The 72,089-nt window shown below is 32.6% G+C and overlaps 1 protein-coding gene and 3 long non-coding RNA genes across 5 annotated transcripts; all 4 read left to right on the top strand.

Moving 5' to 3' along the window:
* The first annotated feature begins 30,777 nt into the window (after window positions 1-30,777).
* On the top strand, window positions 30,778-31,974 carry LOC123209032. The gene is made up of 3 exons (XR_006500920.1): window positions 30,778-30,807; window positions 30,929-31,024; window positions 31,291-31,974. It is a non-coding gene; the product is annotated as an uncharacterized LOC123209032 (long non-coding RNA).
* A 6,308-nt stretch (window positions 31,975-38,282) lies between these two features.
* LOC123209024 lies at window positions 38,283-50,490 on the top strand. Of its 2 annotated transcripts, none has more exons than XM_044626731.1 (10): window positions 38,283-39,435; window positions 39,526-39,850; window positions 41,628-42,988; window positions 43,181-43,606; window positions 44,079-44,315; window positions 45,070-45,492; window positions 46,842-47,390; window positions 47,515-47,976; window positions 48,668-49,366; window positions 50,224-50,490. In XM_044626731.1, exons 1-10 carry the CDS (start codon window positions 38,785-38,787, stop codon window positions 50,245-50,247), a joined length of 5,157 nt encoding a protein of 1,718 aa, XP_044482666.1. In that variant the 5' UTR covers window positions 38,283-38,784; the 3' UTR covers window positions 50,248-50,490. The 2 variants fall into 2 exon arrangements, with proteins under 2 accessions (XP_044482666.1, XP_044482665.1); XM_044626730.1 differs by having other exon boundaries at window positions 44,079-44,366.
* Window positions 50,491-50,499: 9 nt separating this feature from the next.
* LOC123209029 lies at window positions 50,500-52,759 on the top strand. Its single transcript, XR_006500918.1, has 5 exons — window positions 50,500-50,658; window positions 50,767-50,965; window positions 51,541-51,644; window positions 51,742-52,115; window positions 52,436-52,759. It is a non-coding gene; the product is annotated as an uncharacterized LOC123209029 (long non-coding RNA).
* Window positions 52,760-64,589: 11,830 nt separating this feature from the next.
* Window positions 64,590-65,864, top strand: LOC123209033. Its single transcript, XR_006500921.1, has 2 exons — window positions 64,590-65,021; window positions 65,137-65,864. It is a non-coding gene; the product is annotated as an uncharacterized LOC123209033 (long non-coding RNA).
* Window positions 65,865-72,089: the final 6,225 nt, after the last annotated feature.

The following is a 72,089-nucleotide window of genomic DNA, read 5'->3' as shown; positions in this document are numbered from 1 at the left end:
TAATGCCTTGTCAAAGTGTATTTGGGGCTGAAAATGTATACAGTCACACCTCACCTTTTAGCTGGAAACCACACACACAAACGAGAATCACACATTCAGAATTTAAAATTTTCTAATTGATTTTCTCATAAATTAGAAGTTTGAATTTTATCAGATAAAATGATGTCGTTTCACAAATAGTAAACAAAAGCAAAGAATTGTAAATTAAAAAATTAATGTTGTGAAAATAATTTAACAAACAATGTCTGGAATTGTAATTTGTCGTTGATTGGGTATGAAACTAAGAAAAAACAAGGAAGAAAATGAGTTAATTAGATATTAATTTAAAGAGTAAAGTCACTGTTACACGGTAGCTTCTTGGAAGATTCAAATGAGTTTACAGTGGATAATTAATTATTAATAAAGTTTAGCTTTTGCAGGTGTACTCAATAAAGCTAATGCTACTTTGCCTAGTTTAATCTTCATTTTCCACCGCATTGAATTATAAAATAATAAATTAATAAGGTCTCTTTTTTCTTACCTTGATAATTTGTTCACATGGTGAGTTTCCACAATCAATCAATTGAATTTGGTGGAACTTTCTTTCATTCACACTAAAGTTACAAGCAATTAATTATTCTTCACTGTAATCTCTCTTCATCATCTTCAATTTCCTTCTCTCTCAATCATTCAGAAACATTTTCACTCACAAACCTCTCTGAAACCAGTTCCCCTGATTTCTTCAGTTTGCACCTTAGTTGCCCTGTTACTTTCTCTGCTTTACTTTCTTTATTTCAGAATCTTTTTACGCTATTTCTGATTCTTTATTTTTTTTCTGTTTCAACATTTCTGATTTCTTCAACACAAAAAAAAAAAAAACACTTTTTGCTTTTAGTTATTTCTCGATTACTAGAAAGAATTATCATATCTCGTATTTATTGTTAATTATTTTCATTTGCTTTACTTCTCTTCTGTTTTTCAAACTTGAAAAAAGTTAAAAAAATGGTTGATGTTGCCGGGAGTGTTGGGGGTGTGGTGAGTCCTGTCCTACAAGTTGCCGAGTGGTTGGCTGCTCCGATTTGGCGTCAATTTAAGTACTTGTTCAATTACAAGAGCAACTTTGACAATCTCCAAGAAAAAGTTGATAAGCTGAAGAATACAAGAGACGAAGTTCAGCATAAGGTTACTGCTGCTGAGAGAAATGTGGAAGAGATCAAACAGCATGTTAAGGACTGGCAGAAAGAAGTGGATAAGACCATTATTGAAGCAGAGCAGTTGATTCAAACGAAAGCAAACAACCCTCGATGTTTCTAAGGATTGTGCCCCAACTTCATCACCCGCTACAAACAAAGCAAGAAAGCATTCAAATTAAAGCGGGATGATATCGATCCACTTCTCCAGCAAGAAAAGGAATTGGATTATGTTTCCTATCCTACTAATCCACCGGAGATCTGGCTTAGATCTAGTGAAGATTATTTGGCTTTCGAATCAAGAAACTCCACTGTGAAGAATGTATGGGATGCTTTAAATGATGAGAATGTCTTCATGATTGGCGTTTATGGGATGGGTGGTCTTGGGAAGACCACTCTTGTGCAAGAAGCTGGTAGGAAAGCCAAGGAGGAAAAGCTCTTTGACGACATTGTTTTTGTAGAGGTAAAGAAACATACAGTACACAACAATAAGGTCTACTTTATATTGATTCTGACTGGGCATATATATATTTTTTTATTTCTTGCAGGTATCAGAATCTCCTGATATAAAGAAGATTCAAACAGTAATTGCAGACAACTTGGGCCTGAAATTCCAAAACGAAAGTGAAAGGGCAAAGAAGCTATATTCAAGAATGGAGGGCAAGAATACTCTTTTAATTCTAGATAATATTTGGGAACCTCTAGAATTTGAAAAGATGGTAGGAATTCCTTGCAGAACTGATCGTGGAAGAAATAAACTTCTGTTCACAACAAGAAACTTAGATGTGTTACAAAAAATGGGTTCTACAAATAATTTCGGGATGGGCATTTTAAATGAGGACGAAGCTTGGAAACTATTTGCCAAGATGGCAGCCTTGGGAGGTAGATGTGTTATAGAACTTTTATTTGTATTTTTTATTGCTTAACTAATAAATTTTATTGTTTTTTAATTATATGTTGTGGTTTGATGTATCTAATAAAATATTAAAGTAATTATTTGTCATTAAAAAATAAACTTATTTATGATATCGGTTCTATATATTATAAAAGTAAAGGTTTAGCTTAAATTAGTTAAGTCAAAGGGACTATCCTATTGTCGAATTAGAAATTTGTTATTATATTTGTCATATAAAAGAATAGTTTTAATATTTATATAGGAGGAATATTATTTGGCATGAGTGAAATTCAACATTTAGAACTTTTTTTATTTTTAAATCCAAAGCATGCATGTAACTGGGAAATGCAATTTGTATAATCCTAGATCTCTTTGCAAGTAATGTCATTCAAACACATAGATTGCATTCTCTACCGAACGATGTATGCAAGGAATGCGGAGGTTTACCTATTGTCATTTGCACAATAGGAAAAGCTTTGAAAAACAAAACTCATCCGTCTGATTGGAAGTTTGCATTGCAAGAACTGAGAGCACTTTCACCAACAAATTTCACCGGATTGCTAGAAAAGGAATACATGAAGATCACCTTGAGTTATAAGTATTTAAGAGATGATGAATTGAAGAAAACTTTTCTAATTGCTAGTCTATTGAAAAATAATACTTCCATTTCAGACTTGTTCAAACATGTTGTGTGTCTAGATATACTTAAAGGGGCTAATTTGACAATGGAAGATGCACGTGATAGACTAGATAAATTGGTTCGTGACCTCAAAAATGCATGTTTGTTACTTGGAGGGTTTAGAAGCAAACAATTTGCTATGCATGATATTGTTCGCGCTATTGCTATAAGGATTGCATATGTGGATCACCATGTATTTTCAATGAGAAATGATGTAGAAGGAGAATGGAAGGATAGAGATAAACTCAAAAAATGCACAAAAATCTCTTTACCTGGTGATAGTACTATTATTAGTCAGCTTTGGCCTAATGATTTGGATTGTCCAAATCTTGTATATTTCTATATGACCAATATGTGGAACTCTTCTTTCAAAATCCCAGAGGATTTCTTCATAGTGATGCCAAAGCTTAGAGTTTTGAATTTGGTTGGACTACAACAATCGTCATTGCTATCATCAATTGATTTTTTGACAAACCTTCAAACATTGTGTTTAGAGTATAGCCAAATTGAAGATGTTGCTATTATTGGAAAGCTTAAGAAGCTAAAGGTCCTTAACTTGAAATTTGCTCAGATTAAGGAGTTTCCTACAGAAATGGGTCAATTGACTCAACTAAGACTGTTAGATTTGAGCTATTGCAGTCGATTGAAAGTTATTGCTCCAAATGTGATATCAAAATTATTTCATTTGGAAGAACTTTATTTGAAGGGGTGCCCTATCCAGTGGAAGATTGAAGTACTTAAAGAATTAAAACTCTTGTTTAACCTCACTAGTTTAGAATTGGAAATTAAAGATGGCAAGGTTTTGCCTAAAGAAATCTTTTCTAGAGAGCCTGTAAGGTACAAAATTTCAGTGGGAAATTGGCAGTTCCAATATCCATTAATTGGAGAACATGAGTTTTTGAGGATATTGAAATTGATATTCAATCCTACCATCTACTTGGAAGAGTTATGTGGAATCAAGAATGTGGAGCTCTTGGGCTTAGCCGAATATTTAGATGATCTTGAGCATTCAAAATTCAGTTTGCAGTCCAATGAAATCACACCGCTTTTTAACAAAAAGGTTTGATTTACTATAACTTTTTGTACTTGTCTATTATATATATTCTTATTTTCTTTTTGCTTTATTCTCATTTTTTAACACAAAGTTGTAGTGTTCCCTCTTGCATCATTTTTACTAGTGACTTAAAATTTTAGATTCTGTTCAATTTTATTATCAAGTACTCTTCTTTTTAATTTATCTCATATGAGTTTATAAATATTGAAGCAATAATTAACTTTGACTGTAGGTTATCTTTCCTAATTTAATGGTCTTGGTATTGAAGAATATTATTTCTAGAAAGATTTGGGACAACCAACTTCCATCTTCCTCCTTCCAAAATTTGAAACAATTGATATTGTGGAGATGTACAAAGATAAAATATGTGTTTCCTCATACCATAACCAAAAACCTCCAGCAACTCCAATACCTCGAGATAAAGGATTGTATTGATTTAGAGGAAATTGTTGCTACAGAGGAAGGAACAGAAGCAGCTGCGAATTTTGTCTTTCCGCAAGTAAACTTAATTAAACTGAAAAATCTACCAGAACTTGCAACTTTTTATCCTGGAATACATACTTTGGAATGGACAAAGTTGAAAAAGTTGGTGGTGAAACATTGTGACAAATTTAAGACGTTCAATTCAGAGCCAAATTCTTTGTGCCTAGACCATAAGGTATGAGTATCTAATTTGGTTCCTCTTTGAAAGTTAAAAAACCTTCTTTATACGTATAAATTTGAAACAACTGAGTTATCTCTTTCCTTTTTTTTATTTTTCGTAATGCTTAGTGAGCTGAATATTTGCTTTTTCATTAATAGTGAACATATATAGAAGCAAATTCAACTGATTGTTGATATTTCCAAGAGAGAAAGCAGGAATGTTAAAAGAATTCCAACCCCCTCAATCTCAACTTTTTTAAAATTTTACTGAAGGTGAAGTTTCATAATTAAGATTTTTCAGAAAAAAATAAAATAAAAGATATAGTTAATTAGTAGTTTTCGCAAACAGCCTTTGAACTTTTTAATTTTTATATTGATTTGAAATTTATAATTGAAGGCTTCAACTAATAAGCCATTAACTAAACTTTTGTTTTAAGAATATAATTAAAAAGCTGATTGGATTTTGTTTTGATGGTTGTGTAGATCAACCATGATTTGGAGATATTTGAATTAAAGACTAAGAGCATGGTGATCAGTTGGAGTCGAGAATATAAAGCTCTAGAAATCTCTGGTGATAAGTTAGCATATAATCCACTTCCACTCCTCCAAAGATTTCAAAGTCTGGAAGAGCTCCAACTATGTAACTGTGAATACAAAGAAATTAAGAGTGTATCTGATCTTCCAAATCTTAATGTTCTACATGTATGGGAGTGTAGCAAATTGGTGAGTCTAGTACCACCATCAACTTCTTCGCAGAATCTCAAAGTTCTCGACATAAGTGATTGCAATGAGTTAGTTAACTTAACAACACCTTCAACAGCTAGAAGCTTGGTGCAGTTGAAAGAATTGAACATATCGAATTGTGGAATGCTGATTAAAATATTAGAAAATGAGGAAGATGCAACAACAATTGAAATTGCTTTTGAAAAATTGAACAAGTTGTCACTTGATCGGTTAAAAAGTCTTAAGTGCTTCTGCTCAGGGAATTATTTTTTTAATTTCCCATCATTGGAAAAGTTAATTATAACAGATTGTCCCAACATGAACACTTTCTCTGGAGGAATCTCAAGCATTTCAGAATCTACTTTCCAGTCCAATGAAATTACACCTTTTTTTAACAAAAAGGTTTGATGCAGCAACACCATTTTTTACCTGAACTTTTCTATTATGTATTCTTATATTATCTTATGCTTATTCTTATTTGTTAGTTGTAGTATTCAATTATTAGTTATATATGCTTATTTTCCTTTTTCCATTTCTTTTTTCTTTTTTCAACTAAATTAAATTTCCAGTTCAATTTCACTAGTAAGTATTGATTTCATTGATTCATGTTTAATTCTGTAGTTAATATTTTTAGAGACAAAAAAATACATTGTTAATATTATGGCAAGTCATGATAAATCCATAAGAGTCAATTATTTCTTTTTAAGATTTTCTCAAGAGTTCTTAAATTTTGAAACAACAATTAACTTTGATTGCAGGTTCTCTTCCCTGATTTAAAGGTCTTGGAATTGATACATAATAGTCTTGAAAGGATTTGGGACAATGAACTTTCAACTTCTTCTTATCAAAATTTGACACAATTCACCTTACGTGATTGTGATAAAATAAAATATGTGTTCCCTTTGTCAATAGCCAAAAGCCTCCAACAACTCCAAAGTTTTGAGTTAATGCATTGTGAGGTTTTAGAGAGAATTGCTGCTGCAGAACAAGGAACAAAAGTAGCTATCAATTTTTTCTTTCCGCAAGTAACCAAAGTGAAACTTCAATATCTACCAGAGTTTACAGATTTCTATCCTGGAATACATGCTTTAGAATGGCCGAAATTGAAAGAGTTGGTGGTAAAAGATTGTGGTAAATTTAAGATGTTAACTTCGGAGCCAAGTTCCTTGTGCTTGGACCAAAAGGTACAAGAATCCAATTTTATTTTTTTTATAAAAATTTTCTATATTATATTATAAATTCAAAACAATTGCCTCATTGGCTTCTAAAAATTCCATCCCTATTTCTTACAGAAAAATTGTAAAGGAAAAAAATAAAAATCCTCAATAATAATTAACTTAAAAAACATCTTCATAAATAATTAACAAATTTAATAATACTAAATTATTTGTGAATAATAGGAAATTATAATTAACTTAATAATTTATTAAAGTGATAAATTTTCTTATTGAAAAAATTAAAAATAGTTTTTTTTAAAACCATGTGGGCTGATAGTATTTCTTCGTTTGGCTTGAAATAGTTTTCTCTCTCAAATTTTTGTCCTTGGGGTTATTAATTTTTGTCCAACACACATTTCAAAACAATAATGCTATTGCTATGTGTACTTATATACCAATTTAAATACCAATTATCATGCTATTGCTATGTTTATTTTATCCTTAATTCAAAATCATCAAATTACATATGACACATTATGGTTGGTATCTAATTTGGTACTTATTGTAAATGCTCATTATATTAGGGTAATTGCGAATTTGATAAGTATTGAATTCTTTCTATGTATAAATTTATACTTGGTATCTATAGATGCTATCTGGAGTTTTTTTAATGTCTGTGTTATATAGGATAATGTTATATGTTATAAATCATACATTTTAACTGCACTAGGCAATTCATAGCCTTTTTTTTTTTTTTAAATGAACTCTTTTAGGTACTATTAGGTTCTAAAAATCATAAATATAATTTTATTTTTTATTAGAAATATATGTAATGGGCACATGGTCTTTCATATTATTGGAAAGCTTGATGAGCTAAATCATTTGTCGTGAATATTGAAATTATATATTACATTAAACAATTAAGATTTTTCAAAAAAAAAAATCAAGAAATATGTCTAATTAGTGGTTTTGAAAAAATAGTTTTTGAACGTAACTTTAACGTTGATTTTGATTTTTATCTTTAAAAGATTGATAAAGGTAAAACAGAGTAAGCCATTAACTAAACTTTTATTTTAATAATATAATTACAAACTTAATTAGATTTTGTTTTTATGGCTTTGTAGATCAACCATGATTTGAAGATATTTCAATTAAACAATGGTTGGGAAAAGATTGGTTGGCAGAGTCAATCTAAAGTTCTTGAAATCTCCTATTTTAAGTCAATGCCTATGCCACTTTGGCTCCTTCAAAGATTTCAAAATCTTACCATTCTTAATGTTGAATATTGTCATGCATTTGTTAACTTAACAACACCTTCAATAGTTAGAAGTTTGGTGCAGTTAAGAGAATTGAAGGTATCACATTGTCAATTGCTAATGGAAATATTAGAAATTGAGGAAGATGCAACAACTGAAATTGTTTTTGAGAATTTGAACAAGCTGTCATTTTGTACGATAGAAAGTCTCATATGTTTCTGCTCAGGGAATTACACTTTCAATTTCCCATCATTGAAAGAGTTAAATATAACACATTGTCCTAATATGAAGACCTTCTGTCGAGGAATCTTGAGCACTCCAAAGCTACAAAAAATCAGTTATTGGGGAATGGAAGTAGAGAATGAGGGGAGTGATCTTAATAAAACCATACAAGGATTATATAAAAGGAAAAACCAGGTATGTATTCAATTATTTTAGTATAAATATTTACTTACCTCTACAAGTTTTTTTAGTTTAGAAGAAAGACAAATAATTGTTTTTAATTACTTTATAATAAAATAATTATTAAATTTTACTGTAGGACATCTCTCTTGATTTGAATTTCAAGTGCAAGGCATTCCACCATGACAATTCTACAAAGATTGGCTACAACCAAAATCCGGCTTCCTTCTATCAAAATTTGACACACTTGTTCTTGTGGAAATGTGGAAACATAAAATATGCATTTCCATCTTCCATTGCCAAAATCCTCCACCAACTCCAACAACTAAAGATTCAAAATTGCAAGGTTTTAGAGGAGATTGTTGCTAAAGAAGAAGGAGCAAATGCAGTTGTCAATTTTGTCTTTACAAATATAACCTTATTGAAGCTTGAAGATCTACCAGAACTTGCAACCTTCTACCCTGGAATATATACTTTAGAAATGCCAAAGTTGAAAGAGTTGGAGGTGAGGTATTGCACCAAATACTTGAGCTTCAAAGAAAACAATGGGGAGACTGAGCATGCTATTTTAGATCCAAAATCTATCTTCCTGAACAATGTGGTAAGAAACTCTCTTTTAGTTGTTTCTCGAATAAAAATTAACTTTATTCATATATTTTACATTTATTCAAAAATCTGATCATGGAATTTCTTACCATCTCTAGTTTTCCACAAAACAAAAATTAATGGTTGTTTGATTTGAACAAATTTATAGTATAGTAGGGATATATGCACAAACAATATATGGAAACAATAAGATGTCACCATATGATTGGATAGTTTTAAATTAGAGATAAAATAATACCCAATCATATGGTGCTATGTCATTGTTTGTGCATAAATTATGTATATTATTTGTACATAGTTTTATTGTTTACATTATGATCATTCAACAACTTTTATGGAGGAAATAATATTATTTTCTACTTTCCCAAAGTAACCTCCCTATTTGTTTAGATTTATTCTGTCATCACCTATACAAGCATATTTTATGGTTCAGACTGTGAATTGATAGGTAACGAATATACCAGGTAATAAATTGAAAGGCTAATTAATTATAATCTGTTCAAGCTTTTCCATGGAATTTTTAATTAATTGCATTACCATTTTTCATGAATTTAATCATGTTCAGAAATACTTGTAAGTATTGATTTTTTTTTTGTAATTTGTCCTTCACAATAATTAAAGTTTTGTTTTAAGAATTATCAAAAACTAACTGGATTTCTTTTTGATGGATCTGTAGATTAACTTCAATTTGGAGGTATTTAAATTATTTGATGGTGAGACAAATATTGGTTGGCGGAGTGAATCTAAAACTCTTACAATCAATAGCGATAACTCTGCAAATATTCCACGTCGACTCCTTCAAAGATTTGAAAAAGTGAGAGAACTCCGACTATTTTCAAATCAATACAGAGACACTAGGAGCCCATATGATCTTCTGAATCTTGAAGTTCTGGATATATATTTCCATAACAGATTGATAAGTCTAGTGCCATTCTTAGCTTCTTTCCAAAATCTTAGAGTTCTAAAGGTAAATTCATGCCACGGGTTAATTAAATTAATTACACCTTCAATGGCTAAAAGTTTGGTGCAGTTGAGAGAACTAAGCATATCGTTATGTAAAATACTAACTGAAATAGTAGAAAATGAGGGAGATGCAACAAGTATTGAAATTGTTTTCAACAATTTAAACAAGTTGTCACTTGGATGATTAAGAAGTCTCACATGCTTTTGCTCTGGGAATCACTCCTTTAGTTTTCCATCTCTAGAAGAGTTAAAGATTAATAATTGCTTCAATTTAGAGACTTTTTGTCAAGGAAGCTTATGCACACCAAAGTTAGATAGAGTCATCTATGAGAGAAAGGTAGAGATCGTGGAGAATGACTTGAATACAATGATATAACAAAAACACAAAAAAGAGGTATTTATTGAATTAATTAGTTTAAATTTGAATAATTTTTAAGAATATTATATTTTCAGTGTTAATTATAATTAATTGTGTTTTTAACAATGCTGACCTTGCATCGCGTAAAAAAATTTGTGTATATGTTGAGCATTATTGTTGAACTAGTGGCCACCCTATATTTTCACACCTCTCTTCACTACTAGGATAACTTCCTCTGTATTTTTCTAATAAATTTCTAACAACCATCCAATTCATTTTTTTTTCATCCTTGGTTCCTGTTAAAATTATTATAGGTTTTGAAGGGAAACACTGACTTTAATTCATTGACATGAATTTTCTTTAGGTTGGCTCCTTTAGGAAGTGTGTCATGTTAGATAAGTTAGACATTTCAAAAGAATATATAAGTTTCCTTCAGAAATTAAATTGATTAAGCAATTATAAGGTTAAATATCGTGTTAATTATAAGGTTAAGAAATTATAAGATCAAATATGACATTAATTTTGCCTGCAGAAATCAAATTGATTAAGAAAGGTCAACTCCTGAAGCCTTGCTCTTCATCCCACCAACGCAGGCCCCTACTTCAGTGTCCCCCATGTTCGAATTCTCAAATACGGCAATTTCCTCTCATTTACTAATTTTGCACTTGTTTAATTTTCATTGTTTCCACATTAACAGAATTTTAATGTCACTGTAGAAGATTCTTCGGACTTTTGTTGTCGTCAGAATTCTATCAGTACCCTTTACCCAGTGTTGATTTATGATCATGTTTGTTATTAGATTTTGTTGTTGTTGATGTAAAAGGTAATCAAGGAGCGAGTGGAATGAAGAATTTGGACATAAACCAAGTATTGTCAGGAGGTGGAGGAGAAGAGGACTGGAAGCTGATAATGAGCATGGAAGATGAAGAAGAAAGTAGCAATGGATGTCCTCCGAGGAAGAAGCTCCGTTTCTCCAAAGAATAATCACGTCTTCTCAAAGAAAGTTTCAGGCAAAACCATACCCCGTTATAATTTCACCCTCTCTCTCTTTTTTCTTTCTTTCTTTAACTCAAACTCAATTTTGTCTCTGTTTTCTTCACGGGTAATAGGGGAAAAGTTTTCCTTCAATGGTCACCGGTTGAATGAGTTTGTTCCCCATAAAAGGTTAGCTTATATAAGCCAAGAAGATCTGCATATTGCTGTGATGACTGAGGGAAACACTTGAATTTACTGCCCAATGTCTAGGAGTTGGAAACCGAGGAAGTATGCTTCCTTAAATTTAATTCAATGAAGTTTTAATCATAGCTACCCAATCAATTCTCACGAGTAGTTGATACGTACAGAGATATTTTTTGTTTTTCTGCTTGTGCAGAAATGATGATGGACGTCAGTAAAAGAGAGGAGATAGGCACTGTTCTGGATCCAGATGTAGATACTTACAAGAAGGTATCTTCAGCATACTTATCTTGTTTATATCAGATGTATTGTTGTTTATGCAGTTAATACATGTATGAAATATTCATGACATGGACATGCCTTACTACGTCATTGGGTAAAGTCCTGACGTCGAGAGGTAAGTTTTAATGGCAATGGTTGTGTTTTCACATACATTGGATCCTTTCATACATAAATACCTTTCTATTTAATTTCATCTTATTTATCGATTCGTTATGTTGCAACAACTGTTTTTTGATCAATCAGTGCACCTATATTGAATGCTTATCATCAAGTATTCTGAAAAATGACAATATACTGAATTCTTAGGATTAGCTTTGTAAATTTTTTGTAGCAATGTAAAAGAAGATGATTACATACTCAGGGTATAAATTCCTAAACAATATGTTTAAATTCACTTTTTAAATCATTTAAAAGTGGTGGCTGCTGAAAGCTTCTCACTTTCTGGTGGCTGAGCTTCTGATATTTAATTGATTACTGTGATTTCAGGTTCTTCTGTCAGTTCATTCTAGTTTTTGTAGTGTTCCTTGCCTTTATATCCATGTTACATTTTTGGCACCAGTCTGCCAGACTCCGGCTATGATAGCTGGTGTTTTTGCTTTATACTAGTCCTAATTTTTGGTGGTTTCGTTATCAGACATAGTTAGACTATTTGGACCTTTTTCAATTTGATTTCAAAATCATCTTCGAAAAGGATAAACTTGTGCTATGTCATTGGTTGCAGTCTCCATGCTAGGGTGGTTGAAGTGGGGTATTCGGGGTTTCCTCGTTTTCATATGGAAAGATAGGGCTTTCCGTAAATGAATTTCTTGCTCCTTGGTGGGTAAAGGTGAGCTCTCATAGGAACAATATTTGGTCCCTCTAATCAAGAAAATTATTCAACAATCTTGTCAACTCATGAAACTATTTCTTATAGCCAGATGGTAGTTTTACTAATGGTAGTGTTTGTGCTGCCCAGAAAACACTACAAATGGGTACTTGAAAGCCATGGATTATTAAACTTTGATGAATTTTATTTCAAATAAATCACTGATTGTCTTGCATTTTGTGAACAACTATAATTTAGAAGGAAATTAATATACTTCGTATTCATTAGAAGGGAAGTAATTTAGAAGGAAATTCAACAATCTTGAAGTGATCATGACATATTAAAACTAATAGTATTCGTATTTATTAGAAGGGAAGTAATTTTGTTGTTTTTTAATGTAAGAGTTTGAACCCATATCTGCATAATAATGCTCCAAAATTTTCCTTCTTGTTATCAGGTAGGTTCGAGCATACTCTGTTGAGATTCTTGTCAAGGACCTTAAGGTTTTTGCATCTTTCAGTGAAGATCTTTTCAAGGAGATTACTCAGCTCCTCAGTCTGGATAACTTTAGGTGACACCACCACCACCATTCTTTTTAACTGGTATGTTATGCTATGAAATTTTTAACATCATCTTTTCTGTTGGCAATTTGTTGTCAGGAAAAATGAGCAGCTTTCCATGTATGGAGACACAAAATCGGCTTGTAATATTATGCATGTAGAACTCAAAAAGCTAATTGAAGCAAACACCCAGTTTCGTGACAAGCTTACATTCCCAGCCTTCAAAAGTTCACGTCTGAGGACATTAATAAATCAGAGGTTACTCTTGAATCTTTTCATAGCAGTTAATTTCTTATTTGTGCCATTGTCTTGCAGTGAGGTTTTTGGTAAAAACAAAGCCCAGAAAATGCTTTTTTAAATTATTTATGTTTATTGGTATGTTATTTATTAGTTGATTTGCACTTTGGGTTTGCGTTTTTTGCTCTCATATTTTATAGGTTATTGATATTATTTACACTTGCAGATGATATACCTCCTCTTGGTGAGAGTTATTTTCAAGAATTCTCGTCCGAATCCTGATATTAAGACACTTTTCACTGATCATTCTTGCAACCCTGTAGCTAATGGAGCTCGTCCTCCTCCTACAAACAGCCTCCTTGTGGGACCTACACTTAAAGCTGGTGAATTTCTTCCTATTGGTGCTCATGGTGTAAGTATTTTGCGTCTGTCTGCTATATACAACATTGGTTCATGCTCAAATAACAATTTATTTATTTATTTTGGGATGTATACAGCTACATTTTTTAAACATCCAAGGATGCCAACAGGTATGACTGGGATGAATTATCAATCATCTGATTCAAAGCATTTGATGAAGCATATCCACTCTGGCCAATCTGACGAGGTGTGGATGAGTTAGATAATCTTTTGTTTTTTAAAGCTTAATAGCCTCTATAAATTTTTAAATGGCCTGTATATCAGCTGCTTGTTACAATGCTCTAGGTCGATTCCCACTTCTAATGGTCATTTGGTGTTTCTAGGTGTCTTTTCTGGTGTAGCACATACTCCCAATGTATAATCTCAAGATGACCTCAGTAAGGCCATTGTGCAAACCCTAAATCACGAATCTAATGCCATGAGCATGGATTTCCATCCATAACAACAAACTATTCTTTTAGGTTTAAAAAAAAAAAAAGGTGAAAATAGCCACTGTTGAGTTTCTGGTCACTGAAAAATTTATATAACTTTTTCCACAGATTTTTTGTTATTGATTGAAATTAATGTTTCCGGTCTGCAGTGGGGACAAACGTTGGTGACACTAGCCTTTGGAAGGTGGGATCCCAAGAAAGGCTAGCGCACAAGTCTTTCAAGGTTTGAAATATATCAGGTGCTTCAATGCCATTGCAGGTATTCACCATCTTAACTTCCTATGAGTACAATGCATAAAATCTTCCTCCTTTATCAATGTGATCTTGACAATGAATTTAATAATAGTGGGTAGTAATTGTTACTCACATAAATCCCCCCCAAGGGGTCGTTTGGTTTAAGTTTTTTAAATTTACTTTGGTAATCTATTTTTTATTCCCTTGTTTGGTTTGTCAGTAATAAAAGATTACAGTAATCTTCTATTACCAATACTGACGTGACAGGTAATATAGATGGTAATATAGATGGTAATATAGTTGGATTTTGTATACTTGTTAGCTTGACTAGCAAACACTTTAAGGGGACATTTGGTTTGAATAATATTTTATTACTAAAATAGTGAGATTACCTTGAAAATAGATTATTGAAAATATTATTGGGTATAAATGATTATTACGTTTGATAAAATTTGATAAAAATTGATCGTATAAATAATTAATGTATTTGGGTAACGGTAATAAAAGAATATTAGTAAATTATTTTACTTAAATGCACTTGAATATAATTATTTTTAAATATTTTTTATATTATTTGTTATATTAATTAAAAATAAATTTATTTTTATCTAAAAAAATTAATAAATAATAATATAATTATAATAAAATCAAGATTACCTTGATAATCTTTTAATACCTAAGGTAAATGTGATAATTAGATTACCACTATATTACCTATCACATCATCATTAATCTTTTATTACTGACAAACTAAACAAGATAATATAAATAATAAAAGATAGATTACCAAGATAATTTTTAAAACACTCCAATCAAACAGCCCCTGATATTAACCATGATTGACAATTTAGGAAGATAAGAATGGACTGATTCTTGTCTCTGCATTAATTAACATGTACTACCAGATGGCTTTGTTTAATGATGCTACGATATCAGTGAATAGGTGTGTTTAGGGGCCAGATGGACTTATGCTTGGTATGTATATGCTTTCTTTGCCAGTGAGTATGAATCATATCCTTAGTTCAGCGTACTTACATTTTCTCTTAAATAAATTGTGGTTTGTCCATGTTAGGACCCGAGTTTATGTAAGGAAGAAGGCTAAAACCGAAGCAAAGGGAAGAGAGGGAAGGGCAATAGGACGTAGAGATTCTGGAGCCCGACACCAAATTTAAGCAGATTCGGTTCATGATTCACAACAGCTCAAGAAAAGGGCAATAACAGAATTAACGATTCAACAGAATGCGGGGACCATGGGTACATTGAAGAATGACATGGCAGCAGCTAAAGATAAAAGTGAACTGGAGGGAAAAGAGCATTATATGGAGCGGGAAGGGAAAGGAAAGGAAAAGGGTTAAGTAGAAATTGAGGAAATACAGGGAATTTAGAGAGGGATCCAACCTCTCTAATGCTAGAATTGTATGAGTGTGTATTGATAATTTGTATCAGTATTATTGTTATGGAATAGTAGAGACCAATAATGAATTCAAGATTTCCCCCAATCATAATTCTTCTATATATCATTTCTATTCTTGTACATTGAGTTTGTATTGCCATTTACATTCTTGTTATTGTGCTTGGAAGATTGGTGATTAGTGGCGATTGTAGTTGGAGTATTGCAGTAGTTTGTCTGGAGGTGGTGCGTTGTTAGAGAAGTTAGTTGGGTTGACTGGAATCTCACCAATTGGTATCAGAGCATGACTCAGATGGAGTCGATGGTGGAAGGTCTGGAGGGTGAGGTGAAGTCAATGAAAGGTGGAGTGGAAGAATTAGGTAATGACGTGAAAAACATGAACACTCGGATGGAGAAATTAGAATCGAATATGAAGACAACTAACGATTTTTTGCGAGAATTGAGAGATGGTTGAATTGCCCTTTGGCAAACAAGAACGTGCAAGAATTTCAAAGTAGGTTTGAGCTGCTGTCATCGGCAGTCGACGAATTGATGGAAGACACCATGAAGACAATCTTTTTGAATGGACTGCTTGATAAAATTAGGGTGGAAGTCAAGATGTTCCAGCCCAAGATGCCGCTGGAATTGATTAACAGAGCCAGGCAAGAGGAGAAGAAGAATCTGATAATCGATGACAAGTACGTAACCCAACCCGGCCGGATCCATCACCCAAGAGCCCAATCAAGCCCAAACCGCTGGCCATATCCATCACTCAACAGCCCCATTCTTGTGAGTTCGGGGTCACTCTAGGCATATTCCGAAACTAATGGCCCAAGCACAAGTGGCCCAGCAAACACGCCCATTCCTTCAGGCTAGCCCAGACCATAATCCGCAACAAGGTCCAAATGCTATGCTTCAACCAAACATAACCCAAACCTCCCAGATCCCTAACCCGACCTCGAAACCCAGGGCCAGCATGGTAGCATCGTCTTCAGTTCCAGGAGAGAGGGCACTTTCCGACGAAGTATGGATCCAAGGTTGAGAGAGGCTTGTGTTTGAGCTGTGACAAGAAGTTTGGGGTCGCAGGTGTCGGTTTCGCCAATTATGGGTAATGATTTGTAGTGTGGAAGAAATGGAGGAAACAGAGATCGAAGAACTTCTGTCAGAGAGCCGAGAGATGGAAATCAGTCTACATTCGAGCTCTATTATGCGAGTTGATTCACCGAAGACAATGAAGCTCATGGGGGAATTGACGGGGAAAAAATGTTGGTTTTAATTGATAGTGCGGCGACCCACAATTTTTTGTCTGAGAAGATAGTGAAAGAATTAAGGATTCCGATTCAAGCTGCCAACTATTCCATGGTACTGGGTGATGAGCGAAGGGTGCGAGGAATTGGCTGATGTGAAGAGGTTATTCTGCAGCTACAGGGGATAACGATTAAATAAAAATTTTTTCCATTTAAATTCGGTGCTGTGGGTGCAATATTAGGTGTCGACTTGTTGAATAAGCTGGGGGTAGTGAAGATCAACTGGAACACACACACAATGAAGTTCTGGTGGGAAGGGAAACGTGTAGCACAAAAGGGGAATGCCGCTCTCACTGAGCTGGAATCATTTTTCAAAACCTTGTTTAAGTTGGTTTGTGACGGTGGCGACGGATTTTGGGTGGCCCTGGAGTCCCGAGACTTACAACTGGATCAAGAGGACCATCCTTTACATCCCAAGGTTTCAGAATTATTGACTGAATTCGAAGTGTTGTTTTGGGAACCAACAGAGCTTCCACCACAGAAGAGACATGACCACGCTATTTGGCTTCGGGAAGGTGCTTGGCCACCCAATTTAAGACTGTACCGATACCCCCAATACCAGAAAGGTGAGATTTAGAAAATTGTGCGTGATATGCTCACTGCTGGGGTAGTTCCACCGAGTATTAGTCCATTTTCCAGCCCTATGATATTGGTTAAAAAGAAGGATGGCGGGTGGTGTTTTTGCGTCCATTATCATGTTCCGGATAAGTTTCTGATTGCAACAATTGACGATGAGTTGAGTGGCACTGCTGTCTTTATAAAGTTAGACCTTAAATTCGGCTACCACCAAATCCGGACAAGGGAAGAGGATGTACAAAAAACAGCATTCCAGACATATGAGGGTCACTATAAGTTCTTGGTGATGTTGTTTGGGTTATCGAATGCTCCGATGACATTTCATAGTTTGATAACTGCATTTTCTGGCCGTATTTACAAAAATTCTTTTTAGTTTTCTTCGATGATATACTTATCTACAGTAGAATTTTCATCACCATTTGTGTCATCTGAAGATTGTTCTGGGGATTTTAAAAGATCAGCAGCTGGTTCTAAAAAAGAAGAAGTGTTCATTCAGCAGAGATCATATTGAGTATCTTGGACATATTATTTCTAGCAGTTGGGTAGAGGCAAATTCAAAGAAGATAGTAGACATGGCAGGTTGGCCAGTATTGTTGAGAACTTTGATCTAATATGAAACTTAAGAATAAGTACAAAACAAACTAGATTTGAATAGCATGAGTTTTATTGACAACTACTTTGGCTTAAATAGCCTTTCAATACATGATCTTAACAGAAAAACGAAAAAACAACCCACTTTAGCGAAAATATGGCTAAGTGGTAACAGAAACTTGGAACAATTCAAATACAAATAGATATCCCTAAAGACTAGGACTTTTATTCTATAAAAACTGCAATAAGACTACTTCATTCCCTCCTTTAAACTAAATGTTGTGAAGCAATTAGTTTACGCTAGAAATCTCGCATACTCCTAGCAATTTTCGAAGTTTCTAAAAAACTTCAAGCTTCAATGGTTTGGTCATTATGTTCGCTACCTGATCTTGACTCCCACAATGAACTAATTCAATTGTACCATTCTTGGTAAGATTCCTTAAGAAATGAAACCTTACGTCAATATGTTTACTGTGACCATGCATAACATGATTTTTAGATAGCTTGATGGTTGAACTGTTGTCACACATTATAGTAATACAATCTTCATTTGAATGTCCCAGCTCCTTTAAAATTCTCTTCATCTAGATTCGTTGACAAGCACAAACTGTAGCTGCTACAAACTCAGCTTCTGTGGTGGATAAGGTCACAATAGGCTACTTTTTTGAGTACCATGAAACTGCACCTGAACTCATTAAAAACACGTACCCAGATGTGCTTTTCCTGTCATCCACATCTCCAGCATAATCGCTATCTGTAAATGCCAATAACTCACCATTTTCTCCTTTCTTATAATGAATTCCATAGTTCACAGTCCCTTTTAAGTATCGAAGTACTCTCTTAGCTGCCTGTAAATGACCTTCCTTTGGTTTTGCCATATATCTATTTATGAGACAAGTGACAAACATCATGTTAGGTCTTGTGGCAGTGAGATACATTAAACTTCCCACTAACTGCTTGTAGTATGTCTTATCAACAGAGACTCCATCTCCATCTTTGCTCACTTTGAAACCAAGAACTATTGGACTGCTCATTGAATTACTTTCCATCATACCAAACCTTTTCAAAATCTCCAAAGCATATTTTCTTTGACATATGTAAATACCATCAGATTTTTGTAGCACCTCGATTCCAAGGAAAAACCTCATCTTCCCCAAGTCAGACATATCAAACTCTCTTAACATAGAGCTTTTAAATTCAAACATCATAATTTCATCATCTTCAGTAAAAATTAAATCATCGACATAAACACTTACTATGATAATTCTTCCTTCTTTGTTTTTTTTTTTGTGTGAATAGTATTTGCTCGCTATCACATTTTTGAAACCCTTCTTCAATGAAATATGTTTCGATACGACTAAACCAAGCTCGTGGAGCTTGTTTTAATCCATACAGGCTTTGTGTAGTTTGTAAACCAAATGCTCACTGCCTTTTTTTTCATATCCTCTAGGTTGTTCCACATAAACATCTTCACTTAGCTTACCATGGAGAAAAGCTGATTTGACATCTAGCTGAAAAATCTTCTAATCTTTCTATGCGGCTAGAGCAATAATCATTCTTACAGTATCCATTCTTGCCACTGGTGCAAAAACTTCTGTGTAGTCTATTCCATGTTTTTGAAAATACCCTTTTGTAACCAAACGAGCCTTATGCTTATCAATCTTTCCATGTTCATTGTATTTGGTTTTGTAAACCCACTTTACTCCAATTGTTTTGGCTCCAGCTGGCAGCTCGGTGAGTGTCCACATTTTGTTCTTCTCAATGGATTTAATTTCGTTGTCCATGGCCAATCTCTAATTTGCACTCTTTACAGCTTCCTTAAAGTATAAAGATCAATTGATACAACTTCTACCATGTGAACTTCATCCTCAGATAGACCTTTTCCACTAACATAATCATCCATCCACATCGGAGGTTGCCTCAATTCCCTCACTCTCTCTTCACCTTCACAAGACCTATCTTCCCTTTCTCTAACTCCTTCATCACTTGTTTCCTCTCTATTAGTATCATCACCATTCCCATTTTCACTCACCTTTTTTTTGTTCTTACCCTATTCTAAATCTACTACTATATTTTTTTTATAACTCACATCCCAATCCTATTGCTCTATTCTTTGAAAATTACATCTTTACTCATAATAACTCTCTTAGCACCAGGATCAAATAACCTATAGCCTTTTGACTCTTCACTAACTCCTAATAGCACATATGTAGTGTTTTTATTATCAAGTTTAACCCTCCCTACATCTGGTATGTGGACATGTGCTATGCAATTAAAGACCCGAAAATGTTCTACTAAGGGTTTCACTCCACTTCAAGCTTCTTCTAGTGTAACATCCTTGACAACCAATATAGGAATCTATTTAGAACATAAATAGCTCAGTTTATTGCCTCAAGCCAAAAAGTCTTAGGGCTGTTCCTATCAGATAGCATCGAATGAGCCATATTCATCACGGTTCTATTCTTCTGTTTTACCACGCCATTCTGCTACGGTGTATAAGCGGTGGTCAACTGCCTCTTGATTCCACTTTCTTTACAGAAATCATTGAACTCATTTAAAGTGAATTCTCCTCCTCTATCAGTGCGCAAGCAATTATCAAACATCTTTGTTTCTTTCTCAACCATAGCCTTAAAACATTTAAAAAAATTTAAAGCCCTTGATTTCTCTAACAAGAAATATACCCAAGCTTTTCTACTGTAATCATCAATGAATAACAAAAAGTACCTCTTGTTGCTATTAGATGTAGGGGTGATAAGACCACAGATGTCTGCATGAATAAGTTCCAGCTTCTGCATTGCTCTCTAAGTACTTCTCTTTGGGATAGGATCACGGTGTTGTTTGCCGTTGATGCAGTCAGTGTAAGTCAAACTTGACACAGTGAGTTGAGGAAGTCCATGTACCATGTCCCTATGCAGTAAGGTTCTCAAACCTTTGTAGCTCAGATGTCCATACCTTTGATGCCAAAAATGAGTCAAGTTTTCAGCTTTTATGTGAAAGCACTGATCAGGTTGTGCTTGAGAAGAGGCTTGAGACTGGGCCAGCAAGATAAACATTTTGTTAACACTCATATTGGTTTGAATGATCAGACCCTTCTTTGGATGAAATATTTGCACATTCCTTCTTTGATCAAAATAGCCAAACCTCTTTCTTGCAACTGTCCCATGCTCAAAAGATTATTTTTTAATTCTAGAATATAATATACCTTAGTAACAACATGAATGACTCCATTTAGCAACAGTTTTACACTTCCTTTTCCCATCACATTCATCTTAGTATTGTTCCCTAATTTCACCAAATGCCAAAATTTTTCATCGAGTTCACTGAACATAGCTTGATTGCCACACATGTGATTAGAACATCTTGAATCAAGAAACCATGCATCTTCTCCTTTGCCCTCATTCAACTCTATATGAGACATTAAAAACATTTTATCTCTCTCAACAAGCTCTGCATAGTTTGCTTCTTTATTTTCGAAAAGACATTCATATCGAAAATGTCCAAGTTTATGACAACAGTAACATTCCACTGTTTCCTTGTTGAAACTTGCTCGACCTCTTCCTTTTCCTCTTTCTCTGTAGGCACCACGACCATGACCTTTTTCTCCTTCATATGTCACCTTCAAGGCCTGCTCCTTACCACTGCGCCTCTAAAATTTTTGTTCATGTACTATTAATGAGTTTTGTAACTCATCAATAGTGAGAGCATCAATATCCTTTAATTCTTCAATAGAACAAACAACATAGTTAAACTTCTCATTTAAAGAGCGTAGAATTTTCTCTAGCACTTGCACATCCTGCATATCCTTTCCATAAGTACGCATCTTCTTTTCCACTATCATGACCCTGGAAAAGTACTTTGTTACTCTTTCTTCAGACCTTATCTCAAGAGTTTCAAATTCTCTACAGAGAGCTTGAAGATAAGACCTTTTGATCCTTGTATTCCCTTCACACTTTCTCTTTATGGCATCCTATATTTCTTTGGTTGTGTCCTTCTTGAGAATGGTGTCAAGAATTGTACGATCTATAGCTTGAAAGAGATAGTTCTTCACTTTCAAGTCTTTCAGCTTCATCTCATCATTCTTCTTTTGTTGTGCTTCTATTTGCAACACTCCACTTGCTGGCACCATAAGGCCAGTCTCCATCAGATCCCAATATTTCTTAGATCATAGGAAATTTTCCATTAACATACTCCAATGATTATAGTGACCATCAAAGCGAGGAATGGTTGGCTATATAAAGTTCCCTTTAGTAGTCATTTTTCGAGCCATCTTCTTGTGCTGCTACAAGAATTTCAAATACTGCTACTTAAATTCTGTCAGACCTAATATGAAACTTAAGAATAAGTACACAACAAACTGGATTTGAATAGTATGAGTTTTATTGACAACTACTTTGGCTTAAATAGCCTTTTAATACATGATCTTAACAGAAAAACAAAAAAACAACCTACTTTAGCGAAAATATGGCTAAGTGGTAACAAAAACTTGGAACAATTCAAATACAAATAGATGTCCCTAAAGACTAGGACTTTTATTCTAAAAAAACTGTAATAAGACTACTTCAAGTATTGCACGATTTATGTGATCTTAGAGGATTTTTGACATTGACGGGCTACTATTGTCGATTTGTTTGGCAAGATTGCTAAACTACTAACTAAACTCTTGAAGAAAAATACTTTCCAGTGGTCCGATGAAGCTCAACAAGCGTTTCATAACTTGAAACAAGCTATGATCACAGTGCCAGTGTTGGCCATTCCAAATTTTTTGAAACAATTTATTGCAAAGACTGATGCTTCCGGTAAAGGACTAGGCACACTGTTCGTGCAAGAGGGTCAACCAATAGCTTACTTGAGCAAAGCTTTTTCTCTTCAAAATCAGGGAAAGTTGGTTTACGAATGTGAACTCATGGCCATTGTGCTTGCTCTGCAGAAGTGGAGACATTATCTCCTAGGCTGACATTTTCAGGTTCGCATAGACAAACAAGGTTTACAATTTCTCACATAAGAGAAGATCATCGGTCATGACCAGTAGCATTGGCTCGTCAAGATGCTTGGATTTGATTTTTACATAGTTTACAGGTCTGGCTGTGAGAATAAAACTGTTGATAAGCTGTCCCAAAATCCCCATTTTACCACTTCATTGCAGGTCATGTCTACAATTCAAAATCAGGGGGTTGATTGTATTATGCAAAAGGTTAGTAAAGATGACAGATTACAACAACTTATTCAGGATATTATCAGTAATCCGAATTCACATACTGGCTATCCACTAAGAGGAGGTCTTCCGTTATATCAGGGACAGTTTGTAATTCCCAAACATTCCAGGTTTATTCCCCGATTGCTCACTGAATTCTATTCGTCTTCCTATGGTGGCTATTCTGGCTACTTTCATACCTTCAAATGCCTTGCTTTATTGGGAAGGAATGAAACGAGATGTGCAGAGGTTTGTAGCTGAATGTGGAGTTTGCCAGGGGATGAAGTATCAGGCCTTCTTTAACCTCTGTAGATACCGAACAAAATATGGGAAGAAGTGTCCATAGATTTAATTTTGGGATTGCCTGCAGTTAAATGGCATAATGTTAGTTTTATCGTGGTGGACAGATTGTTGAAGTATGCTCATTTCCTTTCTATTAGGCATCTATTTATAGTTCATGATATTGCAACTGTCTTCATTAAGGGGATCATTCGTCTCCATGGTTTTCCTTTTTCGATAGTTTCTGATCGTGACTACCTTTTCATAAGTCATTTTTTGCAAGAATTATTCCGAATTTCAAGGATTCAATTGAAGTTTAGCTCGACCTATCATTCGTAAAGGGATGGCCAAACATAGGTCATTAATCGATGTTTAGAGCAATATCTTCACTGTTTTGCAGCCTCGAAGTTAGCCTAAATGGTTATCTTGGGCTGAATTCTGGTACAATTCTTCCTTTCATTCCTTTGCTGGTTTGTCACCATTTAAACCGGTTTATGGTCGTGACCCTCCTCCTCTATTACGGTGGGCAAATGACCAATCCAATGTTCAAGATGTGAATGCACTAATCAAACAGAAGAACTTTATTTTGGATTAATTGAAATCCAATTTACGTGGGGCTTAGGAGGTGATGAAACAAACTACAGGTAAAAAACACAGACATGTGGAATTTCAGGTTGGTGATCGTGTATTTTTGAAACTCCAGCTCTACTGCTTTCAGTCGTTAGCATCATGTTCAAATAAAAAAGTCAGTCTTTGATTTTACAGATCATTTGAGATCGTGGATCGAGTGAGGCAAGTTCCTTGCAAATTAAGGCTGCCGGAATATGCTAAGATACAAGTTGTTTTCCATGTTTCACAATTGACGAAACAATTGTGTTAATGTTTTATTTTACTGAATTTTAATATTAATCAGAGTTTCGAATCGATTTCAGTCAAGAATTGCACAAGAATCATATAATAAACCATACACAAATCAACACACTAATATTTACTTAGTTCAGGTTCAAAAGATTAGAACCCTACATCCAAGGCAGAGGAATCCTCTAACAAATCCACTAATTAGTAAGAAAAATAGTACAACTTATAGATTCAGCAGCCAATCTAGCATTACAGACAAAAACGAAAACGAATCCAACCTTCCAACTCAAATCCTTCCTAAACCCGAGCACCACAGAGACCTTGTACACTGACTCAAGTGTTTAGACAGCTAGATCTAAGCAAAATTAGTGGACAGATGCATTTCTTGTAAACCCTAGCAAAGAAGAATGAAAGAATCCATAAATAAAATATTTCACACCCAAAAGGCTACCTTTTTTCTTTCTAAAGAAACAGCCACGTAAAGCCTTTCTCTCTTTTCTTTTCTCTAAAACCAACTAATGGCTATAAACCATTAGTTAAAGCATTAAACCCAGCAAAGCCAAAACTACCCCTGGACAATAACTATAGCCCAAACTTTGCTCCTTATTTACAAGACTGCCATTAGTTTATGTCACAGATTTACAAAACTCTACCTTGACAAAACTAATATATCTAAGACTCCTTCGCAGACCATAACACATTTACATTGAACAAATTTTGAGCAAATTCAAGGCATCCTTAAACTTACTCAATGGCACAGGCTTTGTTAAGATGTCAGCGAATAACACTCTGTGAATCCCTAAAGACTTCTGGAACATCAATATTCAACCCTAATTCAGAAATAATTCCCTTCAGCCACAATGCTTCTTTAACTACTTCAGTTAATGCTATATATTCAGCCTCAGTTGTTGAAAGTGCCACAATGTGTTGCAAATTACACTTCCAGCTTTCAACATTTCCACCAAAGGTGAAAATATAACAAGTGAGGGATCTCCTTTTATCAAGATCAATTGCAAAATCTTAATCACAAAATCCTTTCACAGAAAATAGGTTAGTAGCATCAGCAGTATAACATAAGCCATAATCAGATGTACCCTTCAAATACCTTAATAACCATTTTGTTGCATTCCAATGTTCTTTACCTGGATTACTCATAAATCTGCTAACAAGACTAGTTGCATATGCTATATTAGGTCTATACCTATCATTGCATACATTAGACTTCCTACCACATTAGAATATGGTATATTCTTCATGAAATCAGATTCATCAGAAGACAAAAATCCAACAGATTTTAATTTAAAATGAGCACCTATAGGAACATTCACACATTTTGCATTGATCATATGATATAGTTCAAGTACTTTTCTAATATAAGCAGATTAAGATAAAGTCAAACATCGTTTCAATCTATTTCTACTTATATCCATACCTAGTATTCTCTTTGCAGGACCCAAGTCTTTTATTTCAAATTCAGAATTTAGCATACATTTCAAATCAAGTAAAACATTCATATCCTTAGAAGCTATAAGCATGTCATCCACATAAATCAGCAAATATACAAAATTGTCATTTTCAATTTTCTTAAAATAAACATAGTGATCATAACTACATCTAGAAAATCCAATTGAAAGAACAAAATCATCAAATCTTTTGTACCATTGTCTAGGTGACTATTTAAGACCATACAAAGATTTATGAAGTAAATAAACCTTATTTTCATTACCAGGTTTCACAAACCCTTCAGGTTGTTCTATGTATATTTGTTCTTCTAATTTTCCATGCAAAAAGACAGTAGTAACATCTATTTGTTCTAATTCTAAATCAAACAAAACAACAACAGATAACATTAATCTAATAGATGTATGCTTTACCACACGAAAGAATACCTCATTATAATCAATGTCTTCTCTTTGTGAGAAGTCTTTAGCAACAACTCTTGCTTTAAATCTTGCTTGTTCAACACCAGGTATACCGGGTTTTCTTTTGAAAACCACTTACATCTAATTACCTTTTTACCTTAGGGTCTATCTACAAGTGACCATGTGTGATTTTTCTGTAGAGAAGCCATCTCAGTCTCCAAAGCTTTCATCCAATCATCCCTGTATTTACTTTTACACACTTGCTTAAAATTAATAGGTTTATCCATTTCTATCATATCACCTATCTGTAATGCATATGAAATGAGATATGCATGTGCATACCTAGAAGGTAATTTAATTTCCCTTCTAATTTTATCTCTAGCAAGCTGATAATTGGACAAATTAGGACTACTATCAGATTGAGAACTTTCTTCTTGACTCGGTAGTGGAAGTTGCTGATTCAAGTCTGAGATTTCATACTTTGAAGCATGAATTGAGTCCACACCCAATTTAGGTCCACCACTAGACTCTTGAGACTGCCTATGAAAACTAGACTGTGGTGTCTCTACCTCAATTTGAACCTATCTTGACTGAGTACTAACAAACAAGTCTTTATAAAATTTTGATTCATTAAAGACTACATCTCTACTTATCACACATTTTTTATCATCAATCAACCACAATTTATAGCCTTTTGTACCTGTAGGATAACCCAAAAAAACAGCTTTTAAAGTACTAGGATTTAATTTTCCCTAATTTACATGAACATATGCAAGACATCCAAAGGGTTTCAAATGGCTTAATGATGGTGGTTTTTTATTCCAAAGTTCTATAGGTGTTTTAAAATTCAATGCAGATGAAGGTGATCTATTAATCAAATAACATGCAGTGGCAACTGTCTCTGCCCAAAATCTTTTGCTTAAATCTGAATCTGCCATTATACACCTAACTTTATTCATAATGGTTCTATTCATTCTTTCAGCTAACCCATTTTGTTGAGGTGTTTTAGTATATGTTCTGTGCCTAAGTATTCCTGCTTTCTTACAAAAATCTGAAAAAGGTTTATTACAAAATTCCAATCCATTATCTGTTAAAATCTTTATTTTTTTGTTAGTTTGATTCTCAACAAGTGTTTTCCATTCTTTAAAACAATCAAAGGCTTGATCCTTATGTTTTAAAAAATACACCTATACCCTTCTAAAGTAATCATCAATAAAGGTTATAAAGTAATGAGAATTAGCCAAAGAATTAAGGATCTGTGGAGATCCCCACAAATCAAAGTGTATATACTCTAAAACATCCTTAGTTCTTTGAGTAGCAGAGGCAAATTTAAGTTTATGTGACTTACCCAGAATACAATTTTCACAGAAATCCAAATTACCAATCTTATCAAGATTAATCAATTTCTGTTTACAAAGTTCATGCAATCCAGCAACACTTATATGTCCAAGTCTTTTATGCCACAAAACAGTTTCATCAGATTTAGGATTTAAATTCATAGAATCTGACACAATAGAATCTTCCAAGATATACAACCCCTGATTTAATTTCCCTTTCATAACCACTATAAACCCTCTCATTACCTTAAGAACACCATTTTCAGATTTAAAAGCATATCCATTTGAATCTAAAGTACCTAAAGAGATTAAATTTCTTCTTAGATTAGGCACCAACCTCACATTTTCGAGAATTTTAATAGAACCATCATGCATTTTAAATTTGACACTACCAACAACAATAACATCACATGACTCATCATTTCCCATTATTACTTTACCTCCATTCAAGTATTTAATGTCAGTTAGCCAATCTTTCCTAGGTGTCATGTGAAAAGTGCAGTCTGAATCCATAACCCATTCCTCACTAAACATTCTCTCTGTTAATATAAGAACCTCAACACTCTCATACCCTTTTAGGAAATTTACTGTGTCATGGTTTTTATAATTGTTATTATTATTATATAATTTCTTTTTCTCTGGGCAGTTCTTCTTAAAATAACCCTCTTTATGACACTGCCAATAAGTTTTCTTACTTTTAGATTTGGATCTAGAGGTTTTCCTATTTTTCTGATTATTTCTCTTTTTAGCCCTACCTCTAACCTGAAGCCCTTCATTGATTGCCTTCTTTTCAAATTTAATTTCTAAATCTTTTGATTTTAAGGCACCCAATACATCATTTAAAGATAAAGACTCCCTACCATATTTTATTACAGCTTTAACATCTTTAAAAGAATTAGATAAAAAGTTCAAGATGATTATTGCTTGGTTTTCATCAGATATCTTCTCTTCTATATTAGCCAAACTAATGACAATTTTATTAAATTCATCCAGATTATCATCAAGAGATTTATTAGAATCTATTTTAAAACCAAACAATTGTTCCTTCAGGTAGATTTTATTAGTTAGAGACTTAGTCATATACAGTGACTCTAATTTCAACCAAATCTTTGCAGCAGTATTTTCATTATCAACATGTCTTAAGACATTATCAGATAAATGCAAGATAAGAAGACTATATACAGTTTCTAAAATTTCAGATTTCATATCAGGGTCCATATTTTCAGGGAGAGCAGATTCACCATCCAATGCCCTAGCACATTTTTTATGAACAAGAACATCATGCATTTTCTTTCTCCACATATTAAAATCACCCTTCCCATCAAATCTCTCAACATCAATTTTTGTTTCAGCCATTGTTAATCAAGTATTTACTAATCCAGTTCTTTACAAGCCACAATAACAAAAAGAGATCAAAGCAAGCTATTTATTTATTTTATTTCTTGAAGCCACAGTGACAAAATATCTAACACATGAATAATATAGTCACAATCGGCAAATAGAGAACAAATAGCAAGCAAAAATAATTTCAACTCTTTCAAAACGACAATATCAGAATGTAAAGAACAACAAGATAAATAAATCTTGAACCAAGAAACACTCCAAACAATTTTCCTCAAACAAGAATAACAATATTCAACTCAAGAGTGCTCTGATACCACTTGTTAATGTTTTATTTTACTGAATTTGAATATTAATCAGAGTTTCAGATCGATTTTCAGTCAAGAATTGCATAAGAATCATTTAATAAACCATACACAAATCAACACACCAATATTTACTTGGTTCGGGTTCAAAAGATTAGAACCCTACATCCAAGGCAGAGGAATCCTCTGGCAAATCTACTAATTAGTAAGAAAAATAGTACAACTTACAGATTCAGAAGCCAATCTAGCATTACAGACACAAACGAAAACGAATCCAACCTTCCAACTCGAATCCTTCCTAAACCCGAGCACCACAACGACCTTGTACACTGACTCAAGTGTTTAGACAACTAGATCTAAGCAAAATTAGTGGACTGATGCATTTCTTGTAAACCCTAGCAGAGAAGAATGAAAGAATCCAGAGAGAAAATATTTCACACCCAAAAGGCTGCCTTTTTTCTTTCTAAAGAAACAGCCACGAAAAGCCTTTCTCTCTTCTCTTTTCTCTAAAACTAACTAATGGTTATAAACCATTAGTTAAAGCATTAAACCCAGTAAAGACAAAACTACCCCTGGACAATAACTATAGCCCAAACTTTGCTCAAACTTTGCTCCTTATTTACAGGACTGCCATTAGTTTATGTCACAGATTTACAAATTGGGATCTGATTCTGAGTCTCAGTAGATACCAGAGGGTCTCCAGGAAGATTTGGAGTTGGTGGTCCAGCCTGAAGATGTCTTGAATTATAGATATTCCAGCCAGAGTGAATTGGAATTGCTAGTCAAGTGGAGAGGTCTTCCTTCTTGTGATAATACCTGGGAATCCTATGACAACATGGTTCACCTTTTTCCAACCTTGCTCCTCTTGATGGGCAGGGCAATGTTAGGACCCGAGTTTAGGTAAGGAAGAAGGCTAAAACCGAAGCAAAGGGAAGAGAGGGAAGGGCAACAGGAAGCAGAGATTCTGGAGCTCGACACCAGATTGAAGCAGATTCAGTTCAGGATTCTCAACAGCTCAAGAAAAGGTCAATAACAGAATTAATGGTTCAACAGAATGAGGGGACCATGGGTACACTGAAGAATGACATGGCAGCAGTTGAAGATAGAAGTGAATTGGGGGGAAAAGAGCATTATATGGAGGGGGAAGGGAAAGGAAAGGGGTTAAGCAGAACTTGAGGAAATACTGGGAATTTAGGGAGAGATCCAGCCTCTCTAATGCTGGAGTTGTATGAGTGCTGAGGGAAGGGTTGTATTCTGTATTGATGATTTGTATCAGTATTATTGTTGTGGAATAGTAGAGGCCAATCATATTCTTCCATTTATCATTTCTATTCTTGTACATTGAGTTAGTATTGCCATTTACATTCTTGTTATTGTGATTGGAAGATTGGTGATTAGTGGTGATTGTAGTTGGAGTATTGCAGCAGCTTGTCTGAAGGTGGTGCGTTGCTGGAGAAGTTAGCTGGGTTGACTGGAATCTCACCAGTCTAGGTGTTGCATTTTCAAAAATATATTTAACAATCCAACAGGAGAACTAAGACACACTTAGAAGTAAATTCTGTATATTGAATATCAGATCTTCCTTAAAAATGGCCACATACGGTTTCAAAACATATTTTTTTTTTATTGATGCCCATGTTGGTAGAGTTAATGACATTGCAATTGTTCATCCCAATAAGCAACTTTGTAGAGTTACCTGTGGAGATGATAAAACTATTAAGGTATCATCTTAAAAGACCTTGAACTGCTTCTCTAGGGTAAACATGATTGATATATCCTTGTTGTAATGCTCGTCCTATTAATGAGTTTGGCTCGTTGGGAGAGTAGTATCTTCTGTGACAGGTATGGGATGCAGTAGCTGGACGCAGGCAGTATACATTTGAAGGCCATGAAGCTCCTGTGTATTCAGTCTGCCCTCACCACAAAGAAAATATTCAGGTTAATCTTTTTTTAACTCATCTATGTTGTATTGGTGATCTGTATCATTATCTGTTTTTATATGGTAACTCACTGATAGAAATAAGATGGCTACCATCACTTTGAATCTCATATTATCCATCTTCCTATCTTGAAATATGCAGTTTATATTTTCTACCGCCATTGATGGAAGGATCCTTGGCACTTGTCTGCTTTTGATGTGCCATTATTTTTAACTATTCTTACATCTTTTAAATGGAGTACTACTTCTATATTTTATCTTGCAGGCTATTCTCATGTGGAACAAGTGAAGAAGGCGAATCTCATTTAGTTGAGTGGAATGAGAGCGAAGGAGCTGCCAAAAAGACATATTCTGGTCTCAGAAAGCGTTCTCTAAGAGTTGTCCAGTTTGATACAACACGGAATTGATTCTTGACTGCTGGTGTTGAATTTCAAATTAAATTCTGGGATGTGAACAATACAAATATGCTGACAGCTATTGATGTGGATGGTGGATTGCCGGTTTGTAGTTTTACTGTTTACTTGTGCACCAATGGTATTTAGCAGTAGATATGTAGCAGTTGTTCATTCAATTCTATTCTTTGCAGGCTAGTCCTAGTCTGAGATTCAGTAAGGCAGGATCTCTGCTTGCAGTTATAATGAGTGACAATGGTATCAAAATATTTGCCAACAGTGATGGTTTGCGATTAATAAGAATGTTAGAAAGCAGGGCTATTGACCAAAATAGGGTCCCATCTGAACCCATTCTTGCATGTTTGAGAAAATCATACTCTCATGTCATTGTTTGAGCTTGTTTTAAAAATGAAATTTTTAAAGAAAGAACACATGGGAAGATAATATTATAAACATCAGCTCTTGAGGGGCTGGCATTATCACCCTTGAACTAGATTTGGGTTTGTTCGGTATTTCATATACGATTAACAATACTTGATTGAGATAATGTTTTTGCAATATTTATAGAATCCACATAACTGAATGAGATTGCTTACTGTGTCTCAGGTCATGACAATGTTTATGCCCCCACCTCTAGCAGCAACCTTTTTGGCATTCTATCCCCAAGATAATAATATTATTGCCATTGGGATGGGGGATTCTACCATTCAAATACATAATGTCAGAGTTGATGAGGTGAAGTTTCTCCCTTGAATTGTCATATTCTTTACTTAATTTTTCAAGCTAGTTTTGTGTGTAACTGGTCGCAGGACATCTTCAATTGGAGTTTGCTCCATTTATTGCTAGTTTTAATCTATATTTGATTACAATGTTATTTTGAGAATGATAATGCATATACTATTTTGGTTTGGCTGACTCGTTACATATACCATGCAATCTGATGTATGCTTGTTGGCTCAGTTTATTAGTGGGGAAGTCTTAATGTTACCATCTTATTTTAGGAATTGGTAATTAGTATAATTCCATAAGAACAACTGAAATCATTTTTCTACTACTACTATTATTATTACTATTGTACGGAAATGTATCATCTTCCCAATAAAACATATATGCAACAAAAGCACAAAAAGGCATACATGAGTCCACTACAATATAAAAAACCCTCCTAAAAAACTATCAAAGCTCAAGTATAGCTATCTAAATAATCTAGTCAATAGCTTTGTTGAATATTTAAAGCTCATTGCATGATATATAATGTGGAAGTATAATTTATGCTGAATGTTACTGGCAGATCAAAACCAAACTCAAGGGTCACCAAAATCGAATCACAGGGCTTGTATTTTCCCAAACTTTAAATGCATTGGCGTCTTCAAGGGCTGATGTGTAGGTTAGAGTCAAACTAATATAAAATTTAATATTTTAGTGTTTATTGCTATTAGTTATTTTTCTGTTTATTTGGGGTGCTTTATGTTTTTGTCGAGAGTAAGAAAACTAGCACATTCAAATCATTAAGGGCTTGCTCTATTCACTGTTTGCTTATTTGGGGAGCAAAATATTTTCCTTAGTACCTTGTTAGATAGCATGAGAGCTGCAATTTGAGATTGATCATAACCCATTGAGGGTAATCAATGGTTGCGTACTACAAGCATGTTCTTTGGAAAATTTTCTAATATAGTTGAATTACCATGTAAATATAGTCTGCTTGTATATTTCCTAGTCAGCGATAGGTGTCGAACAGTGCCCAAATATAAGTTTTCGTTATCTAAATAGGTGAAGTTGAATGGTTAAATTGTTTTGAGGGAATATCTAATGCAAAGTGCAATGAAAATGTTCTTTTTGAACTTTACGTAAGTTTGGATATCTTGGTTAGTGTCATAGATAAAATACCAGCAATGGGGTGTTATCTATCAGTTGGAGTTTTTGATGTGGCCTCTAGATCACGATGTTATTTAACTTGAGATTGTGTCAAGTGAGCCAAGTGTCTTGAGTTCAAATTCCTTGGCTGTAACGTTAAATCAAAATGAGTCTTAATGGAGAGAAAATATAAGTTATATAGGGTTTACAAGTGAAATCAAGAGAGGAAAATATTCTACCACTAGCAAAACTTATCACTTACTACAATAAAAAGAATAGGCAACTATACTAAAAAGAATAGTCAATCATGAAAATGATGAAAGACTTTAATTTTCGACGAGTTTCAAAAGTGGCTTTCTGCAGTCACTTCTAAATGCTATTGAATTCCAGTCAAGGTCCCAAAAATTATGTGGAACCTTTCTCCTTAATGCTATCTCTGGGTGACGTCCATAACATAATAAATTATTTATTTACACCCAATTATTTTGATACAGCTATGTATGTGGTGCATCGATAAATGGGAGAAGTTGAAATCCAGGTTCATACAAGCACCAGCTGGCTGTCAATCCCCTCTGGTCGGAGAAACTAAAGTCCAGTTTCATAATGATCAAACACATCTATTGGTGGTTCATGATAGCTAAATTTCTATTTATGACAGCAAACTCGAATGTTCACTTTCTGTAAGTTTTGCTTCCGTCTCATCTTGTTTTAGTGTGTCATCAGTTCGCTCTCTCTCTTTAAGTAAACTTACCATATGATAATTTATATGACCATGATCTCAATTCACTTAAATTATGTGGAAACATAGCATCATGATAATATAGGTTAATGAGACCCAAATCAGATATTCTTGTTTGCTTAAAAGATTTAAGTTATTATTGATGGTATGCTGGAAGCCTTGAGCTGTACTAATTCCACCTTGACCAGCTAGAGTATAGGCGACTAGAATGCATTTTTATTGATGGCATTCTAGAAGCCTTGACCTGCACTTTATTTTTTTTGGTTTTTAGTTTTGAACATCATCCTTTTCACTCTTTAACTTCTTCCAAATCACGCGTTGCTATAACTGTTGTAAATTGTATTTCTCATTGGCTGGCTTGCTACATGAAATTCTAGAGAGAAACATTTTATCTGAAACTGAGAACACACCCAGCTCCAACAAACTGATTTGATGACACTTCAGAGGGTTTTCCTTGTATGATGTTGTATACATTAATGGTTTTTGGAATGAAAATGGTCATTGTTACCATGCCTGTATGTTTATGTACTGAAACCAGCCTTTTCTTTTGTTTATTTTGGGCTGCTCCATTGTAAAGATGCTTAATTTATACTCACACTTCTATTCCCAATTGGCTTCGTGTTTTTGTACAGTAGAAATTCTAGTTGAGTTTTTATTCTTTTTTGGTGCATGAATTTAAATTTTTTTCTTATTCCTCATAAAATTAGTTTTATATGATTTATTTTACTCTATGGTTCAAATTCTGGATGTATAAAATGTTTTCTTGGAATTAGAGAAGAAAATGGTAATGGTTTGTGATAAAGAGTGAAAGTCTAGTCTTTTAGATCATTCTTACTCAGACAAAGGTTTAATTTAATCATTATCTAAGGATGAATTAAATCCAAGTTGAGCTAGAATAAAGTTTAGCTTGAGATAATGAGTTGAATTTTAACTCAAGCTTAGATAGGCTTGAATTTGGTTTGAAAGCTTTTTAATTTTGAAGTTGAGTTCAAATTCAAATATTTCAATCTTTTTGAACGTGACTCATTCATGAAATTATTTTCTATCTTTGGTTTGATTTGAAGATCATGTCTGATTTATTCATATTCAAATACGATTTGTTTGATCCGAGTTGTTATTATGAAACTTGTATCTTGTCCAAACTTAAGGTCCATTTATTTGTCAGTGTTGTCTAATTTTTTAATATAATACATGTGATGTTGGATGTAATTGTATTGGTTTTTCTTTTTTTTTGTTTTTGCGTGATATAGTTAAATACTTTAAAAAGAACTTTTTTAAAAGTTCATCCAGCTTGTGTTTCCAAAATTTATATCCATAATTATGTTATTAAGATTTTATTATAGGGATTTTGGTACAGTAATGTAGTGCAAGAGAATGTGTGCCTAATATGTGGAGATTGGTTGGAGTCTTTTGTCTCGGCTGAATCCTTTATTGTTTTGACCTAGATGTTGGATTACAATTGTGTACACAATTGAGATTCAATGAGTTTGCAGAGATTTATATTTATTACTACTCAATAAGGTAAAATAATTACATTAATGAGAAGTAATTAATTTCTTATGTAGTTACGGGATGTATTAAAAAAGTATATTCATGGATGTAAGTTAAATTACCATGTCGTGCTTGTTACTGTTCTTAAATGTTGGAATTAGGATTTTTATCTGGGTCTCTGGAATGATATGTGGATAGATGACATGTTTGCTCAACTATTGATGTATGGGCAATGGGTTGAGTTGTTTCTAACCGAAAATTGTAAGGTCTAGCATGTCACATGATGTGCTATACACCAAGGCTTGCAAGCAGGTTGTGTCGGCTCACTGTGTCTGAAGGCTAACATATCTCACATCACAATGGGTTATAAATTTTCATAGCTTTTGTGGGTTTTTTATGGGTTGACCCACAAAAGAGATAAATTTGTGTATTTCACATTGTGATAGCCTATCAGTTTTCATGTGAGGCCTCAACCCAGTCTGAAAATTCACGGACTGTGCCCAAAATTTGTTGCAACAATCTATTGTAGTAAAAGTGCTCATAGGCCACAGGCAATTAGAGTTTGATCTGAATTGAGTCAAGTTTAAATATAAATTGATTCAAGTTTGATTCGAATCTTTAATGATTAGTTTGAGATTAAATTCTTTTAAATTGATTGAAAATATTGTTAGAGATTATTAACATAATAAATAATATTATCAATGAGATAAATAATGTTAAAATTGATAAATAGTATTATTGTCAGGATAAATAATAATATTGAATGAGAATTTTAATTAAACTCAAACTAAATTATAAAATCGGAATTTCAATTTGAATCCAGGTAAACATTGAGTCAAAATGAGCAAATTTGGTTAAAAACCAATGGCAAATCCACCAACACACAGGCTTGAGTTGAGATGAGACTTTTTGGATTATGATATTTTTATGAAGATACAAAATTATAATAATTAAAATAATTGGACTAAAATGTAATAATCTAAACCACAAGTATGAAAATATTATATTTGGTGAGTGATCATTTTCAGTGTCTTTTTTCTAATGCAAGTCTTTTTTCTACAACTTGACTCTTCATTTTCCACCGCAAATAAATAAGGTGAGTGGTCATTTTCAGTGTCAAATTATTTGAATTTGGTGGAACTTTCATTTCATTTTGTAAATGAATTGAAATGATAATCCATTATTCATAGTAAACCTAGAACCAATTGATACATGTTCACTGAAAATAATTTTTTTATGTTTTCAATTTTTGTAGATTGCATCATGATGGCTCATAAGCCTTCCCGCGAGGCCTTGACCCAATCTGTAAGTTGGCAGATTGTGTCCAAAATTTGTTGCAATAGTATTTGTAGTAGAAGTCCTCATAAACTACAAAATTGATTAGAATTATATTCGAATTGGGTTCTGTTTAAGTATGGATTGATTCCAGTTTGGCATAAATCCATAATTGTTAGCTTGAAATTGAGTTCATTTGAGTTTATTAAAAATGTCGTTTGAAATTATCGTTAGAATGAATAATATTATCAATAAAATGAATAGTATTAACAATTTGTGAATAATATCTTTGACATAATTAACAACATTATCTTAAATGAATATGAATTAAACTGAAATTAAACTATTAAATTGAAATTTTAATTCGAATTTAACTAGAATCAAGTTAAATACTTAATTAAACTGAACTAGTTTAGTTCGAATCCAATCACAAATGAAATATAAAGCCATGAGTTGAGACAGGACTTTCTGGCTTGGGAAATTTCAGTGATGTATCATTTTATATTGTCCGTTTTACTAACAATTAATAATAAAAAGATTTAAACAAGAATAAGACTAAAATAATAACGATAAAACTATGTGTACCCATTTTTTATATACAATTTGTGTACACAGATGAGGTGTTATCATGTGATTGGATGTTTCTTTATCATATGATGACGCATATTTTAAAATCACCTAATTACATGATGGCATATCACTGTATATATGAATTGTGTACCAAAAATGGGTACACATAGCATTGTTCAAATAATAATAATTTGAAGAAAGAAGGTTCAATCGGTACCTTTTCTCCTCTCTGAATCTTCAAGTTCAAGAATACTAATTAATTAGTTAATGAATATATTTTATAATGTAAACAGAAAAAGAGAGACGCATGCCATGTTTTTCTGGTGGGAGTTTTGGGTTCTTGTTCCGAAAATAATTTAAAAAACAGTGTGTAGAATTGCAATTTGCTCTTGATGAGGTGTGAAAGTAAGAAAAAGCAAGGAAGAAATTAATTTTATCAGGTATTAATTTGAAGAGTACAATCAAAGTCAGATTCCTGGAAGGTGCAAATGAGTTTATGAGAGCAGGGAAGAGAGACCACAGTGGAGACCCACCACATGAATCATGTTGAATTTATTCAAAGTCTAATTCCATCACAGTGATAAAATTTTCTAATCAATTTTCTCATATATTAAGAGTTGAATGAAAAATTAGCGGAGTGTCACCAAAAATAAAAAGTTGTTACTATTCTGAAAATAATTTAACAAACAGTTTGTGGAATTGTAATGTACTGTTTATCAGGTATGAAACTAAGAAAATGCGTGTATGAGAGACCCACCAGGTATGAAACTAAGAAAATGAGTGTATGAGAGACCCACCATGTGAAGATGAAGATGGATAAGAGTCAGCTTTACTCTCTAAATCTAAAATGGAAAAAAATTTAAAATCCTGTCTTGTGGCTGCTATTTTACTTGAGATATTTTCATCTTTTCAATTGAGATATTTGAAGAGTAGAGTCTCTGTCACGTGGCTGCTTCCTGGAAGATACCTTTATCTTTCTCAAATTAATTATCTACCTACTCAAATTAATAAGGTGAGTGCTAATTTCCAGCATCAAATCAATTGAATTTGGTGGAACTTTCATTTTTCTTTATCATCTTCACATTTCTTCTCTTTCGATCATTTCTGAATACTTTCACTCACGAACCTCTTGGAAGCCACATCCTTTGATTTCGTCGATTTGCGCCTTACTTGCCCTGTTACTATCTCTCTTTTACTTTCTTTATTTCAGCTTTCTTTATGCCCAATTTCTGGTTTTTTTTTTTTGAAAAAAAGAATTTCTGTTTCAATATTATTTCTGATTTCTTCCCAAAAAAAAAAAACCTTCTTTCATTCGGCTATTTCTCAATTACCAGAAAAAAATCCGTTTCTCTAATTTATTTTTAATTTCGGCAGTTGTATTTTAATTATTTTCATTTTCTTTACTTCTGTTTTTCAAACCTGAAAAAAGTTTTAAAAAATGGTTGATGTTGCCGGGAGTATTGGGGGTGTGGTGAGTCCTGTTCTCGAAGTTTGCAACTGGTTGGCTGCTCCGACTTTGCGTCAATTTAAGTACTTGTTCAACTGCACTACCAATTTCAAAAATCTCGAAGAGGAAGTTAAGAAGCTGGAGTATGCAAGAGATGAAGTTCAGCGTAAGGTTACTGCTGCTGAAAGAAATGTTGAAGAGGTTAAACAGAATGTTAAGGACTGGCAGAAAGATGTGGAGAAGACCATTACTGAAGCAGAGCAGTTGATTCAAGCGAAAGCAAACAAACCTCGATGTTTCGAGGGATTGTGCCCGAACTTCATCATTCACTACAAACAAAGCAGGAAAGCTTTTGAATTGAAGCGGAATGATATTGATCCACTCCTCCAGCAAGAAAAGGAATTGAGTCCAGTTTCCTATCAGACTAATCCACCAGAGATCTGGCTTAGATCAAATGAAAATTATTTGGCTTTTGAATCAAGAAACTCCACTGTAAAGAATGTATGGGATGCTTTAAATGATGAGAATGTGTACATGATTGGTATTTATGGGATGGGTGGTCTTGGGAAGACCACGCTTGTGGAGGAAATTGGTAGGAAAGCTGAGAAGGATAAGCTCTTTGAGGACATTGTTTTTGTTGAGGTAAAGAAACTTTCAATACAATATTGTTTATCAGTTAAGGTTTGCTTTATTATCTGGTTCGGAATGTTCATATATTATTTTGTCTTGCAGGTTTCAGAATCTCCTGATGTACAGAAGATTCAGACAACAATTGCAAACAAATTGGGTCTAAAATTTGAAAACGAAAGTGAAATGGCAGATAAGATATATTCAAGAATGAAGGACAATAATATCCTTTTAATTCTAGATAATATTTGGAAACCTCTAGAACTTGATAAGACGGTAGGAATTCCTTGCAGAGCTGACCGTGGAAGAAATAAACTTTTGTTCACAACAAGAAACTTAGATGTGTTGGAGAGAATGGGTTCTACAAATAATTTCGGGATGGGCATTTTAAATGAAGAAGAAGCTTGGACTCTATTCACCAAAATGACAGGTAACTGTGTTATAGAATTTTCACTTGTATGTTTTCTTGATGAACACATTTTTACTCTTTTTTTTTTAAATTATTTGTTGTGCTTTGATGTGAATGTTAAAAGATTAAGGTAATTATAACATGAACAAATTTTAATTTCTCCTGCATGATAGAAAACATTAAAATTTCAGTTTAAGGGTAAGGTTTGCATCTAAGATCACATTCTTAATTATTAATTCAATTTTATTATATTCATGCTCCAAAGTAAGGGTGAATACGATTTGACCTGGTTAGAATTGAATTCATAGTTCTAATCAAATGAGTTGATTTTGAGTTAGAGCTTCAAATTGGTAGTTCAACTTAAGATCGGTTTGTTTAGCCATTCGATAACATTGTTTATCTTGGAGATGACATTGTTTACGCATTAGCAGCTCTTTGGTGACATTGTTCATCAGCTCAAATGAGCTCGAGCTTAAACTCAAGTCAAGCATTATGTCTTTAGCTCTACTCAATCTTAGGATCAGCTCTGATCGAATGCACCCGTACTCTAAACATCAATTTTTTTATCTTTTAATTTATTGTGTTAATTGTTCTCCTAAAAGTAAACAAGTGAATTTGATTTTGGGTGGAAAAATGTTATTTATATCAACTAGGGGTGAAAAAGTATTATAAGGGCAAACCTTGTGTGGTAGAAGATAATTTACTTAATGCAGAATTTTTTTTTCTTTTGCAGATAAAAGTTTAATCAAAATTTTTATAATGCTTTAAACTATTATGAATATATTGGGTGCTAATCACCACTCAAGCCCATACTAATGTGGTTATTTGATCTGCATTTAAAAGTTTAATCCCGTTTTTATAATGTGAAGGCTTTAAACCATTAGCAAAGCTTGGCTCTGAAAACATGTACAATTTTATAGATTTTGAATATGAATAAACATATATTTTTCCACCGAATTTGTGTGCTAATACATTATTTTAAGAACCTCTTTTTCTTTGGTTTGTTAATTAAAACTATTTTGTATTTAAGATATTGATTCGTATATTTTTCAAACACATTAAGAGAGTACTATTTGCCACTTATTATGTTACCAACATCCAATTATAGATTTTTACAAATAAAAATTTTAGAGGAATAATATTTGATATTATAAACTTTTCTGGATGGAATACATTTAGATTAAAAATTATATATTGATGGATATATTTGGAAAAGATTACAAGTCAACATTCAGAAGTTGAATTTAAATCCAAACACTACAAAAATAATTGGCATTAGCAAGCAAAAATTAACTAGCGGATAGATATCTAATTATCATAAGTACTATTTTAATAATTTTAGTGACTAATTATTTATATTCTTATTAAAACTATATAAATTAGTAACTTTAGCAAGGAAAAAATGGCAATTAAAAGTCAATTTTTTGTTGTTACAAAGTTTTAACGATAGGAAAAATCTTGTCATCGTCTGTCATTGTAGCTTCTTGTTAAACATATTAACAACAATAATACTTTTAACTTGGGAAGCTATAATGATACGGAACGATGAAATTTTTCCAGTTATTAAAACTTTTTAACAATGAAAAATAAACTTTTAACCACTATTTTCTCTTTGTTAAAGTCTTACATTTATTTAATTTTAACGAAAATATAAATAATTAATTGTTAAAATCATAAAAATGGTACTTATAATAGTTGGATAAATTATTTTCCCCTTACTAACGCTAATTTTTTTTTTGTAGAGAAAGTTTGCATGTAAATAAAAAATGCAATTGCATAATCCTAGATCTCTTTGCAGGTAATATTATTCAAACACACGAATTACTTTCTTTACCCAATGATGTATGCAAGGAATGCGGGGGATTACCTATTATCATTTGTTCAATAGCAAAAGCATTAAAAAACAAAAGTCAACCATTTGATTGGGAAGTTGCATTGCAAGAACTAAAAGCACCTTCACCAACAGAGTTCTCAAGATTCCTAGAAGAGCAATACATGAAGATTGCCTTAAGTTACAAGTATTTAAGTGATGAACTTAAGAAAACTTTTTTAATTTCTAGTCTAATGAAAAATAATGCTTCCATTTCAGATTTGTTCAAACATGTTGTGTGTTTGGATATACTAAAAGGAGCTAATTTGACAATAAAAGACGCACGAAATAGACTAGATAAATTGATTCGTGAGCTCAAAGATGCTTGTTTGTTACTCAATGGGTACAAAAGTGGACAATTTGCTATGCATGATGTTATTCGTGTTGTTGCCTTAACAATTGCATATGTGGATCACCATGTGTTTACAACAAGAAATGATGTTGAACGAGATTGGAAGGACAAAGACAAACTCAAGAAATGCACAAAAATCTCCCTACCTAGTAATAGTAATATTATTAGTCAACTTTGGCCTAACTATTTGGACTGTCCAAATCTTGAATATTTCTATATGACCAATATGTGGAACTCTTCTTTCGAAATCCCTGAGGACTTCTTTGCAGTGATGCCAAAACTTAAAGTGTTGAATTTGGTTAGACTACAACAATCATTATTGCCATCATCAATTGGTCTTTTGACAAACCTTCAAACATTGTGTTTAGATAATAGCAAAATTAAAGATGTTGTTATTGGAAAGCTTAAGAATCTAAAGGTCCTTAGCTTGCGAGGTTCTTATATTAAGGAGTTTCCTACGGAATTAACTCAACTAAGGTTGTTAGATTTGAGCTACTGTAGACAACTGGAAGTTATAGCTCCAAATGTAATATCAAAATTATCCCAATTGGAGGAACTATATTTAAAGGGATGTTCTATCCAGTGGAAGATTGAAGTACTTAAGGAATTGAAGCTTTTGTCTAAACTCACCAGTTTAGAATTGGATATTGAAGATGGCAAGGTTTTGCCTAAATACTTCTTTTCTAGAGAGCTCATAAGGTATGATATATCAGTGGGAAATTGGTTGTTCCAATTTCCAAAAATTGGTGAACATGAGCATTTGAGGATATTGGAATTGATAATCAATCCTACCATCTACTTGGAAGAATTATGTGGAATCAAGAATGCGGAACTATTATGCTTAGCTGAATATTTAGATGATAAGGACAAGGACGATCTTGAGCATTCAAAATTCAATTTGCAGTCCAATGAAATCACACCTCTTTTTAACAAAAAGGTTTGATTTACTATAACTTCTTGTACTTATTCTCATTTGTTGACACGTAGTTGTAGTATTCTATCTTGCATCTTTTTTACTGGTGACTTAAATTTTCAGATTCAGTTCAATTTTATTATGAAGAACTTTTCTTTTTAAATTTTTCTCATATGAGTTTATAAATATTAAAACAACAATTAACTTCAACTGTAGGTTATCTTTCCTGATTTGATGACCCTGGTTTTGAAGAATATTATTTCTAGAAAGATTTGGGATAGCCAACTTCCATCTTCCTCCTTTCAAAATTTGAAACAATTGATATTGTGGAAATGTACAAAGATAAAATTCGTGTTTCCTTATACCATAACCAAAAACCTCCAACAACTCCAATACCTAGAGATAAAAGATTGTATTGATTTAGAGGAAATTGTTGCTACAGAAGAAATAACAGAAGCAGTTGCCAGTTTTGTCTTTCCTCAAGCAACCTTTTTGAAGCTTGAAAATCTACCAGAACTTGCAACTTTTTATCCTGGAATACATACTTTGGAATGGCCAAAGTTGAAAAAATTGCTGGTGAAAGATTGTGACAGATTGAAGATGTTCAATTCAGAGCCAAAATCTTTGTGCTTGGACCATAAGGTATGAGTATCTAATTTGGTTCCTCTTCAAAAATTAAATTACCTTCTTTATACAGATAAATTGAAAACAACTGAATTATCTCTCTCCTTTTTTTTGTTGGGAAAGCTTGTGAGCTGAATATTTGTTTTTCATTAATAGTGAACTTAGATAGAAGTAAATTCAACTGATTGTTGATGTTTCCAAGAGACAAAGAAGGCATGTTAAAGGAATTCTAGCCCCCTCAATCTTCACTTATTGAAAATTTTACTGAAATTTATGTAAAGTTTCACAATTAAGATTTTCCAAAAAAAAAAAAAATGATATATTTAATTAGTAGTTTTCGAAAACAACTTTTGAACTTTTTAATTTTTATAGTACTTTGAAATTTAAAAAAATAATAATTGAAGGCTTCAACTAATAAGTCATTAGCTAAACTTTTGTTTTAAGAATATAATTAAAAAGCTGATTGAATTTTGTTTTGATGGTTATGTAGATCAACCATGATTTGGAGGTATTGAAATTAAAGACCAAGAGCACAATGATTAGTTGGAGTCGTCAATCTAAAGCTACTGAAATCTCATTTGATAAGTCAACAAATATTCCACTTCAACTCCTTCAATTTGGAAGTGTGGAAAAGCTCCAACTACATGACTGTGAATACAAAGATATTAAGAGTGTATCTGATCTTCCAAATCTTAATGTTCTACATGTATGGAAGTGTAGCAAAATGGTGAGTCTAGTCCCATCATCGACTTCTTTGCAGAATCTCAAAGTTCTCGAGGTAAGAGGTTGCAATGAGTTAGCTAACTTAACAACACCTTCAATAGCTAGAAGCCTGATACAGTTAAAAGAATTGAGCATATGGGATTGTGGAATGCTGATTGAAATATTAAAAAATGAGGGAGATGCAACAACAATTGAAATTATTTTTGAAAAATTGAACAAGTTGTCACTTCATCAGTTAAAAAGTCTCACATGCTTCTATTCAGGGAATCACCCTATCAATTTCTCATCATTGAAAGAGTTAATAATAATTGAATGTCCCAATATGAACACTTTCTACAGAGGAATCTCAAGCGTTTTAAAATTTACTTTGTAGTCCAATGAAATTACGCCCTTTTTTAATGAAAATGTTTGATATATATAACTTGTTCTACTTCTCTATTATGTATTCTTACATATTCTCTTAAGTTTATTCTCATTTGTTAGCTTTATTATTCAATTATTTGTTATATATGCTTATTTTCCCTTTTGCGTTTCTTTTTTCTTTTTTCAAGTGAATTAAATTTTCAGTTCAATTTCTCTAGTGGGCATTGATTTCATTAGTTCATGCTTGATTTTGTAGTTAATATTTTTAGAGACAAAAAAAATACATAGTTAATATTAATGGCATGTCACGAAAAATTCATTAGAGCCAATTATTTATTTTTAGGATTTTCTTAGGAGTTCTTAAATGTTAAAATAACAATTAACTTTGTTTGCAGGTTATCTTCCCTGATTTAAAAGTCTTGAAATTGAAGAATATTAGTCCAGAAAATATTTGGGACAACCAATTTTTAACTTCTTCTTATCAAAATTTGACACACTTATCCTTATATAGATGTTATAAAATAAAATATGATCCTTTGTCAATAGCCAAAAGCCTCCAACAACTCCAATACCTTGAGTTGATGAGTTGTAAGGATTTAGAGAGAATTGTTACACCAGAAGAAGGAACAGAAGCAGCTATCAATCTTTCCTTTCCTCAAGTAATCAAAGTGAAGCTTCAGTATCTACCAAAGTTTACAAATTTCTATCCTGAAATACATACTTCAACATGGCCAAAATTGAAAGAGTTGGTGGTCGAAGGATGTCGTAAATTTAAGATGTTCACTTTAGAGCCAAATTTCTTGTGCTTTGACCAAAAGGTACAAGAATCCAATTTTATTCCTTTTTTTTTATTAAACATATTCTTTATTATGCCGCATAAATTCAAAACAATTGACTCAGTGACTTCTAAAAATTTCATCCCTATTTCTTCAAGAAAAAAAATTAAAGGAAAAAATAAAAATCCTCAATAATAATTAACTTAAAATATATCTTCATAAATAATTAAAAAAATTTAATATACTAAATTATATGTGAATATTATAATTAATTTAATAATTTATTATAGTGATAAAATTTTTAAATTAATTTAATAACTTAAAATACATCAAATTGCATGTGACATATCATCATTGATATCTAATTTGGTACTCATTATTTGTGCACATTATATTACTCATTTCAAAATTTTATCAACATGATTTGGTTGTGGAAAAGAATAAAAATCAGATTAATTTTGAAACAAATTATATTAGGGTAATTGCCAATTTGATATGTATTGAATTCTTTGTATGTATAAATTTATACTCGGTATCTATAGATGCTGTCTAATATCATATAATATACAAATATTAATGCTAAAACCAAACACGATACACTTTTAAGCACACACAGAAGAGTCCAAACGATACAGTCCACTCAAATTCACAAATGACAGAATTAGTAAAAGGAATATAAGCAAAGAATTAGCACAAAATTACAAATTAAACCCACTTAAAAAGGAAGTTAAAAATTGATCTATTTTCCAAAAAATTAATTAAAAGCACAAAAGTTATACCAAAAGCTCCAATATTGCTACGCGAGATAGATGAAAAGTAAACCAGGAAGATAAAGGATAGGTTGATAGATAAAAGAGTTTATTTTTGTTGTGTTTGGATATTGAGATGCAAAGACAGTATCCAAGACTCAAAAGACCATGATTGGAGTGGGAATTCTTCATTGGGATAGAGTTTTTTGAATGTCTCTGTTATATAGGATAATGTTATACATTTTAACTGTACTATGCAATTCATAGCTTTTTTTTTTTTCTTATGAACTCTTTAAGGTACTATTAGGTTCCAAAAATCATAAATATAATTTTATTTTTATTAGAAATATATAAAATAGGCTTATGGTCTTTCATATTATTGGAAAGCTTGATGAGCTAAATCATTTTTCATCAATATTGAAATTATATATTACATTAAATGATTAAGATTTTCCAAAAAAAAATCAAGAAGTATGTTTAATTAGTGGCTTTGAAAAATAGTTTTTGAACGTAATTTTAATGTTGATTTTTATTTTCCTTTAAAAGATCGATAAAGGTAAAACAGAGTAAGCTATTAACTAAACCTTTATTTCAATAATATAATTACAAACTTAATTGGTTTTTGTTTTTATGGCTTTGTAGATCAACCATGATTTGGAGATATTTCAATTAAAGGATGGTGATGAAGAGATTGGTTGGCGGAGTCAATCTAAATGTCTTAAAATCTCCTATTATAAGTTAGCGCCTATTCCACTTTGGCTCCTTCAAAGATTTCAAAATCTTACATGTCTTTTTGTTAATGGTTGTCGTGAGTTGGTTAACTTAACAACACCTTCAATGGCTATAAGTTTGGTGCAGTTGAGAGAATTGAAGATATCAAATTGTGAAATGTTGATGGAAATATTAGAAATTGGGGAAGATGAAACAACTGAAATTGTTTTTGAGAATTTGAACAAGCTGTCATTTGATAGTATAAAAAGTCTCATATGTTTTTGCTCTGGGAATCACACTTTCAGTTTCCCATCATTGGAAGAGTTAAATGTAAAAAGATGTCCCAATATGAAAACCTTCTGTAGAGGAATCTTGAGCACTCCAAAGTTACATAAAATCAATTATTGGGGCATGGAAGTAGAGAATGAAGGGAATGATCTTAATAAAACCATACAAGGATTATATAAAAAGAAAAACGAGGTATGTATTCAATTATTTCAGTATAAATATTTACTTACCTCTTCAAGTTTTTTAAGTTTATAATAAAGACAAATAATTATTTTTAATTACTTTATAATAAAATAATTATTAAATTTTACTACAGGACATCTCTCTTGATTTGAATTTCAAGTGCAAGGTATTCCATCGTGATAATTCTACAGAGATTAGCTACAACCACCATCCGACTTCCTTCTATCAAAATTTGACACACTTGTTCTTGTGGGAATGTGGAAACATAAAATATGTGTTTCCATCTTCCATTGCCAAAAGCCTCCACCTACTACAACAACTAAAGATTCAAAATTGCAAGGTTTTAGAGGAGATTGTTGCAAAAGAAGAAGGAGCAAATGCAGTTGTCAATTTTGTCTTTCCAAATATAACCTTATTGAAGCTTGAAGATCTACCAGAACTTACAGCCTTCTACCCTGGAATATATACTTTAGAAATGCCAAAGTTGAAAGAGTTGGAGGTGAGGTGTTGCACCAACTACTTGAGCTTTAAAGAAAACAATGCGGAGACTGAGCATGCTATTTTAGATCTAAAATCTATCTTCCTGAACAATGTGGTAAGAAACTCTCTTTTAGTTGTTTCTCAAATAAAAATTAACATTTTTCATATATGTTACATTTATTCAAAAATTTGACGATGAAATTTCTTACCACCACTGTTTGTCCACAAAACAAAAATTAAGAAAAATTAATGGTTATCTGATTTGAACAAATTTACGTTAGAGTAGGGTTATATATACAAACAATGTATAGAAACAACAAGATGTCACTATATGATTGGATAGTTTTAAATTAGAGATAAAACAATACCCAATCATATAGTGATATTCTATTTTTACGTATAAAATTGTGTATATTATTTGTACACAATTTTATTGTTTACATTAGATCATTCAGCAACTTTTATGGAGGAAATACTATTATTTTCTACTTTCCCAAAGTAACTTCCCTATTTATTTGTATTTCTTCTGTCGTCACCTATGCAAGCATATTTTATGGTTCAGAGTATGAATTGATAGGTGGAGAATACTACCAGGTAATAAATTGAAAGGCTAATTAATTATAATCTGTTCAGACTTTTCCAAGGAATCTTTAATTAATTGCATTACCATTTTTCATGAATTTAATCATGTTCAGAAATACTTGTAAGTATTGATTTTTTTTTTGTAATTTGTCCTTCACAATAATTAAAATTTTGTTTTAAGAATTATCAAAAACTAACTGGATTTCTTTTTGATGGATCTGTAGATTAACTTCAATTTGGAGGTATTTAAATTATATGATGGTGAGACAAATATCAGCTGGCGGAGTCAATCTAAAACTCTTACAATCAATAATGATAACTCTACATATATTCCACTTCGACTCCTTCAAAGATTTGAAAATGTGAGAGAGCTCCGACTATTTTCAAATCAATACAAAGACATTAAGAGCCCATATGATCTTCTAAATCTTGAAGTTCTGGATGTATATTTCCATAACAGATTGATGAGTCTAGTGCCATTCTCAGCTTTTTTTCAGAATCTTAAAGTTCTGAAGGTAAATTCATGCCACGGATTAATGAAGTTAATTACACCTTCAATGGTTGGAAGTTTGGTGCAGTTGAGAGAACTAAGCATATCATTATGTAAAATGTTGATTGAAATCATAGAAAATGAAGGAGATGCAACAAGTACTGAAATTGTTTTTCACAATTTAAACAAGTTGTCACTTGGATGGTTAAAAAGTCTCACATGTTTTTGCTCTGGGAATTACTCTTTTAGTTTTCCATCTCTAGAAGAGTTAAAGATTGATAATTGCCTCAATTTAAAGATTTTTTGTCAAGGAAGCTTACGCATACCAAAGTTAGACAGAGTCATTTACAAGTTTAAATATGAGAATGTGACAGAGGTAGAGCTCAGGGATAATGACTTGAATACAACTATACAACAAGAACACAAAAAACAGGTATTTGTTGAATTAATTAGTTTAAATTTGAGTAATTTTTAAGAATATTATATTTTCAGTGTTAATTATAATTAATTGTGTTTTTTAACAATGTTGACCTTGTACCACATAAAAAAAAAAATTTGCCTGTATGGTGAGCATTACCGTTGAACTAGTAGCCACCACACACTTTCACACCTCTCTTCACTACTAGGGTACAACTAACTTCCTCTATATTTTTCTAAGAAATTTCTAACAACCATTAAATTCTTTTTTTTTTCATCCTTGGTTCCTGTTAAAATTATTACAGGTTTTGAAGGGAAATATTGACTTTAATTTATTGACACGACTTTCCTTTAGGTTGGCTCCTTTAGGAAGTGTGTGATGTTAGATAAGTTGACATTTCAAAAGAATATATAAGTTGCCTTCAGAAATTAAATTGATTAAGAAATTATAAGGTTAAATATCATATAAATTATAAGGTCAAATATGATATTAATTTTGCCTTCAGAAATCAAATTGATTAAGAAAGGAAGAAGTACTATTTCCCGCCCCAAGTTTTCTGAAATGAAAGGTTTGAAAAACTTAATTTCCCGCTTGTCTGTCATTTTTCATAAAAATTTAACGATTAAAAACCGTTTCTCAAATGGCTCCTACTTCAGTGTCTCCCATGTTCAAATTCTCAAATACAGCAATTTCCTTTCATTTACTAATTTTGCACTTGTTTAATTTTCATTGTTTCCACATTAACAGAATTTTATGTCATTGTAGAAGATTCTTCAGACTTTTGTTGTCGTCAGAATTCTATCAGTACCCTTGACCCAGTGTTGATCTATGATCATGTTTGTTATTAGATTTTGTTGTTGTTGATGTAAAAGGTGTTCAAGGAGCTAGTGGAATGAAGGATTTGGATATAAACCAAGTATTGTCAGGAGGAGGAGAAGAGGACTGGAACCTGATGACAGGCATGTAAGATGAAGAAGAAAGCAGCAATGGATGTCCTCCGAGGAAGAAGCTCCGTCTCTCCAAAGAATAATCTCGTCTTCTCAAAGAAAGTTTCAGGCAAAACCATACCCCGTTATAACTTCACCCTTCTCTCTTTTTTCTTTCTTTCTTTAACTCAAACTCAATTTTGTCTTTGTTTTCTTCACAAGTAATAGGGGAAAAGTTTCCTTCAATGGTCACCGGTTGAATGAATTTGTTCCCTAGAAAACGTCAGCTTATATAAGCCAAGAAGATATGCATGTTGCTGTGATGACTGAGAGAAATACTTGAATTTGCTGCCCAATGTCTTGGTGTTGGAAACTGAGGAAGTAGGCTTCCTTAAATATAATTCAATGAAGTTTTAATCATAGCCACCTTATCAATTCTCACGAGTAGTTGATAGGTACAGAGCCTTTTTTATTTTTCTGCTTGTGTAGATATGATGACGGAATTCAGTAAAAGAGAGGGATGGCACTGCTCCGGACCCAGATGTAGATGCTTACACAAAGGCATCTTCAGCATACTTATCTTGTTTATATCAGATGTATTGTTGCATATGAAGTTGCTACGTGTATGAAATATTCATGACATGGGCATGCCTTACTATGTCATTGGGTAAAGTCCTGAGGTCAAGAGGTAAGTTTTAATTGCAACAGTTGTGTTTACAAGTACATTGTATCCTTTCATACATAAACACCTTTCTATTTAATTTTATATTATTTATCGATTCGTTATGTTGCAACAACTGTTTTTTGATCAATCAGTGCACCAACATCGAATGCTTATCATCAGTTATTCTCCAAAATGACAGTATACCGAATTCTTAGCATAAGCTTTGTAAATTTTTTGTAGCAACGTAAAAGAAGATGATTACATACTTAGGATATAAATTCCTAAACAACATGCTTAAATTCACTTTTTAAATCATTTAAAAGTGGTGGCTGCAGAAAGCTTCTCATTTTCTGGTGGCTAAGGTTCTGATGTTTAATTGATTGCTATGATTTTAAGTTCTTCTGTCAGTTCATTCTACATTTCGTAGTGCACCTTGCCTTTATATCACCAGTCTCTGGCTATGATAGCTGGTGTTTTTGCTTTATACTAGTCCTAATTTTTGGTCGTTTCATTAGCACACACAGTTATATGGACCTTATCCAATTTGATTTCAAAATCATCTTCAAAAGGATAAACTTGTGCTATGTTATTGGTTGCAGCCTCCATGCCAGTGTGGTTGAAGTGGGGTTTTTGGGTTTTCCCTCTTTCAAATAGGGAGATAGGCCTTTCAGTAAATGAATTTCTTGCTCCTCGGTGGCAAAAGGTGAGCTCTCATAGGAACACTTTTTGGCTCCTCTAATCAAGAAACTTATGCAACAATCTTGTTAACTAATGAAATTATTTCTTATATTTATAATCAGATGGTTGTTTTACCAATGGTAGTGTTTGTGCTGCCCAAAAGCACTACCATTGGGTACTTGGAAGCCATGGATTATTAAACTTTGATGAATCTTATTTCTTGCTAGCACTGGGCCTTGTTTGGCTTGGCTTTACTTTTCAACATTGGCTTTATCTTGACCTTAGGTTTGTTGAAGCGTAAGTTCATCCTGTTATCATATATTAACTTAAGAAGAAACAATGCTACTCAAGTTTGTTCACCCAGTAAAATTCAAATGCAGCCCCCTGATCATCTTGTGCGATGATTTTGCAAGAAACGAAGGGCAAGATACAAGGAAGTCAAGAATCCATTGATGGTAAACTTGTGAAAGAAAAGTCTAGGAGTACTCCCACGAAGGTGAATTCAATTTCTTACTTTCAATTCAGATTTTTATCCATTTTTGTTTTAGTTGTCTTTGTTTCATTTTAATATTTGACATTATTTTTTTTGGTGTCTTATCTTATTTAACTGGTAGGATAGTCTTACCTTTTGAACTCTTACTAGTAGCATTTCAGTATATGAAGCATTATATTGGCATCCCTGCGGTACTTCTCATTAGCCATTCTGCATTCAAAAACAATTATTTCCATTGCATGATATTTTAATGCATCAGTTCTCATACACTCATTTTTGCATGTTTTGTGTATAATTTGCCTTCTACTTCCCTTTGGCTTTAGGAGAAGAAGAAATTCCCAACTGCTTTCTGATATTCTGTGGGATTAAGGCCTGGTGCGCTTACAGCATTGATGGGTGTTAGTAAAGCTGGAAAATCCACTCTTCTATGTTTTGGCCATACGATGTTGTGTTGATAACATACTTGTTCTTCTTGCTTTAATCTCTTGTGAAAAAATCGGTAAGGGCTTGTTAGTACTGAGTGCTCTGTGCTCATTCTCCTGGATTTAGAGTGGCCAACAAATGAAAGCTCTTTTCTTTTATTCAGTCAATGAAAACTCTTGAACATTTTCATAACAGAAGTAAAATTGAGTAGTTCATTAATGAGATGGTAATGTGTTATGTCTCCAATTAAACATAGGAAGCAAAGGAATTAAACATAGGAAGATCTCAGGCACATTATCAGGAGAAAACAAGAAACAATGAGGAGACAATTCAGAAGACAACAAAGAGGCAAAATCAGGGCAGAGTTTTTCAAAATGTTTCCACAGAAAATTTTCTATTTTAACCCTTTAACAATCAACGAAGTTTTTTTTTTTTGGTTAAATATTTTCAATGGAGATATTTTTATTTCAACTTTTAAAAATGTTTTTTTTCAATAAATTATCTTTTAATAATATTATATATAAATATTTTATAAGCTTATTTTTATAACTTAATATCAATAAATAATTAAAAATTAAAATCTTAATTTACATAAATGAATTTATTTAATCTATATACAAACTGAATTTTACTCTTTATTTACTTCTACTACTTCAATCATTTTCCATTGCAAATTAACGAGGTGAGTGGTCAAATCAATTGAATTTGGTAAAACTTTCATTTCATAGCATTCTGTTATTCACTTTTTAGCTGGAAACCACGTATCCAACTTAGTCAAATTTTTATTTCATTGATTTTCCTGTAAATTATAAGTAAAATAAAAAGTAATTTTTTATTGTACTTTTTCTGAAAATATTTTCTATCAATATATTTAAAGAGTATAAATTTAAAAAAAATGATTAAAATTATATTTGAGTAAAATTAAATTTAAATATAAATTAATTTAAATTTAGTTTGAATTTATAATAGTTAATTTGAAATTAATTTTTTTTTAAATTGATTGAAAATATTATTAAAGAATATCAACAAATAAATAATATTATTAATAAAATAAGTAACATCTATAATATTATTAAATATAATTTTAAATTAATCTCAAATTAAATTATTAAATTAAAATTTTATTTTAAATTCAACTTAAAATTAAATTGATCAATGAGTCAAATTAAGTTAGCTAAAGTTTTTTTCATTTATGATATTTTGGTGTCATGTTGTCAGCTTTACTAATGAAAAAGGGATGAGACTAAAATGATAACAATTTGAAAGAGTAAGTACAAAAATAAGACTTGAAATAATTGCACCAAATGTAAGTCTTTCTCCAGTGTCTGAAAAATGTCTTGTTAATGTCTTTTTTTTCTTTAACTGGTAACTTACTCTATCATTCACAATTCACTATTTAGTTGGAACTTACAGACAAACAGGTACGAAAATCATGCGTTCTTAATTAAAATTTTTTTAGTTAATTTTCTTATAAATTAGGAGTTTAAATAAAAAATTAAATAAGATTAATCTTACTGATGTCGTTTCACTGATAATAGACAAAAACAAAAAACTGTAAATTTAAAAAATTATTGCTCTGCAAATAATTTAACAAACAGTTCGTAGAATTGTAATTTAGTACTGATTAGATATGAAAGTAAGAAAAAGCAAGGTCAAGAAAATGAGTCAATCAGATATTAGTATTGATCATGTGACAACTTCCTAAAGATGTAGATGAGTTTCTGAGATATGAAATCAGACAAAGCAAGGAAGAATAATTACAATGGAAATCCACTATGCAAAGATGAAGATGAATGAGAGTATAATTTAGTCTCCAAAATCTAAAACTTTATTTTGTCTCCTCAATTTGAAAAAGAAGAAAAAACATTTCTATAGGAAATTTCCTATTTTATCTCCTTAGCAATCATGAAAGATTTTTCCATATTTTCAATCATGAAAGGTTTCTATGCGGCTGATGTCTCTGGTTTTATTACATTAATTGCCTATTATTACAATTACTCATACAATTTAATATTATAATATATTATAAAATAAAAAAATTAACCTAACATGCATTCATTTTAAATAGAATTATGTTATAGATATAAATAATATATATAATTTTATATATAAATAATAACGCATCATTATGTGATTAAAAATATTAAATAAATAAAATTTATTAGCTTCCCAAAGCTAATTTTAATAACAGATATCTTCCCCTAGTTATGGTTTTGTTTTTAGTTGTTTACCACTGTCTGTTAAGTTACACTCTGACATCTGTATTTTCTATTTTTGTTAAATATTTTTCTCAGTTTGACATTGTAATTAGCATCTTTCGGCACCTAATTGCATTATTTTTATGAGTATTATTATATGTATATTTTTTTAACACATAAGTTAGATACATAAATGATGTGTAATTATAAAATTGAATATTACTTTATTTTTATTCAAAACTATTAAATCGCATAATAATACATAATTTATATAATTAAATTATATATAAAAAATATGTAAATATAATTTTATTCTATGTTTATTTGCATAGAAACTCTCACAAATTTATTTTCTTCAATGCCTCGTATTTGCAATGAACACGTTGCAGTTTATGGATAAGTAGAGTGGCTGTGCCCCAACAAAGGCAAAGACTTGTTGATCTAATGAACATTCCACAGGAAGAGGAGGAAGACCACGATAACTGTTTTCAGCCTATTTGTGGCAGATTGTCTTAATCGCTAAATTTTGATTAAGGCTGGAGATTAAGGAAGACCACAGGAAGAGCAGTTGATTCAAAAGAAAGCAAACGACCCGCGTTGTTTCAAGGGATTGTTCCCCAACTTCGTCATTCACTACAAACAAAGCAAGAAAGCATTCAAATTAAAGCAGGATGGTATTGATCCACTCCTCCAGCAAGAAAAGGAATTTGGTCCAGTTTCCTTTCCTAGTAATCCACTAGAGATCTGGGTTAGATCTAGTGAAGATTACTTGGCTTTTGAATCAAGAAACTCCACTGTGAAGAATGTATGGGATGCTTTAAATGATAAGAATGTGTACATGATTGGTGTTTACGGGATGGGTGGTCTTGGGAAGACCACTCCTGTGCAGGAACTTGGTAGGAAAGCTAAGAAGGAAAAGCTCTTTGAAGAGATTGTTTTTGTTGAGGTAAAGAAACGTTCAATACAAAATTGTTTATCTGTTGAGGTTTGCTTTATTTTTTTAAGTTCTAAATGGGCATATTTTTTTTTTTTTGGTTTTACATGTTTCAGAAATTCCTGATGTAAAAAAGATTCAAACAACAACTGCAGACAACTTGGGTCTGGAACTGAAAAACGAACGTGAAATAGCAAAGACGTTGTATTCAAAAGTGAAGGATAAAAATATCCTTCTAATTCTAGAAAATATATGGGAACCTCTAGAACTTGATAAGACGGTAGGAATTCTTTGTGAAGCTGATCGTGGAAGAAATAAACTTCTACTCACGACAAGAAACTTAGATATGTTGGAGAAGATGGATTCCACAAATAATTTCACGATGGGCATTTTAAATGGAGAAGATGCTTGGAACCTATTCACCAAGATGGCAGATAGCTGTGTTATAGAACTTTTACTTGTGTCTTTTATTGTTTAACTCATAAATTTTATGGTTTTTAAGTAAATGTTGTGGTTTGATGTAAATAAGAAAATGTTAAATAATTATTTGTCATTAAAAAATAAACTTAATTATGATATCAATTCTATATATTAGAAACGCAAAGGTTTGGCTAAAGTTAGTTAAGTCTAAGGCAATGTCCTATTGTCGAATTAGTAATTTTTTATTATATTTGTCAAATAAAAGAATTGTTATATTATATATATGAGGAATATTATTAGACATTATAAGTAGAGTTTATTTACATAAAAAATTTTGATTGATTTATTTGGAAATGAGTGAAATTCAACCTTTAACTTTTCTTGTTTTCAAATCCAAAGTATGGATGTAAAATGAAAATCAATTTGTATAATCCAAGGTCCCTTTGCAGGTAATGTTATTCAAACACATAGATTGCATTCTTTACCAAATGATGTATGCAAAGAATGTGGTGGTTTATGTATTGTTATTTGTACAATAGCAAAAGCATTAAAAGACAAGAGTCATCTATATTATTGGAAGACTGTATTGCAAGAATTGAGAATACCTTCATCGACAAAGTTCATCAGATTCCTAGAAAAGGAAAACATGAAGATCGCTTTGAGTTACAAGTATTTAAGAGATGATGAATTAAAAAAAACTTTTTTAATTGCTAGTCTTTGGAAAATAATAGTTTTATATCAGACTTGTTTAGACATGTTGTGTATCTAAATATACTTGAAGGAGCTAACTTGACAATGGAAGACTTATAGAATAGACTAGATAAATTGGTTCATGACCTCAAAGATATTTGTCTATTACTTGACGAATTTGAAAGTGGACAATTTGCTATGCATGATGTCCGTGTTGTAGCTATAACAATTGCATATATGGATCATCATGTGTTTACAGCTAGAAATGATGTTAAACAGGATTGGAAGGATAGAGACAAACTCAAGAAATGCACAAAAATCTCCCAACCCCAAAAACAAAATGAGAGATTATTCAAATCTAATTTCAAAACTTAATGGTTCAATTTGAAACCTTTCAACATCAAATTAAACACTAAATTCCCCAATTTTGCAATGTTTGAATTGAAATTCCAGAACCCTAATTTCAAACTTTGTTCTTAATTCTAAGATTTGAATTTTCAATTAAAAACAAATCCCTAGTTTCTAAAATTTTGTTCCAATTTTGAAATTTTAAACCCTAATTTAGGAATTTAACCAAAACCTTAATTTCGATTCAAGAACCCAAATTCAAAATTAGAATTGTTAAAGGCAATAATTAAAAAAAAATTAAAACACTAGCTTTAGAGTTTTCAAAATATAATTTCAGAGTTTAATCATCAAATTCAGATTTCATAACCTAATGCATATTGCTTTGATACCACATATAAGATTTATCTCATAAAACAGAATAAAATAAATCATTCAATTATAATATCAAGATCTATACATAAATTATAAAAAACTGAATTAAACTTTAGGTTGTAGAAGTACCTGAATCTCCATATATTTTGAAACCAAAAAACCTATTACAATCACTTGAAATTATCTGTCGATATCACCTCTCAATGTGACTTAATCTTCTACTCTAAAAACCTCCCTAAATAACAGCTTTGAATAGAAAAATTATACTGTATTAGGTTTTGAAGCTGAGACTTAGCCAATTTATAGTAAGTTAATTGACCTCTCATTAAGGTTCAATAAACCTTAAGGCCCACACTTGTGTTATCAACCCAGATTATAACATTTAAATGTATTAGGTTTATCTTTGTTGATCACTTAAACCCATATTTAAATTGACATTGGATTATTCAATTACTCGGTTTTATTAAACCAAAATCATAATTAATGTTAGTCCATATCATGAAATTTCTAACACCAGCCTCTCTAATACTGGAGTTGAATGAGTGTGTATTGATGATTTGTATCAGTATTATTGTTGTGGAATAGTAGAGACCAATAATGAATTCAAGATTTCCTTTAATCATAATTCTTCCATCTATCATTTCTATTTTTGTACATTGAGTTAGTATTGCCACTTACATTCTTGTTGTTGTGCTTGGAGGATTGGTGATTAGTGGTGATCGTAGTTGGAGTATTGCAATAGTTTGTCTGGAGGTGGTGCATTGCTGGAGAAGTTAGCTGGGTTGACTGGAATCTCACCAATTGGTATCAGAGTATGACTCTGATGGAGTCGAGGGTGGAAGGCATTGAGGGTGTGGTGAAGTCAATGAAAGGAGGATTGGAAAAATTAGGTAATGATGTGAAAAACATGAACACTCAGATGGAGAAATTAGAATCGAATATGGAGACAACTAAGGATTTTTTGTGAACTGAGAGACGGTTGAAAGAGAATTATTCGCCCTTTGGCAAATGGGAACGGTGCAAGAATTTCGGAGTAGGTTTGAGCTACTATCAGCGGCAGTCAACAGATTGACGAAAGACAGCATGAAGACGATCTTTTTGAATGGGCTGCTTGATGAAATTAGGGTGGAAGTCAAGATGTTCCATCCGAAGAAGCTGCTGGAAGTGATGAACAGAGCCAGGCAAGTGGAGGAGAAGAATCTGATAATCGATGACAAGTACGTAACCCAACCCAGCGGGATCCATCACCCAAGAGCCCAATCATGTCCAAATGGCTGGCCATATCCATCACATAACAGCCCCATTCTTGTGAGTTCGGGTTCACTCTGCGCATATTCCAAATCTAATGGCCCAAGCACTGGCGGCCCAGCAAACACGCCCACTCCCTCAAGCCAACGCAATCAGGCCAGCCCAGCCCATAATCCACAACAAGGTCCGACCCGTGGCCTAAATGAATTAAGGCTGAATGTTATGCTTCAACCAAACATTACCCAAACCTCCCAGATCCGTAACCCGACCTCAAAACCCACGGCCAGCACGGTAGCATCGTCTTCAGTTCCCAGGAGAGAGGGCACTTTCCGACGAAGAGTATCGATCCAAAGTTAAGAGAGGCTTGTGTTTGCGTTGTGACAAGAAGTTTTCGCCTGGTCACAGGTGTCGGTTTTACCAATTACGGGTAATGATTTGTAGTGTGGAAGAAATGGAGGAAACAGAGATCGAAGAACTTCTGGTGGAGAGCAGAGAGGTGGAAATCAGTCTACATTCGAGCTCTGTTATGGTAGTTGATTCACCGAAGACAATGAAGCTCAGGGGGGAATTGATGGGGAAAAAAGTGTTGGTTTTAATTGATAGTGCGGCGACCCACAATTTTTTGTCTGAGAAGATAATGAAAGAATTAAGGATTCCGACCGTGGTACTGGGTGATGAGCGAAGGGTGCGAGCAATTGGCCGATGTGAAGAGGTTATTCTGCAGCTACAGGGGATAACGATTAAACATAATTTTTTGCCATTTAAATTGGGTGTTGTGGATGCAATACTAGGCGTCAACTGGTTGAATAAGCCGGGGGAAGTGAAGATCAACTGGAAGACACACACAATGAAGTTCTAGCGGGAAGGGAAACGTGTAGCACTAAAGGGGAATGCCGCTCTCATTAAGCTGGAATCTTCTCTCAAAACCTTGTTTAAGTTGGTTTGTGACAGTGGCGACGGATTTTGGGTGGTTCTGGAGTCCCGAGACTTACAACCGGATCAAGAGGACCATCCTTTACATCCCCAGGTTTCTGAATTATTGACTGAATTCGAAGTCTTGTTTTGGGAACCAACAGAGCTTCCACTACAGAGGAGACGTGACCACGCTATTTGGCTTCGGGAAGTTGCTCAGCCACCCAATTTAAGACCGTATCGATACCCCCTTTACCAGAAATGTGAGATTTAGAAAATTGTGCATGATATGCTCACTGCCGGCGTAGTTCGACCCAGTATTAGTCCATTTTCCAGCCCTATGATATTGGTTAAAAAGAAGGATGGTGGGTGGCGTTTTGGCATCAATTATTGTGCGCTTAATCGAGTAACAGTTCCAGATAAGTTTTTGATTCCCACAATTGACAAATTATTGGATGAGTTGAGTGGCGCTGCAGTCTTTACGAAGTTAGATCTTAAATTCGGCTACCACCAAATCTGGATGAGGGAAGAGGATGTAGAAAAAACAGCATTCCGGACACATGAGAGTCACTACAAGTTCTTGGTGATGTTGTTCGGGCTATCGAATGCTCCGGCGACATTTCATAGTTTGATGGATGACATTGTTCAGCCGTATTTACAAAAATTCGTTTTGGTTTTCTTTGATGATATACACATCTGCAGTAGGATTTTCATCACCACTTGCGGCATCTGAAGATTGTTCTGGGGATTTTAAAAGATCAGCAGCTGGTTCAAAGTAAGAAGAAATGTTCATTCACCAGAGATCGTATTGAGTATCTTGGACATATTATTTCCAGCAGTGGTCTGGAGGCAGATTCGAAGAAGATAGCAGATATGGCAGGTTGGCCAGTACCGCATGATATTCATGATCTCAGAGGATTTTCGGGGTTGACGGGCTACTAGTGCAGATTTGTTAAAGGGTATGGCAAGATCACCGAACCACTAACTAAACTCTTGAAGAAAAATGCTTTCCAATGGTCCGATGAAGCTCAGCAAGCCGTTCTATGATCACAGTGCCAGTGTTGGCCATTCCATATTTTTTGAAACAATTTATAGTACAGACTGATAGCTTACCTGTAAGGGGCTAGGCGCAGTGTTGGTGCAAGAGGGTTGACCCATAGCTTACCTGAGCAAAGCTGTTTCTCTTCAAAATCAGGGGAAGTCGGTTTATGAACGTGAACTCATGGCCATTATGCTGGCTCTCCAGAAGTGGAGACATTATCTCCTGGGCTGACATTTTCAGGTGTGCACAGACAAATGCAGTTTACAATTTCTCACAGAACAGAAGATCGTCAGTCATGACCAGCAGCGTTGGCTCGTCAAGATGCTTGGATTCGATTTTGACATAGTTTACAGGCCCGGCCGTGAGAATAAAACTGTTGATACGCTGTCCCGAAATCTCTCTTTTACTACTTCATTGCAGGCCATGTCTACGGTTCAAAATCAAGGGGTTGATTGTATTTTGCAAGAGGTCGGTAGAGATGACAGATTGCAGCAACTGATTCAGGATGTTATCAACAATCCAAATTCGCATACTGGCTATTCACTCAGAGGAGGTCTTCCGTTATATCAGGGACGGTTAGTAATTCCCAAACATTCCAGGTTTATTCCCCAATTGCTCACTGAATTCCATTCTTCTCCCTATAGTGGTCATTCTGGCTACTTTCATACCTTCAAATACCTTGCTTCCGTGGTTTACTAGGAAGGAACGAAACGGGATGTGCAGAGGTTTGTAGCTGAATGTGGAGTTAGCCAGAGGATGAAGTATCAGGCCTTCTTCAGCCTCAATCAATACTGAACAAAATATGGGAAGAGGTGTCTATGGATTTCATCTTGGGATTGCCTACAGTTAAGCAGCAGAATGTTAGTTTGGTTGCGGTGGACAGATTGTCGAAGTATGCTAATTTCGTTGCTATCAGGCATCCATTTACAGCTCGTGATGTTGCAGCTGTCTTCATTAAGGAGATCGGTAATCTCCATGGTTTTCCCCTTCCAGTAGTTTCCAATTGTGACCGCCTTTTCATGAGTCATTTTTGGCAAGAATTATTCCGGATTTCAGGGACTCAGTTGAAGTTTAGTTCGGCCTATAATCCGCAGACGGATGGCCAAACAAAAGTCATCAATCGATGTTTAGAGCAATATCTTCGCTGTTTTTGCTCACTGCAGCCTTGAAGTTGGCCTAAATAGTTATCTTGGGCTGAATTCTCATATAATTCTTCCTTTCATTCCTCTGCTGGCATGTCACCATTTAAACCAGTTGATGGCCATGACCCTCCTCCTCTATTACGGTGGGCAGATGACCAATCCAATGTTCAGGATGTGAATGCATTAATGCGGCAGAGGAACTTTATTTTGGAAGAATTGAAATCCAATTTACATAGGGCTCAGGAGGTGATGAAACAAACAGCAGATAAAAAACTCAGCCATGTGGAATTTCAGGTTGATGATCATGTATTTCTGAAACCCCAGCCATGCCGCTTTCGATTGTTAGCATCATGTCCAAATGAAAAACTCAGTCCTCGATTTTACAGACCATTTGAGATCATGGATCGAGGGGGGCAAGTCACTTCCAAATTAAGGCTGCTGGAATCTGCTAAGATACATACTGTTTTCCATGTTTCACAGTTGAAGAAACAATTGGGGTCTGATTCTGAGTCTCAGCAGACACCAGAGGATCTCCAGGAAGATTTAGAGTTGGTGGTCCAACCTGAAGATGTCTTGGATTATAGATATTCCAGCCAGAGTGAATTGGAATTGCTAGTTAAGGGGAGAGGTCTTCCTTCTTGTGATAATACCTGGGAATCCTATGACAACATGGTTCATCTTTTTTCAACCTTGCTCCTCTTGATGGGCAGGGCAATGTTAGGACCTGAGTTTACGTAAGGAAGGAGGCTAAAACCAAAGCAAAGAGAAGAGAGGGAAGCGCAACAGGAAGCTGAGATTCTTGAGCTCAGCAACAGGTTGAAGCAGTTTCGGTTCAGGATTCAAACGGCTCAAGAGAAGGGCAATAACAGAATTAACGGCTCAAGAGAATGAGGGGACCACAGGTACATTGAAGAATAACGTGGCAGCGGCTGATGATAGAAGTGAATTTGGAGGGAAAAGAACATTATATGGAGCGGAAAAAGAAAGGAAAGGGGTTAAGCAGAAATTGAGGAAATACAGGGAATTTAGGGAGAGATCCAGCCTCTCTAATGCTGGAGTTGTATGACTGCTGAGGGAAGGGTTGTATTCTGTATTGATGTTTTGTATCAGTATTATTGTTGTGGAATAATAGAGACCAATAATGAATTCAAGATTTCCTTCAATCATAATTTTTCCATATATCATTTCTATTCTTGTAAATTGAGTTAGTATTGCCATTTACATTCTTGTTATTGTACTTGGAAGATTGGTGATTGGTGGGGATTGTAGTTGGAGTATTGCAGTAGTTTGTCTGGAGTTGGTGTGTTGCTGGAGAAGTTAGCTGGGTTGACTGGAATCTCACCAGTCTAGGTGTTGCATTTTCAAAACATATTGTTCAGATATATACTTACAATCCAACTGGAGAACTAAGACAACAGGTAAATTCTGTATATTGAATATCAGTTCTTCCTTTAAAATGGCCACATACGGTTTCAAAACATATTGTTTTAGATTGATGCCCACGTTGGTGGAGTTATTGACATTGCATTTGTTCATCCCAATGAGCAACTTTGTATAGTTGCATGTGGAGATGATAAAACTATTGAAGTATCATCTTAAAAGGCCATGACCTGCTTCTCTAGGGAAAACATAATTGATATATCCTCATTGTAATGTTCGTCCTATTAATGAGTTTGGCTTGTTGGGATGCTTAGAGTAGTATCTTCTGTGACAGGTATGGGATGTAGTAGCTGGACGCAGGCAGTATAAGTTTGAAGGCCATGAAGCTTCTGTGTATTCAGTCTGCCCTCACCACAAAGAAAATATTCAGGTTAATCTTTTTTTAACTCATCTATGTTGTATTGGTGATCTGTATCATTATCTGTTTTTATATGGTAACTCACTGATAGAAATAGGATGGCTACCATCACTTTGAATCTCATATTATCCATCTTCCAATCTTGCAATATGCAGTTTATTTTTTCTACTGCCATCGATGGAAAGACCCATGCTTGGCACTTGTCTGCTTTTGATGTGCCATTATTTTTAACTATTCTTACATCTTCTAAATAGAGTAATACTTCTATATTTTATCTTGCAGACTATTCTCGTGCAGAACAAGTAAAGAACATGAATCTCATTTAGTTGAGTGGAATGAGAGTGAAGGAGCTATCGAAAGGACATATTCTGGTTTCAGAAAGCATTCTCTAAGAGTTGTCCAGTTTGATACAACACGGAATTGATTCTTGGCTGCTGGTGATGAATTTCAAATTAAATTCTGGGATATGGACAATACAAATATGCTGACAGCTGTTGATGCAGATGGCGGATTGCTGGTTTGTAGTTGTACTGTTTACTTGTGCACCGATGGTATGTAGCAGTAGATGTCTAGCAGTTGTTCATTCAATTCTATTCTTTGCAGGCTAGTCCTAGACTGAGATTCAACAAAGAAGAATCTCTGCTTGCAGTTACAACTAGTCTTTGGCACCAGTCTGCCAGACTCTGGCTGCTGCTATGACAGCTGGTGTTTTTGCTGTATAGTAGTCCTAGTTTTCTGTGGTTTCATTATCACACATAGTTAGGCTATTTGGACATTTTCCAATTTGATTAAGATTTATCATCAAACAGGATAAACTTATGCTGCGTTATTGGTTGCAGCCTCCATGCCAAGGTGGTTGAAGTGGGGTTTCCGGGTTTCCCCTCTTTCATACAGAGACATAGGTCTTCCAGTAAATGAATTTTTTGCTCCTTGGTGGCAAAAGGTGAGCTCTCATTGGAAGACTTTTTGGTTTCTCTAATCAAGAAAACTATGCAACAATCTTGTCAACTAATGAAACTACTTTTTATATATATAGCCAGACTGTAGTTTTATCTATGATAGTGTCTGTGCTGCCCACACACGGGTACTTGAAAGCCATGGATTAAACTTTGATGAATATTATTTCTGGCTAGCACCGGGCACCTTGTTTGGCTTTGCTTTGCTTTTCAACATTGGTTTTATCTTGACCTTAAGTTTCTTGAAACATAAGTTCATCTTGTTATCATATATTAACTTAAGAAGAGTTAATGCGACTCAAGTTTGTTCACCCAATCGAATTCAAATGCAGCTCCCTGAAGAAAAGTTGGCCAAGATTAAAGGAAGTTCAGATTTCAATGATAGTAAACTTGTGGAATAAAAGTCTAGGAATTCTCCTACAAAAGGTGAATTTAATTTCTTACTTTCAGTTTCAGATTTTTAACCATTTTTGTTCTAATTGTCTTTATTTCACTTTAATTTTTGACATTATTTTCTTTCTTGTCTTATCTTAATTAAAAGGTGGGATGGTTTTACCTTTTGAACCCTTATCAGTAATATTTCAGTATATGAACTATTATGTTGACATCCCTGCGGTAGTCCTCATTAGCCATTCTGGATTCAAGAACAATTATGTCCATTGCGTGATACTTAAAGGCATCATATCTCATTCACTCTTTTTTGAGAAGAAGAAACTCCAAACTGCTTTCTCATATTTCTGTTGGATTAAGGCCTGGTGTGCTTTCGGCATTGATGGGTGTTAGTGAAGCTGGAAAATCCACTCTTCTAGATTTTGGCCAAAGGATGTTGTGTTGATAACAAAGTTGTGCTTCTTGCTTTAATCTCTTATGAATCAATCAGTAAGGGTTTGTTAGTACTCTGAGCTCATTCTTCTGGAAAACTGAACTGACGTAATCCAATTGTCATGAATTGAGTAATCTGTGTTTGTTTGATTGATTTTCAAAGGCCTAGATTTGAAGTGACCAGGATTACCAACCTGGACACTCAGAAAATGTTTATAAACTAATGAAAGATCTGTTTTTCACTCAATGAAACCTCTCAACATTTTCATCACACAAATAAAGTTGAGTAATTCATTAATAAAATAGTTACGTGTTGGGCCTCCAATCATGCACATATACAAAAGGAAAGCAAAATAATTAAACACAAGAAGATCTCAGGCACATAATCAGGAGAAAACAACAAACAATGGAAGCTGAAATCAAGGCATTAGGGCAGATAACAGACTATAAAAAGAGAAGATGGGATGAAGAAGAGGCAAGCAAGAATTCAATAATTCTTTAAGGGGGATTTACAGCCAAAAGAGGGAGGGGGTTGGCACCTCTACTTTAAATATATTTCTTATAGTTTTATTAATGTTTGCTTTAAGAAATATAAACACATTCAATATTCATAATTAAAATTCAATTGTTTGGATATTGAAATTCAATTGTTAAGAGTGAGATAAAAAACCGCTGGTCTATCAAATTGTTTTCAGCATTGTTGTCATGCTTGTCTGTTTATGTACTCAAACCGGTCTGTTTATGTAAGACTGAAAATGTTTAATTTATACATGCACTTCTCTTCTCTGTAAGCTTCATGTTTTTGTACAGTAAAAATTATATTCAAGCTTTTTTGTTTTTACCTTATGGTGCATAATTTAAATTTATTTTTTATTTTTATTCTTTATATATTTATTTACATCGGTTTTGCTGGAAGAGGACTCCAAAATGCCTGACCTTGATTGGTCACAGTCATTCAACTTCAAAAAACGTGAGCGGGCCCACGATAAGATAATGGCGTAGACCAGTTTTCATTTGATTGCACATTTTTTCTGCAGGAATAATTGACCTCTTTTGTAATGGAAACCAGCTCATACTGGCCTGGCCTAGATTGCTACAGTGATACTGATCTCTTTTATGATAATTGTCTGTACATTGCAGTAGGACTGGAAACCAGCTCAGTTGCTTTTGCAGGAACACTTTATTTTCATTTTCCACCGAAACAAATAAATGGGGTGAATTCTACAATACAATCCTCTTTTTATTTAATATATATTACCTTGTCACGTGTTGGGACTCCATGTTAATCAATTGTTCCTACAAAAGTTATAATAAATTCATCATATTCACATTAAGTTAAAGTTTTTTGCTCTCTTATAAGATATTTCGATTTTAAAAGAAATCTCATTCATTATCGACTTCTGGAATGAAAGGTCTATCGTTGGCTTCCTAAGCAAAACTTTTGTAAACGATCAACAAACACAAATAGTCAATAAAGACAAATCTTAATTGATTTTCAATAGATCGAATCGACAACATTGGTCCTTGAAGGAGATGCCAATTTAGAGGGAGAGAGTGCGCTAGGAGAAAGAGATGCAACTGATCTTGACTGGAGTGATGGTGACGCTAACAAATTCCGATTGCCAGCAAAATGAAGATAAAAAAAAAAAACCCTAACAAAGCAGAAAATATAACTTTTTAAAACTTGGGTTTTAGGAAAAATTATTAATTTTTAAAACGAATGAATTAAAATAAGATAAAATTTTATTTTTTTAATATTATTTGTTAAATAATAATTTTACCCTTACTATTAACAAAAAATTCTAATGAAAATTAGATGATATGTGGATATTTAGATTTTTAAAACTTCATGGGTATGAGTTGGGATTACACTAAACCTTGGGTGGGAATAAGTCTTTTGGCCTAATAAATATTACTTTATTCACGTGGTAGGACCCCACTTTAATCATTTATTCCCCGCAAAGTTATAATAAGAGAAATTAAAATAATTGACCATTTTGCCCCTGATTACTTTTTCTATTCCCAAGTAAAAATGTTTTCTTTTCAAACAATCAAGCAAAAATGCTCTAAATATTTTTTTCAATACCAAAAGTACTTTTCACCACATCTATATAAACCTCTCACTTACATAAATTTTTTATATCATTCAAAAATTTACTTTCATTTCCACTCAATATCAATTACTGTGGATTCATTCGAAAGGAATAAATTCATATTTATGAATTCGAGTCAAAAAAATGAATTCTTAAGAAAAATATATTTATACGAATCTTAACTCAAAACTTAATTTTATTTGTTAAATCTAATTCGTATGTTATACAAAAGGGGCATTTAAATATTCAATAATAATTTAAGGGTTAAATGAAATGTTAAAAAAATATAGAAACATTTTGATATTACACAATGTATAAAGAATTTAAATAAAATATTAGAAATATATACATATGAAAATACCCTAGAATGTCAAAAATCGAAAAATTAAACTAAAATTTGAAAACTATACGTCTACTTTAAAATTACAAATATAAAAAAACGAAACTGAAATTCAAAAATTACATGTTAAATACTCTAAAACGTCAAAAATTAAAAAATCACTCAAAAATCTAAAAAAGTACAAATTGAAATACCCAAAAATGACAAAAATAAAAAAATGACCCTAAATGTTGAAATAGCTTAGAAACAAAAAAACTAAAATATCAATATGAAATTTAGAAATTACATAAGAAAACGAGCCTAAAAAGCACAAAAATAAAGTAATAGATCTAAAATTCAAAAACTATATTTCAAAGAACTCTAAAATAGAAAAGAAAGACATGAAATTCGAAAATTATATGTTAAAATAGCTTAATATGACAAAAATTAAAAAATTGATCTGAAATTCTATAATTACATCATAAAACAAACCTAGAAAAGCACAAAAATCAAGAAATTGCCCTCAAATTCAAAAACTACATATCGAAAAACCCTAAAATAGGAAAAAAGAATATAAAATTTGAAAACCACACATCAAAAAACCATAGGAGTGAAAACTACTTTTTTGCCCCTTCTATATTTTCTACACTCACATAAGTCCTATAGTTTTCCTTTGCCTCTCATAGGTTCCCCTCTATCCCCCGAATCCTAACTATTTCAAAAATTAAAATTTCCCCCATCCTACGTGGCATCATTCCAACCTGTGGGAAATTTATTCACCCCAAGAAATCCCAGCGTCCCTTAGGTCAGATCTCTAGCTGAATATAATGCATTTTTCAACCAAAAATCATCATTTCAACCTCCAATTTTAACACAAATCAAATCTACACAACCTATAATACAACAGCCCTCAAAAAATTCAATCAAAACGATTAAAAATCAAAACATTTTATGTATTATTTAAAATTGAAACCGTAAACATTTAATGCTCAAAATCTTTATGAATTCACAATAATCTTAACAATAAATTGATTTAAGCAAGAGTATGGATGATATATTAACCTTCTTTGCCATTTTTTGTCCTAAAAAAACATGAAAAAATTGACAAAAATCCAAAGAAAATGAATGAACGCAATGTCCATAAGAGATTTGAGATTTCAACAATGACTCGGGGAAAATTTGGGTAAAAGTATGTCAAATTTGTTCTTTATATATAAGGGCATTTTGGTCATTGCAATTAAAGAAGGCATTTTTACTTAATTTTTAACTTTTTGAGTAATCTTGCTTAAGCCCCTGTTATTTTAGGTAATTACTTTAATTTACGTTATAATAAATTCATCATGTTCACATTAAGTTACAGTTTTTTCTCTCTCATAAGGGATTTTGATTTAAAAAAAAACATAATTTGTTATGATTAGAAATGAGTTTTATATTTTTTTATATAAAATAACGTTATTTTGTATATTATAAAATGATATTATTTTATTTTTGTCAAAAAATTAAAAAAATATGACAACTTATAATATTGGTTAAGTATGATAAGTGAATAAAATATATGTTTTATACTATTTAGAGTTTAAAGATATGACTAAATATGTTTAAAATGATAAAATACGATAAAAAATATATAATATACGAATTTATTGACTAGGGATAATATAAGTATACTTTGACTACTATAGTTTATTTAATTATTAAAAGATTACTAAGACAACTTTTTTTAATTATTATTTTATCCTTATTTATTAATTTTTAAAGATAAAAATATTCTTATATGTTTCGTCTGGACAACAACGAAGATTCAGATGAGGAGATTGGTTTCTTCTAGATCGTCATCGTCGGCTAAACGAAACAGACTTTGTTTGGACGACGAAGAGTTTCAACTCTTCATTTGGATTCTGTCTAATCTAGATGTTGTCGGTCCGATATTGAACACCGAAGGGAGAGATGATACCGAGAGAGAGAGAGAGATTGGCCATCATTGGTCGAAAATTCACCAGCGAAATTGGAAACCTTAGGTAGAGAGAAAATGTCACTTTTTAAAACTTAATTTTAGGAGAAATTGTTAGTTTTTCAAATTAAGAGGGTAAAATAATATAAATAATAAATATTATTATTAAATAATAATTTTACTCTTAATCTTAACTTAATTTTGGAGGGTAGGTATTAGTTTTTCAAATCATAAGTAGATATTTAGGTTTTTAAAAATTAGAATATAGAAATTTGAGATTTTACTATACCTTGAGTGAGAATAAGTGATTTAGCCTATATATTTTTATATGGGTATTGCGGAAGAGGATCCCATAATAGCTGACATAGATCGGCCATAGTCATTCAACTAGAAGAAAGTGAAGGGGTCCATGGCAGGATGGCAGTATCCGCCAGTTTTCTCTTCATTGCACTTTTTTCCTGCAGCAATAATTCCTGTAACACAGTGAGAGTAATAATTGAGTTTCTCTCATTGTCAAAAGGCCAAAAAACTAATTCCCACCCAATGAATAGTAAGAACCTAAAGTCTACTTTTTTTAATTTTCAAAAATATAAATACTTATTTATAAAATAATTTTAATTAAAAATTAAAGTTAAAATTAAAGATAAAATAATTATTTATTAAAAAAATTAAAATTTTAATATATTTCCTTCTTTAAATTTAAAATTCTTATAATATATCTTATTTAAAATTTAAAAAATAACAATTTTTTTTTAAAATTTTTTTTCTTTTCAACAGTGTGTAAAAATATCTTTGTTTATGTTAGATTATTTTTCATTTTCCACAGCAAATAAATAAGGTGGGTGGTCATTTCAAATATCAAATCAATTGAATTTAATGAAACTTTCAAAAGTAATTGATTCATATTTAGTGTAGATACAAATTTGTTGATTTTTTAAATATTTGAATAGATTGTATCATAATACCTCATAAGCCTTCTTGCGAGGCCTCAATCCGATCTATAAATTTGTGATTGTGTCCAAAATTTCTATTGTGGCAGAAGTGCTTATGAGTTACAAATCTGATTAAAATTAGATTCTGAGTTGAGTTCTGTTTAAATATAGATCTCTTTTGTAATGGAAACCAGCTCATACTGGCCTGACCTAGATTTCTCACGGTCATACTGACCTCTTTTATGATAATTGTGTGTACATAGCCGTAGGGCCAGAAACCAGCTCAGCTGCTTTTGCAAGAGCACTTTATTTTCATTTTCCACCACAACAAATAAATGAAGCCTGTAATAAGGGATTTCATTTTTAAAAAGAAAAAAAGTATAATTTGTTATGATTAAGAATGAATTTTATATATTTTATATAAAATAACGATATTTCATATATTATAAAATTATTTTATTTTATTTTTATCCAAAAAAATAAAAAAATATGACAACTTATAATATTGGTTTAATATGATAAATATATAAAACATATGTTTTACACTATTTAAGATTTAAAGATATAATTAAATATGTTTAAAACAATAAAATACTATAAATATATATAATAGGTGAATTTATTAATTAGGGGTAATATAGGAATACTATTATTATTATAGTCTAATTAAATATTAAAAAATTATTAAGATAATATTGATTTTATTATTCTTTTATCCTTATTTATTAATTTTTAAGAATATAAATACTTTAATTTTTAAATAATATATCAATTTTTAAGAGCAAAAATACTTTAATTTTTAAATAATATATCATATAATATAAAGAATATTTTAAAATAATTAAATATAGTAATAATTTATAAATAATTTATTTTTTATAATAATTTATTTTTAATAATTTATTTTAGAACAAAAATACTTCTTTTTTATTTTAAAATTATCATTAGAATAAATAATATTATTAATAAAGTAAATAATATTAATAACTTATAAATAATATTATTGACAAAGTTAATAATACTATCATATAAAAATTTGAACTAAACTTAAATTAAACTATATCAAATAAAAATTTTATTTCAAATCAACTTAAATATTTAGTTAACTAGTTTAGGTTTGTGATTTGAATATAAGATTTTTATTATGTTGTTTTAACTAATAATATAGAAAATAAAGTTTATTTAACAATTATTTGAAATAATTAATAGTTTGAAATTGAATTCGTTTTAACTTATTGAAAATGTTATTTGAGATTATTATAAGGATAAATAATGTTATCAATTAAATAAATAGTATTAACAACTTATGAATAATATCGTTGACAAAATTAACAATATTATCATATAAGGATTTAAACTAATTTCAAACTAAATTAT

This window comes from Mangifera indica, chromosome 2, assembly GCF_011075055.1.
Source record: "Mangifera indica cultivar Alphonso chromosome 2, CATAS_Mindica_2.1, whole genome shotgun sequence".
Lineage (NCBI taxonomy): Eukaryota > Viridiplantae > Streptophyta > Magnoliopsida > Sapindales > Anacardiaceae > Mangifera > Mangifera indica.
This window is presented reverse-complemented; position numbering and strand designations above follow the sequence as displayed.

What these genes read in the sequence shown, in the direction of transcription:
- LOC123209024 (XM_044626730.1), top strand. Translation starts at nt 38,785, where the DNA reads ATGGTTGATGTTGCCGGGAGTATTGGGGGTGTGGTGAGTCCTGTTCTC. An exon ending in TATATAAAAAGAAAAACGAG is followed by an intron (nt 47,391 to 47,514) that starts GTATGTATTCAA and finishes ATTTTACTACAG; the next exon opens with GACATCTCTCTTGATTTGAA. An exon ending in AACAAGAACACAAAAAACAG is followed by an intron (nt 49,367 to 50,223) that starts GTATTTGTTGAA and finishes TTGATGTAAAAG; the next exon opens with GTGTTCAAGGAGCTAGTGGA.